Here is a 72,089-nt window from a genome sequence, read left to right on the forward strand (position 1 = left end):
AAGCAGCACGGTACCACTGCCAGGTCATCCTATGTGGCCAGGGCTCACTCATGGAGTGCTGCAGCAGGCAGCTAGGCTGAAAGGGGCAAGAAGACTTTTTGCATAAATTTGTGGTCTTGTGATGACTGATAACCAGGTCCTCTGTCCTACTACAATAAGCAAGAAAGTTTTTCCATTCCTCTGGGAACCTTCATGTGACCTTTCCTAGGTCAGTTTGGATTTCCTTATGCCATGGCAACTGAGTTATAAGACAATGAAAGTGGAGTGTAACCTATTTTTTTAAAATATTCAGCTTAGACAGGTGTCACTTCTGCTGTTTATCTCATAGCAAGTCACAAGCTATGTGACTGACCCCTGGAGAGTGTTGAGAGACTCCATTTGTTGCTTGGTGTTTTGAGAAGTATCTTGCTGCATGATCCACGGTGACCTTGACCTCTCTGTCTTCCAGCTTCAGTCTTTTCAGTGCTGCCATTACAGACATGTGCCACCACATTCACTGAGATGCTGTCTTTTGGTGTTAGACTGCCATGTGTGTGCAGAGTTTAGACTTGTATTTGGCATCCATGATTGTGGGCAAACTGCCACAAACAGTGAGCATTAATTACCTGAGTCATTCTGTTAGTGTTGTTGGAAAAAGGCATTCCCACTCACACTGATCCTTAGCAACTTCTGGATTGTTTAGGAGTGATTATAGGGAGATGCAAGAGGGGTTGTTAGAAAGGAAACTGAACTGCTGAGGTTTTCATGTGCCCTTTCATTTATATAGGAGATGCCCTCATAGTGTAGGTGATACCACTGTGACAGTATTAAGATGTGTGGTACCTAAGAGTGACAGGCCATGAAAACTTCTCCTTCATGCATGTGTGGGCAGGCTTCCTCAGTGTTTGGTTAGCTTGTCCTTCTGCAATCTGCCAGGTGAGGACAGTGTTCTCCCTTTTGAAGGATGCAGTCCTTCAATATAGACAATTGCACCTGACAACATCTCGATCTTGGTCTTCCTGTCTCCTCATCTATGACAAATAAATTTCTGTTTTTTATAAGCTACCTGGTGCCAGGTATCTTGTTATAGCATCAAATTTCAGATTTTGACAGTGACTATCAAGATGTTTTTCATCTTATACAAATTCAGTCATTTTAGGCACTAACTAGTAAGCATCTATCATGTACTTAGTGCTAAGTTTAGAGTTGTACCCATTTCCTTCTGAGGTAAGGAAAAAATAAAAATGTGTACTTATTCTTTTTTCTTTCTTTTTATATTTCAGGCAATTTCTTTTAATCAAGACAGAGGTGAAGGAGGGGATATTCACCAAGGTTTCCATTTGCTTTTTGCTGAAATTACCAAAACTGACACTCAGCACTTGCTTAGAACTGCCAAAAGTCTCTTTGGAGAAAAGTCTTATGACTTCCTTCAGTAAGTCACACTTACATTTCACTAAGGAAATAAAGACAACCATGTGATAAGGAGTGGTATTAAGAATGTGTGCTATGAACTCACACAGGTGGGTCTGCACTCAGGTGTCCATATCCTAACCTCACATAAATCCCCTGTATCAGTGTTCACATCTGTCAAGTGGAGTTACAACAAATAGTGTTCAGAGTTTTGTGACACTACAAGAAGATACTATTTCTAAAAGAACTAACACAGAGTTAATGCAATAGGATGTGAATCAGCCAAAACAAAGAAGCACTCAGAATGAGTGTTTCTATTCATCACTTAGCAGATACTGCTGATTATTTTGTGCATTGTCAGATTTACTTAACCTTTTACGCTCTTGAATATTTTGATTGCTTTTCCCATACACTGTAAATATTAAACTGTCTCTACTTGCTAAGAATGCTTTCACAAAAAAAGTACTCAAGTAATTTCTTCTTCTGAGAAAATTAAAAAGAAGCACTTGTAGCAGATGTCTTCCTCAACCTCTTTCCAGCACCATTTCTGCCATTACCCGAGTAATAGTCTAAATGAATTTGATGTGCTTCCTCCTTCACATATAGAAATTTGCTTTGTGGAATTTTGCATATGTAATGATACTAAATTATACAGATTACTGTGGAATTTGTTTATTTTAACTTCATAGTACAAAGTAAATGCTATCCATTTTAGGATTGTATATCTATATCACTCTTTGTGTTTTTTACCATTCTTGGTTATTCTTATGTATGGATGTACCATAATGTAGAAAAGCATTTAGAAGTGTATCTAATGTGGGTCATTAGAAACAGTAATGGCCTTGTATAGGAGTTTGTGCCTATGTGCATATGTTACCCTCTAAGGTAGATTTGTCTAGGAAGGAAGAGAATAAAGCTTTAAATTTTAATCACCAAGGTTAAAATATTTTCTGAATGTGGCAGCCATTTGTGTTCCCACCAGGGCATTCATAAATTATTCCTTTCTACTAGGCCATCAACATTGCCTCTGATAATTAGTTTTGAACATCTATTCTTAATGTGATTGAGCAACTAAAGAGGTGATAAATAACTAAAGTATTTTTCATCAATTTAATATTCTAGGAAGCCAATAGCAATAAAAAATTAGATGATCATTTACTTTCATTATGGCTTGTAAAATGTTAACTTAAAATAGCATAAAATGTATTAAATGGACTTGCAAGTTTAAAAGATACTGGAGTATTGGGACAAGTCTTCACTATGAGAGTGGTCAGTTTGCTTTCCTGTCATTCACCTGAACTGAGAGATTTTAAAGCATTCCTTACCATTGATGGACAGGCAGAGCAGCCTAACTGGCAAAGCAGGAATAATGGGAGGACTGAGTGCAAGGATGATGCACACAGATCAGCTCTACAGAGCCTGAAGATGCTGACAATTCAATCCTGTTACCTGAAGCAGGATTACTGATAATGATTCAATAAGTACACACTTACCCTGTGAGGTGAAGCTATTGCTACTTCCTTTTATTACAGTAAGGAATACCAAGCTGTAAGCACCCTAAGCAATTGTCTCAAGGTCACATAGCTACCAAATCTCATGTGTCATAACTATATGGTGACAATTTTCTCTCTACTCCTATACCGAAACAGAAACATGAAATCTTATAAAAAAAGAATTCTGTAAAACAATTAAATATTTAGCTATAAGCAATTTGAGAGAAAATTTGGAAAAACATTCTGTAATGCACAAATAACAGTAGTTTTTAATCTATTTAATCTCACCCTAATTTCTTCTTATCATTATATGTGGCATAATGTAAGTTTGCTTTGATATTATTATAATTTCATAGAATATAGTAGTTAAATATATATAGCTTGAACTTTTTGGAAACTGATGATATTCTGAGATCTTCCACATAGTAGGCAATGACCAAATGTAGTTATTGAATGAAATCAGAAGTTTAGTGTTCCAGCTTCCTTATCCATATTTCAGGTGCTCAGTAGCCTGATGTGGTATCTTTTGGACATTGTGGAATTAAACAGCCCATAATCACAGATTTCTGATACAGATAACTAGTCTAGAAGTGCATGCTTTCCCTGTATAATGTGAAAAGACTGACACAGGGCAATAGTCTGTGGTTCAAAATTATAGAGACAGCCTTGGTACTTGCTGTGTGAGGCCTCACTCAACAAATTCAGTTGTTTTTAGTACTGATATACTTGTGGTAACATATCTCAAAGCTTTTTGGTAAAAATAGACTATTTTAGGGCAGTTTAAGTTCATATAAAGAGGAAATAAATGAATTCCTCTCTCGAATTAAAAGCATCCTCTACCAGAGTAGTACAAAATTTTCAACTGAAGAGAATATATTCACACATTATCAATGAAAATCCATAGGAGAAATTAAAATATGGCATGGATGTTTCAAAAGAATTAGATTGACATATGACTAGCAATATTATGTCTGGTTATATAACCAAAAGAAGTGAAAGCATGGTTTCAGGAAGATATTTTCACACCCATGTTCACCAGCATTGTTCACCATGATCAGATTTGAACCGAGAGTTCATCTCCAAATGAAAGGATTAAGAAATGTGGCATGTACACATGGTGGACTACAATTCAGCTTTAAAAGGATGGAAATTCAGGTGCATACCCCCCATGAATGAACCTTGAAAACATGATGCTGTGTGAAACAAGCTGGCAACAAAGAATCAATAGTGTATGAGTCTACTTATATAACATATCTAGAATGGTGGAATCCACAGAGCCAGATAGAACTATGGTGCTTTCCAAGTAAGTGGAAGGGGACGTGGAGGTTTTATTAGTGCATTCAGATTTAAAAGCCCTGTAGACCTGCCACAAAATTATGTGAACATACTTACATGTATTGATCTGTATATTCAACATGTTTAGTTGGTAAATTTCATTGTATCTGTTTTACAAATTTGAAATAAAATTTCAGATTTAGCATTTAGAAACATCAACAATAGTCAGGAAAAAAATGTAGTAGAGAAAAAGTTAGCATGACACCATTGTCATCATAAATATTTCTGGATAAAAGGAAATAATACGTGAATGATTGTAGAGGTCAACCAAATTCATGAATAATGAGGATTGTCTGCCATAAGAAATGTGTATTTTACCTTGAACTAATTCTAACTGTTCTCTGATGTACTCCTAATAAAATTTTGACAGAATTTTTGATAGGGTTTTAAAGAAAACAAGATCCCCAAAAGCGAAAAGACAATTTTGAAAAAGAAAATCTCATGTCTGCAGAATTAAGCTGCAATCTCCAACATACTGTAGATCCATGGATTCAAAAACAAAGCATTTTCACATAGGGAGAGAAGATGGAACAGCAGAACCAAAGAACCAGCAGAAACAGGTCCATGTGTATACTGAAATTTCACACATGACAAGACCAGATCTTTGGGGAAAGCTTGCTGCTGCAGTAAATGAGGCTGAGATAAGACATTTTTCTGGTACTAAGGGGTAGGGGGTTGGCTCAAGTGGTAGAGCATTTCCTTAGCAAACGTGAGGCCCTGAGTTCAAACCTCAGTACTACAAAACAGACAAGAGAGCCAGCGAGAGATGGCTTTTGAGGCTCAGCCAGAACTTGGCAACAGCTTGGAGCCATGGATGGGCCCAAGACTGCACAACCAAAGCACTTGGGGATGGTCCTAAAAGAATTCTGCAGGTTGTGACCACAAATCCTCAAGAACTGAGACCAAAGCCCTGTGGTTCCCCATGGGAGCTAGTGATATATTTAGCTATTATTGGACTTTTTTCTTTTCTGTGGCTTTTGTGGAGAAGTTTTCAATCCATTCGAAGCCGACTCTATGCAAGAAGAGAAAAGGAGCTTGCTGTAGAGCTTGCGGGACTAATTGAGGAAAAATGTAAGTTACTTGAAGTTCTTAGCCTTCTTCAGAAAGAGCACGATGGCTTAGCGTCATCTTTAAAGGATGCCGGCTCAACAGAAACACACAGTTTCCAGGCAGCCTGTGAAAAGGTGGAGATATCCAAGGCCAACCTGGAGGAAGTGCTCCTCCTAGGAAATGAACTGATAGAAGAGAAATTGAAACACTGTAAACAAGTTGAACTGAACGTGGAAATGTCAAAAATGATACAGTGTCTAGAGGATGAGTCCAAACATCTCAAATCCAATGCAGCTAAAGCCAAAACAACCTTAAAAGTACTTCAGGTCAAGGAAGCACATCTTAAGGACTCCACCACACATGTTTTGAAGGAAAACTCCCAACTTCAAGAGCGCTGTGACCAGCTGTTACGAGAAGCTGAATCATGGAAAGAGCAAGTGAGTGAACTTACTAAACAGAAACTGAAAGTTGAAGTGAGTGTGGCACATGCAGAACAACTTGTAAATGCTAAAGAAGATCACATCAGCTCTCTCACTGAATGCTTGCTGAAGATGAAAGTCTGGGCTGCTGTTGTTGAAGCACATATGACACATGATGTCCAAATTAGAAGGATGAGTAAAAAATCACACCCATGGGACTAGAAAACATTCAGAGGTTTGATTGTCTGTTTTCCCACTTTTTAGGAATAAAGCAAGCTATAGAAACTATACCTTTCAATGTTGAAGATGCTCATTCCCTCTGATCCAGGACTTCCATCTGTGATAATCTGTAGAGAAACTCTTGCACACAGGCACAACAACTAGGTACAAATACGTGCATTGCCACAATGTCCTTAGAAACAATGCAGTAGTTTGTTTGTCAAATGTAATGATTAATGTTGATGCCAGTGAAATTCTATACAGCAATTAAAATGAATAAAATCCCAAACACTCTCCTCAATGGAGAGTCATCTCAGAGGACCAGAGACTCACACTTGACTTACTGTTCATTTCATCATATTTATCCCTATTTCTATATACTTTTAGTAGAGTTGAGAAGGGTTTTCATGTTCAGAATCCAAAGGAATTTCATTTCATTTATGGCTTGCCTTACCCACCAATTTCTTGGCCACAGACAATGACATGATCCATGTTTATGATTTTAAAGTGTCCATTGGGCTTTCTATTATATATAAGTGATGAAATAAAGTTGTAAAACCTACTCAAATTTCATCCTGGACAAGGGAGTGGACCAGAAGGGCATTACACTAAGTAAAATACCCCAGACATTGAAATTTATTGCATTAGTCACATGAGGGTGTGAAATCTGTCAGCATAACAACCCCTGGAACACTGCCCTGCCTATCCCTGGAACTCGGTGGGGGGGGGGGGTGGTCATATCCAGGGAAGGACTGGCTGCTTGACTTCACCCACCTGCCAGGGGGCCCAACCTCTAGATTGCTCCTTGTTCTGGTGGATACATTTACAGGATGGGTTGAAGCATTCCCCTGCTCCTCTAAAAAGGCCCAAGAAGTAATTAAGGTGCTAATTAGTGAGATCATCCCTAGATTCGGACTCCCTCAGACTCTCCAAAGTGACAATGGCTGGCCTTCTGAACAGAAATCACTCAAGGAGTCTCTAAGGCTTTGGGACTCAAATATCTCCACTGTGCCTGGAGACCCCAGTCCTCAGGACAGGTTGAGCAAGCTAATGGGCTACTCAAGAGATACCTGTCTAAATTGGCTCAGGAAACTCACCTCCCCTGGCAACAATTACTACCTCTAGCCTTAATCCGACTCAGAAACACCCCAAATAAAATGGACCTTACTCCCTTTGAAGCCTTGTATGGGAGACTCTTTCTCCAAAAAGATTTAATTTTAGACCCTGAAGTAATGTACCTGGTTCCTCATATCACATACCTAGCCAGGTAACAGCAGGTCCTCTCTGAAGTAGGGAGGGAGGAGCCCAAGGCCTCTCCCTGGCTGCCCTTTGTCCTGGAGATCTAGTCCTTATCAAACTCCCCCATAACTCCCCAGGTCTCTCTGAACCCCTCCTTGGGAAGTGTAATCAGTTTATCCTCCATTTAATAATATGTAGCTGTTTTATGCATTTTATTGAAATTGTGTTATTATATTCTTTTTTTCTTGGCAGTAGTGGGGTTTGAACTCAGGGTCTCCCATTTGCTAGACAGGAGCTCTACCACTTGAGCCACACCTTTTAGTAGAGGGTCTCCCTTGCTTTTTCCCAGTGCTGGCTACAAACATCCACTCTCCTGCCTTCCGTCCACATAGGTGGGGTTAGAGTGTGCACCACCATGCCAAGCTGCTTGTTGCTCTCAGTAACCTCTACCCAGTTTGGATACAAATAGCTATCCTCCAATCTCTGTCACCAGCTTAGATGGTAATACAGGAATGTCATTGCCCCTGGCCTTTATATTCTGGTTTTTGTTGTGGTGTCAGTACTGTTGCTTTGAGAACAAGTATCTCTTTGCATGGTTGTATTTTGGGACATCATGAACTTTCTTCATCTTGCCAACTCGCCTAAGGAGAAATAATCGATCCAAAGCTCCTTCTTGGTTACATGCATTAGCAAACACTTTTACCTTAATGGCTTTAAGTGTTTTCTTTACAGATAAAATTACAAACGTGGTGCCTCCAGATTCAGTTGATTCATTGACTAAGCTGATTTTGGTGAATGTCATCTACTTCAAAGGGAGTTGGGATAATCAGTTTGAGAAAAAGCACACCAAGAAAATGCCTTTTAAAATCAGCAAGGTGAGTGTTTTGCCCTGTCACAGGTGGTTCTTGGTCCCTGTGCTCATATTGGCTTTAAAGCATACAAGGAGCTTCACTTCAGGAACTTAGTCTGTGCTAGTGCAGAGATGGACTCCCTGCCAAGCCTCGGAGTCTTTCTCTTGCCTTTTTTCACCTTTTCTTATCTCATCAAAAGTGGATATATACTTCTGGACTTTTCCCCAGCCAAATAAATCATCTATTTCATGTGTGGCTGGATCACAAATCCAACCATATATTTCTCAGCTTTCCAAAACGTGTGTGATAAAGTCAAACTCCAACAGCATTTCATGACAGGCTCTTTATATTTTGGATCAGTCCTGTTTATTTCTTTACCTTCATTTCTTATCATCACCTCCATGCTCCTTTCTAACTACCAGTATCCCTTGGGATGCTTTTTTTTGATCCTCCGTCTCCCCTGTTCCATTTTGATGCTCTTCCTTCTAGCTGTCATGACTCCTCTGCCAGGTTCCATGCTAGCAATGTAGTTGTTGAATGAAGTGTGTCTTTTCTCATTCTTTTCCCACTGCAGTCTTACAAGTGTCTAATACTGTTGTGGGAGTTTGCTAGCTAAGATAAGAGACTCTAAGGCAAATAGCAGGAAGCATGTTTTATTGTGCCAGCACAGACTCAGTGGATTTGTCTAAAGGCTGAGCCTGAGAAAAAGGGGTCTCACCTTACATACCCTTGCAAGCAGGTTACAGAAGCAAAAAGCAAGGTCTAATCCATATATGGTTATATTTAATTTTATTGGCTACTTTACCCTAATGCTGTGTGACTTTCCCCTCCCTGGTGGTAGGTGACCTTCCTCATGTTCAGATTTCTCAGGTTTTATCTCTCTGCTATGCCATCCCTACCTCCCTGCTACTTTCTCAGGACTTAGGACTAGTCTGTTTTGCTATCCTCCTCTCTGCTACAGTACATGTTTAAAACCTAAGTGATAAGAAGAAGACCTACACAGGGCAGAGAGTTTAACTCTCTCCACCTTAAATATATTATTTGAAGAAGGTCTTTCTTTCTCTGAATTGGGATGACCCTTATTTTTGTTTCTCTTTCTTTCTCTCCAGTACTGGGGTTTCATGTACACTTACCAGGCAAGTCCCCACCCCTTCACTGATTCAGTTGTTTTGTTTTGTTTTGTTTTGTTTTGTTTTTTTTGCAGTACTGGGGCTTGAACTCAGGGCATTCACCTTGAGCCACTTCACCAGCCTTATTTTTGTGAAGGGTTTTTCCAGATAGGGTGTCTCAGAACTATTTGCTGGGTCTGGTTTTGAACTGCATTGCTCCTGATCTCTGCCTCCTGAGTAGCTAGGACAGGCATGAGCCACTGGCTCCCTGCTAATGAGCTTTCCAATTCTAGTTTTTCAATAGACTCTCAAGATATTTTCTTGTGTGTTGGAATTGAATCTTGATTCTCTTACCTATGGCTCCCAAGCAGGTGGGATTATAGCAGTTGACCACAGTGCCCAGTCCTTATAAAAGAGAATTTTGAATAAATGTAGACAGAATTGAATAAATTTATTCTTGATCATTCACTATTAATTAAATCTTCCAAGCAGAATTAAACCTGAAGCTACAGGTTCTCAAGAAATCTATTTTATTACTAGTGTATTCTGGAATTAAACTGTCCCATTTCACCCTGGCAAAATATTTCTCTCCTTGAAATTTGTTTATCAAGATGTATGTTAGGATTTCATTCAACAGTAAGTAACAGAAAAACTAACACAGGGTAGTTTGAATGTTTGAAATTCATCTCTTCTTACAGAAAGTCTGGAGTGTCCTGGGGCCAGTTCTAATATAGGTTGTGGCTGAGATATAAAGGGAATTAGCTATTTTCCTCTGTCCTCATTAGCACCGAACTTTCTTACTCATGATCACAAGATGATTCAGGCATTACATCTGCAATTCAGGCAAAAGAAAGGGAGAAAGTCGCCACTTAGTAGGTTAGAAGGAGGAGAAAGAGCACTATGGAAAAGCAAAAGAGTTTTTGGGAAGATAGTGGGCCCTTTGAAAATGTGGGATATAAGTCATGTGACAATATCTGAATCTGGTGCAGACTTTTCATATCTTAGGAGAGAACCTTAGAGTTGCTGCTGTAGAGGGATTTATGAAAATTGAGTGTTTTCATGCTCAATTGTGGCTCTGTTGTGGGGTAAAGATGAGATTTCAAGGCCTTGAATGCCTTCTGCTCAAAATAATTCTAATGCATTTTTGTTGGAACATCCTGGTTCCCTTGCAGATCACCAAGATGAAGGAAGACTCAGCATTGAGACCTGGGTACTGACAGGTTGGAACACTGAGGTAATGAGGTGATCCAGTAAAGTTAAGTCACTGTGGTATTCTAGAAGGGAAGAGAAGAAGTGATCTAGGGGGAGGAAATGCTTGACTGTTGAATATGTCCAATGTGTCAACTGGTTGTGTTTCCATTTAATGTTTTCATTTTTCCTGTATAGAATGAAAAAAGACCTGTACAAATTATGCTTAAGAAATCCATTTTTCAAATGACCTATGTAAAAGAAATGCTCACCAAAATTCTTGTGCTTCCCTATGATGAAAGGAGCTGATTATGGCCATCATGCTTTCAGATGACTTGAAAACGGTAATGAGTGTGCAAAGATTACATTTTGTCATATTCAAGGTTCTGACAAACACTGTGGGGAAAAAAACACTTTGGATGTTTCCTTGTATCAATGTTTTACTAATATACTTGATCACCTGCCCTGTCAATTGTTATACTTATAGCCGATGTGATGGCATTTTACACACTGAACCCGCTTTAGAAAATGATCTTTTCCTGGGTTCAGAATGGTACCAAATCAGATTAAATGTCTGGCTTTACAATTTAGTAATTTTTCTTTTCTAAGCCTGTTTCTTCTAGTTAAAATGATGGCAGCATCTTTCGATGTTCATCAGCTTTCTGATGATGTGACAAAATATCAGAAATGAACAACTTAAAAGGAGGAAACCATTTTGGCTCATGTTTTCAGAGGATTCAATTCATGGTCACTTGGTTTTTATCACTTTGGGTCTGAGGAAATGTTGGGCACAGTCACTGAAAGTTCATGAGTTGAGCAAAGTTGCTGACTTTTTGGTGGTAGGAAAATAGGAAGGGACAGGGAGGGAGAGGCCAGGGATAAAATGCAGTTCCCAAGGACATGGTTCAAGGACCCACTTCTCTCAGTAAGTCCTGCTTCCTGATTTACAACACCTCTGAATAATGCCATGAAATTATAAATTCACCAATGGACTAATGCATTGATGAGGTTAGAGCTCTCATGATTAAATCACTTTCCAAAAGTCCATCATCTGACAACCAAGCCCTTAGCACAGGGCCTTTGGAGGATATTTTAGATCCACACTATAAAATTATCTATGATTATTGTTGTAGGATTAAGGAAGATGAAATATATAATGACTGTCTTAATGCATAAATGTTAGTAGTTTTCTCCCCAATTTGCTAAATCGTGACTTTGTCCTTCAGAAAACAGTTATAGGATACAGAGCTCCTGTGGCTCTATGAATCTTCTGGGGATCTTATTAAAATTAGGTTTTGATTTGCCTACCCTGAAATAGTGCCTGAGATTGCATTTGCAATGAGCTCCCAGGTGATGCTGAGGCTGCTGGCCCTGGACACTCCTGTGGTAACAAGGTTGTAGAGAATCAGTGAAGAGTTTTAGAAGGCCAATGGTTGTCTTTTTCACAAAGCTAATCCCAATGGCCTAGTGTATATATGAGATGAAGGAAGAGTGGAGATGGATCAGAATGAAGGCCATTGTGGCCTTTCAGCAAGACATGAGAAAGTCTGAACAAAGACAGTGGTGATGAAGACAGTGGAAGAGCAAGAATGGAGAGAGATTTAGAAAGCTAAAGAATAAAGAAAAGTGGTGGATTCATTGAGCAGAAGTGCAGGTGAAGTAGAAATTCTGCCTTCACATAGTTCCAGTAAGATAGACCCCCAAACTTGATGTGGAGGGGCTATCCTCTCATAATGCAGTCCAAGCTGTGTCTCAGTTATGTTTCTGCCTCAAGAAATGGACTTTTTCAAAATTTTCTGTAATTCAGAAATCAAGGCATGGAAATAAAAATCATTGCCTATTTAAATGACTTAATATTACTGTGTTTTCTTCTACTTATCTGCTGTCCAATCTGGTAGCCACTAGCCACCTGTGAGTGTTTACATTCAAGAGTTTTCCCTTACAGTAGCCACAGTTCTAGCAGTCAGTAGCCTCATTTACCCAGCAGCTACTCTGACAGTACCACATAGATGTAAAGCACTAGCATCAGAGAGGGAAGTTCAATTGGACAATATATTGCAAGTCTTAAAATCTCCAATTCTCTGCTTCTAGGTAGAAAAAGACCTCTCCTATAAGAAATTCATAGAATGGACAAGGTCAGAGAAGATGAACGAAACAGAAGTGGGAGTGTTCCTTCCTTGATTTAAAGTGGAGGAAAATTTTGAAATGGAAGCTATCCTTTGAGATTTGTCCATGGTTGATGGCTTTGAACAAGCCAGGGCTGACTTCTCTGGAATGTCACCTAAGAAAGAGCTGTATCTTTCCAAGGTCATACACAAGGCCTTTCTGGAGGTGACTGAAGAAGGAACAGAAGCAGTAGCTGCCACAGGTGTTATACTAGGGCCTTTCTCAGCAACTCCTATAGTTCTTCCAGTTTCTGTGCCATTCATCCCTTCCTTTCCTTTATCGAGCACAGCAAAACCAATGGTATTCTCTTCTGTGGCCGATTTTCCTCTTCATAAGGCAATAATCATGTGAATTGAAAACAACTCTTCTCCTTTTTCTTACCTGCTTTTTCTCTGACACCTCATAATGTACCTGCAATCCAACATGACCGTATAGTGCAGAAGTGTCAAATTAGTGGTTCAGGTATGAAGTTCCTTATTTTGTATACATGTGTACCATCTCCAAGATCTTGTCAGCATTTTGGCATTGGTGGCACTGGCCATGTAGAAAACATCTTGGCTTGGATCTGGATGTTGGTTCCACCTCCCTGACTCCTGCACACATGCATTTGAACTGTGAGAGCTACGTCCTGTCCTCACTTTGTGTAGGGTGCATCCCCATGGTCTGGAGAGCTTCTCTTTTCTCAAGTACATGAAGACACATGTTGTTTTCTTCTCATCTCTGCTCTGTTGCATTGACACCTTTAATGAGAGAGTAGAGTAAACTGAAGAACAAGCAAGAGTTGTAGGGAACAGATGTTAGAATTCCACAGAGAGACCTCCATTCTCTGTGAGCTTTCTGACAGCTCTTCAAAAGGACCATAGAACTGGGAGATGAGTTTACTAAGACTAGTGAGAAAGCAGTCTAATTTCACTCTCTGTTTCCGTTGTCCTTTGAGTTTATAAATAATAGTAGGTCTTATGCTTATTTGAATGCACAAATATCCACTTTCTCTGAGATTTAAAAATTGCTATCAAGAGATGGAGATGGTTAGATATGTTATATTCACAATAATGTAGTTTTAGGAAGCTTCATGAGTAAACATTGGGTATCTATGTTTTCTTTCAAATATTAAAAAACACCAATGCTTTCGGTTAGCTTTTATGTTACTTGCTTGAAACACAATTGCTGGTTTAGCAACAGGGACCACATTGAGGGGTTAAATTGAGAAAGACTGATCCTTAAACTTAACTATGGTACCTAACATACCCATGTAGAACTAACAAACAGGTGTTTTTAAAGGTCACTTTAGGATTTAAAATGGAAGGTTTCTCCCTCCCTCCCCTGCTGTACCCCTGCTTTCAAGTGAAGATGAACAATTGTAGGTAGTTTAAAATGTCTTAGGGACAGCAACTAAGAGATAGCATAGATAAATGGGACCTCATAAAACTAAAAAGCTTCTGTTCATCAAAAGAAATGGTCTCTAAACTGAAGAGAACACCCACAGAGTGGGAGAAAATATTTGCCAATTATATATAAGACAAAGGAATGATAACCAGAATATACAGGGAACTTAAAAAACTAAATTCTCCCAAAACTAATGAACCAATAAAGAAATGGGCATGTGAACTAAACAGAACTTTCTCAAAAGAAGAAATTCAAATGGCCAGAAAACACATGAAAAAATGCTCACCATCTCTAGCAATAAAGGAAATGCAAATTAAAACCACACTAAGATTCCACCTCACCCCTGTTAGAATAGCCATCATCAGCAACACCACCAACAACAGGTGTTGGCGAGGATGCGGGGAAAAAGGAACCCTCTTACACTGTTGGTGGGAATGTAGACTAGTACAACCACTCTGGAAAAAAATTTGGAGGCTACTTAAAAAGCTGGACATCGATTTACCATTTGATCCAGCAATACCACTCTTGGGGATATACCCAAAAGACTGTTACTCCAGAGGCACCTGCACATCCATGTTTATTGCAGCACTATTCACAATAGCCAAGTTATGGAAACAGCCAAGATGCCCCAGCACTGACGAATGGATTAAGAAAATGTGGTATCTATACACAATGGAATTTTATGCAGCCATGAAGAAGAACGAAATGTTATCATTCGCTGGTAAATGGATGGAATTGGAGAACATCATTCTGAGTGAGGTTAGCCTGGCTCAAAAGACCAAAAATCGTATGTTTTCCCTCATATGTGGACATTAGATCAAGGGCAAACACAACAAGGGGATTGGACTATGAGCACATGATAAAAGCGAGAGCACACAAGGGAGGGGTGAGGATAGGTAAGACACCTAAAAAACTAGCTAGCATTTGTTGCGCTTAATGCAGAGAAACTAAAGCAGATACCTTAAAGCAACTGAGGCCAATAGGAAAAGGGGACCAGGAACTAGAGAAAAGGTTAGATCAAAAAGAATTAACCTAGAAGGTAACACCCACGCACAGGAAATCAATGTGAGTCAATGCCCTGTATAGCTATCCTTATCTCAACCAGCAAAACCCCTTGTTCCTTCCTATTATTGCTTATACTCTCTCTACAACAAAATTAGAGATAAGGGCAAAATAGTTTCTGCTGGGTATTTGGGGGGGGGGAGCGGGAGGGGGTGGAGTGGGTGGTAAGGGAGGGGGTGGGGGCAGGGGGGAGAAATGAACCAAGCCTTGTATGCACATATGAATAATAAAAGAAAAATGAAAAAAAAAAAACATTAATTTAAAAAAAAATGTCTTAGGGATAAGCACACTTTAAAAGATGTTTTCTAGCCTTTAATTTTATGACATTGGGTACTTAAATTTGGAGTACATTAGTTATTGAGAACAAAATGTTAGGTGGAGGAGAGGGGTGGTTGAGGCCATTATGAAATGGGAGAATCAGCATTTAAACACTGTAAACATAAAAGAATACTTTCTTCTGCCTGCTGTTTGTAAAAGCTCTCTGGGAAGATCTTTTACGAAGACCAATTTTTTTTAAAATGTAATTTACCTACCTAATATAAGTGTCCTATGACATGTATGTAAACTTCCAAAACTGTTTTGTCTGTGTATTTAGAAAATACACAAGAATCTTTATCAAACTTCAAAATATAAACTTGTGAGCACTAAAAAAAGAGAAAGAGAAAGACTGAGCTCTTCATTAGGGGGAAGTCCTGAGCCCCTTGTAGTCAGTAGTCCCCCAGGCTCCTTGAAGTTTCCAACAGAAATACTATTTTCAATCAATAGGTGGTTCACTTTTCCCTGAGAACCCAAGTCACCAGCTTTGCTGGGAAGAGAATACAGGACTGAGGTGTTTAAGGAAGCCAAGGCTGGAGGATCATGATTAAGAACAGTACATAACAAGACCCTGTCTCAAAAACAAAACAACCAAACTAACCAATAAAAATGAGGCACTCAAACTATATGAGTGGTGAGAAGAAGAAAGAGGGAGTGTTAGAGATTACTGAGTTTGGCACTCCCGTCTGTTTCCTTTCTGCCAAGCTCTTGGAATTGGAAAGAAGATTCAAGGGTGGCAAATAAATCAGCATATGTGATTCTTCCAGCACAGACAGAGCTTCTCAGAGCAACAACCAGCAGGCTAAGTGAGCTAGCACGTTTTCCCTGGAGAAATGTTTGCTGCTGTGCACAGCCTTGGTAATGGTCCAGATAAGTGTAGGGAAGGAGATGTGGGGGGGTGTAGTATAAATTGAAGAGCTTTCAACCATCCAAGCATTATGGTCTTTTCTTCCTTTCCCTTGGAGTAAGGACCTCCAGAGCTTGTCAATATTGGCTTTTGAAGATGAATGATTAGTGTTCTTATCTGTTATAGACAAATACCCACATAAGTCATGTACATACAAAATAATAATACATATATTGCTTTAAGAGATCTTATTGTGAACTTAGCTGTTGGTTACATTTCCTCTGAAGAGTTATCAGTAATATTTTATTGCTATATTATAAGACCCAGGGGCTGCTTTGACATCTCTGATTCTCTCTGGGTCCCAAAGGCCTAGCCATACAGTACCCTGCTCTCATCAGAAGTGTGCATCCCTTTAAAACACCAAACAGGAAAATTTCCTTGATCTGCTAGTTCCTCTATCAGCTGGGTCAACTGTACTCCTCCTGGTCCTCACCTGGCCCTCTTCACCAGGCTACAAATTATTCACGCAAGCCTCTCACATCCTCCCAGAGGAACCAGGATCAACTGTTCCTCTTGTTACCACAAAGCCTTTCTTTTGTACACTTTGCATGTACATTCTTTTCCTGATTGTAACCACCACATGGCCTGCAAGGCCTGTGGTCTCTTCCTTCTCTGGACTATGAGTATATGTCACTAATAATAAGCTGCTGCCAATTTCTTCTCTCCAGGATCTCTTGCATGTGTTTGATTTTTTCATACTATTTAGTGTGGGAGATCAAAAATCCTTTACCAGTGAGATAAAGAGGGATGACTCAAACAATTATATATCAGTGAAAAAGTACAGCCACCCAAATAATGCTCCTGCATGTTTTCTTGAAATTGAGCTAGAAGACATTTCTATTAGGCTACACAGTGTTTCTTGTAAACATCCACAAACTAAATTCCTCCTTGGATTTAATTCCAGGAAAAAGTTGATCTCACTTACCCTCAAATGTTTACTGATCTCCTGCTTTACATTAGGAATTCTACATGAGTTACTTACTTTCATTCTCAAAAGTAAGAAATCCCTAATAATTCTCAGAGTAGGAGGCTAAGTAACTTGAGCAAGGTCAAGTGGCCAGCAGTGGGTAGAACATGTAATCAAGGTCAGGTCTGGTTATGCCAGAGGCTATATTCTCCTAAGAGGCTGAGCTGCTACCTCAGCTCCTGAGGGAGGTACAGCTGTCAGCATAATGCAAGAGGGTAAGGGGCCAGAAAGAAGTCTGCTTTTGACTTAAAGGGTCATTCCTCTGACTTTGTCTTCCCATGTGAAAAGTGAGAACTTGGAACCATCGGTCACCAAAAGCATTATAACACTTGGCCAGTGTATGGAGGTATGGTGTGGAACCAAGATCAGGTGCATTTTGGGTTTTACAAACTCTGCAATTTCCCCTCCTCCACCAGTTGGGCACAATGCTTTCAACATATGAGTCTTTGGACAGCTTGTTATATCCAAATGAAAATAGTACCTAAAATGCTAGAAATAACAAAAAACTTCAAAGCATAAATAAATTTCTAATGCCCATGGAAACAAGAAGGAATCTTTTGGCAGATCAGAAAACTGTGAGTACTGAATAGCCAGAATCAGGTCATAGAAAGACACCCCTGACCAAAATGCTGGTCAGAGAGGATAGCTATGTAAGGTGGATAGAAATCTGGGTGAAACCTGGATTCAGAGACACATGGACACAGGTTCAGGATGGTGACCACCACAGAGTGACTAAATCAGGCAAAAAAGAAGAAAGATATAGATTAGCCCTTTACTATGAGACCCACCTCCCTGCAATGTGAACAACAAAACTTTAGAAAGTTGATTTGGACTATTTTTAGGTTAGTATTCTAAATTTAGTACTTAGTAAAAATTTGCAAGAATAAAAGCTGCATGGGATAAAAAATGCTTCTGTTGAAGTTAAATTATTTATATCTTGGGTTCACTTGGAAAGTGCTATAAACACTTTTCTTGTAAACTTGTTACAGATGCATCACTGAAATATTCAAATCCAACATCTATATTGTCAAAAAGACAAAATTGGAGAGAGAGAGTAAATGATCAATGATTACTAGGAGCTGGGGGAAACAAGGGAGGGATGAACACGTGTAGCAGAGTGAATTTTTAGGGTAGTGAAACATCACCAAGTTTAACCTCATTTTACACCTTGGACCTTAGGTGATAACTTGTCCTCGGAGATTCACAGGTCATAACAAAAGTGTCACTATGGTATGGGAGGTTGATAATGGCAGAGACTGGGCATGTGCCAAGGCAAGGGAAATGTGGGAAATGCCTGTATCTTCCTGTCACTTTATTTTGAACCTAAAACTATCTAAAAATAAAATCTTAAAAAGTCTGTAATTAAAACACTGCGAGCAATGGAACTGAATACTGAGTTCAGAAACAGATTGGCGTATGTATTGCTATTTATGTAATAGAGGGACATAACAAGTAATCAGTGAAAAGATGGAGTTTTTAATGAACAGAATTAGAAAAATTGAAAGACTACTTGAAAATGAATTAAAACTGGATTAATATTTCCCATTTAGTAGCATAAAGTTAAAAAGATCTACAATCTAAATGTAAAAAATATAGAAATGAAGCCATACACACACTGGAAGAATTCTGTACTCTGGAGAAACAATGACTCAAAGTATCAAAGCAAGAAAGGAGAAACCTCATTAAATTTAACGTGATAAAACTCTGCATGCCAAATTCACTAGAAGTAAAGTCCATGTCAAAATAGATGGCAACCAGAGAGGAGTAAACATTTGCAAATATTTGTATAAACGACAAAGGAATAATTGTGCCAATATGGAAAGAGATTCTTAATAATCAAGGATAAACACATGCCCCCTCCCCCCAAAAAAACATGAACACCTCACAATAAAACAAGTAAGGCAGAAAAAAGGGGAGTGGTTTTAAATATATGAAAAATGTTTAATCTCAAGATATAAAGAAAACACTTCTCATCTATCAAATTGATAAGAACCTTCTGACAATAAACTATTTGCAAGGCTGTGAAGAAAAACAATCAGGCAGAATCAGTAACAGGAAAAGGTAATAAAATCATTATGGAAGGGAATTTGCTGTAACAAGCTAAATTATACATGTTTATTTTAGATCCTATGAATCCCTTTTCTAGGAACCTAGATTAGCAAATACAACTCCATGAGTACAAAACAATGTCCACACTAAGTTTTTGCTATTAAAAGTGTGGACCATGATCCAGCTACATCCTTTGCCTGGGACCTTGGAAGAAATCCTGAGTCTCAGCACCTGTGCCAATGGAATCTGCATTTTAGCAAATGTGATGATGTGTGTGTGAAGCTTGAACTCAAGTTCAACTCATTGTTTAAAATCAAGTAAGACTGGAAACAACCCAAATGCGTGCCAGTGCTACACAATGTGGTACCCTCACCAAATAATAAAATAACAATGAATGAGTTGGACATAAAACAACAAGAAATATGCCTATGTCAAGTTAGAAGAATTTCCAAAATTATTGTGAAGAAAAATATGAAAGGTTCAAAATGATAGAAAAAGTGTTAAGTAGACAAGGAGGGCAGAAAGAAAACACTAGGAGGGATTGTTGGGGTGGGAGAGGGCGGCTGGCACGGGGATGTCTAGGAGCTCGAAGGTGGTGCTGGGCCTCTCGGTGCTGCTGACGGTGGCCACGGTGGCCGGCGTGCATCTGAAGCAGCGGCAGGACCAGCAGAGGCTTCCTGACAGAGTGATCAGAGACATTGAGAGGCAAAATCGGAAAAAAGAAAACATTCGTCTTTTAGGAGAACAGATTATTTTGACTGAGCAACTTGAAGCAGAGAGAGAGAAGATGTTGGAAAAAGGATCTCAAAAAACTTGACTTCAAGTGAATATGAAGTGTCAAGGGAACAGACAGTACTGAATGTGTGTGTTGTATCGTGGAGAATAGTTCACCGAGATCTTCCGCCCCTTCTTTGTCTCTGTCCTTTTAAACTTGATCAAATAAAGGACAGTGGATTCTGTATTCTGAATTCCTTCTTTCAGAATCCCTATGTCTGAATAAAGAATTTGTGGGCAGATGCTCTTCTGAAGAGTTTCTCTCTGTGTGAGTTTGGTAGCAGCCCCTATGAGCTCAGTGTTCCCAGTTTAGGATTGCTCCTGAAGAGCACTTCTGAACTTGTGCGCAGAAGGGATGGATAGTAACACCCATCTGAGCAGTTTGATAAGTCGACAATGACTTATCAAATGATGATGAAGCCACCAGAACACTACCTCAGAAGGGCTGGAAGAGGGTGAAGTGGAGGGAGAGACGCTCCTGATCGTTGAGTCAGAGGATCATCTGTGGACTTATGACCAGAGAGGGGATTCCCTCAACAGCGAGGAAGGAGATGTGTTGTGGATGGAGGAGCAGCTGTCCTACTTCTGTGACAAGTGCCAAAAATGGATACCGGCCAGTCAGCTGAGGGAACAGCTCAGTTACCTTAAGGGTGATAACTTTTTTAGGTTTACTTGTTCGGATTGCTCAGCAGATGGCAAGGAGCAGTATGAGAGACTGAAGCTGACATGGCAGCAGGAAAAAGACTTCGACGTGGTGGAGCACAGCAGCAGGTTGTCTCGGCGTGGGAAGTCCTATGTATTTCCGTTCAGGTGCTCAGGAATTTGGAGAGCCTGGATGGTGGAAACTTGTTCATAACAAGCCCCCAACAATGAAACCTGAAGGAGAGAAGTTGTCTGCTTCAACTTTGAAAGTAAAAGCCCCAAAACCAACATTGGATCCCATCATTACGGTGGAGGGACTTAGAAAACGAGCAAGTCGGAATCCTGTGGAATCTGCCGTGGAATTAAAAGAGAAAAGGTTTCGAACGCAGGAAGCCGAAGACATTCGAAGAGCCCAGAAAGAAGCGGCAGGCTTTCTGGACAGGAGCACATCCTCCACCCCTGTGAAATTCATTAGCCGAGGTCGAAGGCCAGACGTGATTCTGGAGAAAGCAGAAGTGATCGACTTCTCGTCCCTGAGCTCCTCGGACCGCAGGCCTCTGACTAGCCCCTCTCCTTCCCCGTCCTTGGACTTCTGTGCCCCCGGGGACCCCGGCCTCCCACTCGGCTCTCCGAAACTGATCTGATTCCCGATGTGATGCCGCCACAAAGCCCTGTTCCGCGATGACGACGAAATGGACCCGGGCATGGAGTCCGTCCGGCCCCCCACCGGCTCGGCAGCTGCGGGACCCGTGGGGGGCAGAAAGAAGGTCCGAGCCCCTGAGCAGATCAAGCAGGAGGTGGAGAGCGAGGAGGAGAAGCCGGACAGGATGGACGTGGACAGCGAAGACACAGACTCCAACGCCTCTGTGCACGCAAGGGCTCAGGAGAAGAGGAAGCCTCCCTTGGAGAAGGACACGAAGCCCAAAGGGCCCAAGTATACCCCGGTCAGCATCTACGAGGAGAAGCTGCTGCCCAAGAGGCTGGAAGCCTGCCCGGCGCCGTGGCCATGACGAAGAGGAACTGTGGGCTGCCGCTCTTCCACCTGGACGAGGTGGTGAACGCCGCCTTGCTGCTGGTCGACGGGCTTTACGGTGCCAAGGAAGCAGGAGTGTCCAGGCTTCCCGCCGGGCAAGCCACCTACCGCACCACCTGCCAGGACTTCAGGATCGTCGACCGGTACCAGACTGCCTTGCCATCCCGGAAAGGATTTCGGCATCAGACCACCAAATTTTTGTATCGTTTGGTGGGATCAGAAGATATGGTTGTAGACCAAAGTATTGTCAGCCCTTATACTTCTCGTATCTTCAAGCCTTTCCTCAGGCGTGATTATGAGACAAAGCCACCCAAACTACAGCTCCTGTCACAGATTCCTTCCCACCTGCACAGGAGTGACCCACACTGGACACCTGAGCCTGACGCACCTCTTGACTACTGCTATGTCCGACCAAATCACATCCCAACGATCAACTCTATGTGTCAGGAGTTTTTCTGGCCTGGCATTGATCTGTCTGAGTGCCTGCAGTATCCAGACTTCAGTATTGTTGTCCTGTATAAAAAAAGTCATCATTGCCTTTGGCTTCATGGTTCCTTATGTGAAATACAACGAGGCCTACATTTCATTTCTGTTTGTCCATCCTGAATGGAGAAGAGCAGGGATTGCAACTTTCATGATCTATCACCTGATTCAGACCTGCATGGGCAAGGATGTGACCTTTCACATCTCAGCAAGCAACCCTGCTATGCTGCTATACCAGAAGTTTGGATTCAAGACTGAAGAGTGTGTTTTAGATTTTTATGATAAGTATTACCCATTGGAGAGTACAGAGTGTAAACATGCATTCTTTCTGAGGCTCCGCCACTGATATGAACATAGCTCCTCATGGAGAACCGCGTGTGCTGTCCAAGAACAGTTGGAGACCTGTGGGCAGTTACTCATCTCACTGTGGACTCTGATCTTCTTTGTGGTTAGAGGTCGTAGTGGTGGGCAATGATTGAGTGGTGGGCACAGTTGATTTCCTATCCTTTCTGGAGTGGCCTTTGACCAACGTCTTGGTCTCCACCACTGAATAAAACTGAATGATGCTGCTATTCTCCTTCCACCTGACAGCGTGTCAGAGCAAAAGACCTTCTAAACTGATATTCTTGGTAAGAGAGAGTCTGTCTGTCCTAACTTTATGGACAAGAAGACACAGTGTCGAAGTGGCATTGTGCTGTCCTGGGAGGAGAATTATGCGATGATTACAGAAAAGGATTCCAGTGCTGTTCCCAGCCCAGGGCCTGCTATCACTGAATCCAGGACAACTTCTGGGACACTGAAGTTCTGTTGTCTCTTTGTGACAGTCAGAAAAAATAAACTTAGTGTCCGTGTCTAAAAATAAATAAATAAATAAATAAATAAAAAGAAAACACTAGGAGGGTGAGATGAGTAAAGTTGGGAGGGAAAAGATTGGAGAGAAGAGGAAATGAGATATCTCTGAGCATTCCTCCATATTTTACTACTTTCAAAAAAATTAAAGGAAAAACCCAACTGGCACCCAGCGAGTAGAGGCCAGAGATGCTGCTGCACATTCAGTAAAGTCTGGGAGCCTCCAGGAGTTATGTGGTTTAAAACAGTGATGCTGAGAAAGGTGGGCTCAGGGTAGGGATTTCAAGTGTCCTAAGATGAACTTTCCAGTTTTAAAAGTTCAGTTAGCCTTCTCCCCACTTCCAGAGGGATTGCTCCAAGTGGCAGACACGGTTTTCATATTGGCTTGTCAGTTCAGCACCCTAGGGTTGAATTTCTATTCCTCCATAGTCCTGTGGACCATTCATTTTAAATTTCTCTTCTTCAGTGTACTGCTTTTCTGGGAGTACTAGGAACTGGCACTGTTTTGTCATGAAGTCCTGATTCAATTCTCTGCAAAGATACTTGAACTTGGGGTTTGAAAGGGGAGTATAATCGCTTACCCCACATCAGGGCCTTTTCTCACTTCCCCAAGAATCGCACAGCTGGAAACCTTGCTGTCTTCTGGACCAGCCCAGCAGCTGCAGGACTGCGCCCTCCCAGCCCCACTAATATCAGACACCAGCTCTGCTGCTGGAGCTCCATCCTCACAGCACTCACTCACAACTTGAGGTGTGTATCTGGCAGAGCTGCTTCTACGGGGACTTTAGGGTATTAGCCCCAGTGTGTTGGGAAAGTGGGGAAACTTGCAAAAGTGTTTCCTGAGGGACCCAGGTTCCCCTGGGATCCTTCACTCTGTCTTGGGTTGAAGGTCTAGATGGGAAAGTGGCCGCGTGGGGACTAGGGAGCGGTGGGATGAGGAAACAGGTGCAGAAGGTGATCCCTATCTCCCAGGTACTTGTGGCAGGAACCACTGTGCTCCCAGGCCCTCCAGCACTGGAGATGGAGCGCCCCCACCTGGCACCCTGGAGGAGGCAGAGACTTAGAAGATGGATAGAGGCTGCACTGAGTGCCCAGGGCTGCAGTTCTGAGTGGCCTTGCCACAGCTAACGCTGCAGGGAGCACAGCTTTGACTCCTCAAGGCCATCTGAAGGCCCAGAGAGATTTGTGGGTCTCAAAGGCAGTTAACCTAGGCACCCCCAATTGCCTTTTGAAAGAATACCTCAGGGGGTTCGAGGTCTGTCTTGACCTGAGATTGACCTTGACCATTTCTAAGCACTTTCCAGCTCGTTCAGAGTGGCCAAGATAAATTTCAGGAACTCTTCAGATCTTGTGATTATCTTAATTTTATTAAAAATACTGAAGGCAATTACTGAAGACTTCTTATCCTGAAGCTAAGTGGAGATGATGGACAATTAATCATATTTGGGTTTTGTTATGCTAGACAAATTCAGCACTTATGTTAGTTTCTTCTCTACTGCTATGTCACACCAACTCAGTTTTGGACAAAAGAAGTTGTGGAACATTAGTATGTTATTGCTAGGGAAAGCAGGTCAGGTCCCAGGACTTTGGTTTCTGGAACCTGATTGTGCCTAATGACCAAAGTGTGACCCAAAACGGTCTTCCCTTTGTGGTTTGCAGGACTGAGGTGATGTGATGCAAAAGTGACATTAGTACTAAGTACAACGGGCTTCTTGTATCCTGGGGCTCAGTAACGTGCACTGTGATTAACAAGAAATTAAGGTAGGAGTCAAACAGCACATGGATTTCACCAGATTTCTGGAGAAGTGGGTGGAGGAGAGCCTGGAGGAAGATCCTCCAGCTGCCCATGGAGGCGAGAGACCTCATGAGGAGTGAAAGGCTCAACATCGGAGGAAGAAGGTGCCTGGACAAGCAGGGCAGAAACACAGGCAGGGAGGGAAACAGGGGCCTTGGTTTACAGTTCCATCACTGGCCATCACATTGGCTAGTTACCCAGTCCTGGCAATCAAACAACCACCCTCCATTCCCTCCCCAGCATGAGCTCGGTGTCTCATTGCTTCAGGATCTAATTCAATATGGAATTCAGGGACCCACAGTTACCAGGGGTGGAAGAAGACAGATTCAGAAGTTAAAGATTAAGTGCAGTCCCCTGCCACCTTCCTGTTCCTGACCCTGCCTATTTCCAGGAAACTCAACAGTCATACCAGAAATTTCCTCTCTGGAAAATTCCTTTGGGCACTGTTCCTCATGAAATCACATTCTAGGGTCTCATTCTTTCCATCAACACAAGAGAGTAAGCTATGAAGCCGAAAACACAGTGGGCTTCAAAACGAAGAGCATCGGCACCGGGCTCTCTCAGCTGAGACAGCTGTGCAGCACCCCAAAGAGCAATGGATTCACAAAAGCATGGACTCAATAAGAAGACTGTCAACAGTAGTTGGTGCTAACACAACCGATCAGGAAAGAGAAGAGAATACACTGGCTTCCAGTGGAAAGCCTCTAAATGCACGTTTGTCTTGGAAAAGGAAGGCGAATACAGTCTTAAGTTCCTGTCTATGGCACAGCATGGTACATTTGGAACTGAAATGGTCTAGCGAGCTTTGTCAGTAGCATAGCCCAATAACGGCAGCATTATTTTTGGTCAGTGCCAACATTCATATATTCTGTAAATATTCAGATTTTGTATTTTCAAACTAACTCCCTTTTTTGCTTCTACAAGGAGTAGAAGTGATGTCATTTTTGAGTTGGAAAAAAAAATCAAATGGGTAAGATCTTTTGCCAAACAAGTATGTTTAGTACAGAGAACACAGGTAAGTTAAACAACATAAAGAGACCCACACTAGTCACATTGGAACAGCTTGAGTGTCAAGAAATAAACACTTGTCAGTTGAAATACGTTGTACAAAGCTATGGTTATTATATATAACAATTATATATAATTTTATTCCTACACTTAATTTTGTATGTTCCCATGGCATACCTGTGATTTTTTAACACTTTCATTAATATCCAATCATGTATGTGACAGAATCTAACTAATCTAACCAGTTCCCTGAAGAGATGTAATGATTTTCTGTGTATTCAACTTTACACTCACAGTTTTATCCATTCTTGTGTCTTTCTTTCAGTGATATAGTTTGAAATGGAGTATTTATTTAGAATGTTCAAGTATTTCATTTTCTTTTCCTCCTCTATCTCTGCTCTTCCTCTTTCTTTTCCTTCTTCCATTTTTGCTTCCTTTGAGAAAGTGTAGTCATATATTATACTTTGGAAATATGGGTGTCTCAATTTACAACATCAAATGTAGAGTATAAGAAAGGAATGCCTACTTTACCAGTATTAGAAAAGAATAGTTTTTGTACTTAGGCATTTCATGTTTTAAAAGAGATCTTGACTTGCTCGCTGCCACTCCTTTCTCTTTGGAAGATGATGTGAAGACAGAAGCAAAGTTTGTAGGGAAGCCAAGCATTGCTGCATTTCTACAAGGCAAGAAAAGCTACAGATTGCTGGCAATCTACAGAAGCTGGGACACAGGCAGGGATGCCCTCTCTCTCAGTGCCTCCAGAAGGAGCCAGTTCTGCAAACACACTGATTTTAAATTTCTAGCTTCCTGAATGTGAGAGAAATCTCTGGTTTAAACCATTCATTTTGTGATAATTCATCATGATAGACCTCAAAAATGAATATGCCATGATAAAAAGTTAGGTAGTAAATGCTTCTGTGACAGCAGAAAGTTCTGGCTATTGTAGGATTGGACAAGGAAGATGTCTGGGCCTGGGTGAAGTAGGAGATTCTTAGAAACATGGAATGACTTGTGCTTTGCTCTGAAGAGAATTGAAGGTCAAAAGTAAATTGAATGTAAGCATTTGATATATCTTTGTGGGGTTCAATTCATCATCTCTTAAGATTTCAGAATGGGATCCTCTCTTCAACATTATAAAAATATTCAATCACTTTGATTGTGTAACTTTGTGATTTAGTTTATTATACCGAAGTATTTTCAAATAATAATGTACAATCCCTTACAAAAAACCAAGCAATACATGATGTAAGTAAAGTTAAATAAATTAATTTCTATTTCTACCCCTAATAAGATAGCAGCCAGGTGTATATTCTTCCTCACATACTCTATGCTTACAAACACGTAGTCAGATAAGTGCCCATTCTGTTCCTTTTGAAAAAATGGGATTATATTAAATACATTACAAGTCAGTTTTTCCATTTTAATATTAAAATCATGCAATATAAACTTGAGGGCTCCACCAAAATATTTAGTTTTTTGTATGTACCTATTTACTCACAGAATGAAATGATCAACCATAACTATAGATAGAGTGAATATTTAAGAGGCATGTGAACATATTTATGCATTTCAGTCTTAAAATCAATTCTTTCAGATTTAGCATCATAGATTCTCTGACAGAAGCTAATGGCAACTTTGGCTTGAACCTTTTGAAAAATCTGGGTGGAAGCAACTTGGAAAACATATTTTTTTCTCCCTTGAGCATCTCCTTGGCCTTGGCAATGGTCTACAAGAGGGCGAAGGGAAGCACAGCTGCCCAGATGGCCCAGGTACCTCAAGCTGTCTCACAAACAATACATGTTGCACTGAATTTATACATTGAGATGATCTTCTGCATTTCAAATCCCAAAGTAATAGTAGCATTCACGTAACTCTGCTAGTGTCACAGGAGTGAGGATGGGGAGTTGTCCGGATGGAACATGGTACCACTGCCTGGCCATCCTGGGATGTCAGGACTCACTCGTGGATGCTACAGCAGGCAGCTGGCTGGAAGGTGCAAGAAGGCCTCATGCATATGTCTTCACCCTTGTGCTAAAGACAAGAAAGTCTTACCTTTCTTCTAAGACCCTTCCTTGTGCCCTTTTCAAGGTCAGCATGGACATCCTTATGGGATGTTAGCTGAGTCATAAGAGAATGAAGTGAAGCTGCTTGGTGTTTTAAGGACTGAGCTCAGATGAGTGTAGTTTTTTCTGCATTTTTTTCCTCAGACACTGACAGACATCAGACAGTTCCAAGATGAAGGCGGAGAGACTCCATTCTTTTGTTGTTATCATTTTTCAAATTGTTTTATGATACAGTATCTCAACCTCCTGTGTCAGCCTCCCTCGTGCTGGCATTGTAGGTATGTGCCACCATGCCCGTGAGGCACTATCTTATGTATTGGGAGGACCATGTGTATGCAGAGGTGAGACTTACTGTTGGCGCCCAAGTTTGCAGGCAAACTGCCACAAATAGCGAGCATTAATTACCTGAGGCATTTTGTTGAGGTTAGACAAAAGCATTCTCTCTCATACCGATGCTCAGAGCACTCTGGTTTATTTTGGGAAGCATTTCAGAGGGTCGTTAGAGGGGTTTTAAGTAGGCAGACTAAACTGTTATGATTTGGATTTGCCCTTTCAAAATGTAGGGCACCAATGCTAAGATGTTAGGAGGTGGACTCCTTTAGAAGAGAAAGGCAATGAGGACTTCTCCTCCATACGTGGATTCACAGTCTTCATGGAGGGCTTGGTGAGCTTGCCCTTCTGCCTTCCACCAGGTGAAGACACAGCATTCCTCACTTTTGGAGGCTGTAGCCTCCTTCAGGCAGTTGAATCTGAAAACATCTTGATCTTGTATCTCCCAGCCTCCTGAACTCTGACGAATGTCTGTTCTTTATAGATGAATCAGTCTCAGGTATCCTAAAGCAGCAAAATTTAGATTGTGGCAGTGGCTTTCAGGTGGCTTGTCACCTTGAATTAGACGAATCATCTTCAAGCAGTAGTAGAATGTACAGAACTCTTAGTGCTGAGTTCAGTGTGTACCCATTTCTTTGTAAAGTCACAGAATGCTAAAAATGTATTGTTATTCCTTTCTCTCTCTTTCTTTTTTATTTCAGGCACTTTCTTTTAAGACAGACAGAAGCGAAGATGAGGCTATTTACCATGGTTCCCAGTCACTTCTTGCTGAAGTGAACAGAACTGGTACTCAGCACTTGGTTAGAACCGCCAAGGCTCTTTGGAGAAAAGTCTTATGAGCTCCTCGTGGTAAGTCACACGTGCTTCTCTCTAAGGAAACAGACGGCAATGTGTTGAGCAATGGCGGCAAGCATTCTTACATGGGGGTCTGCTCCCGGGTCTGCCTTTCAAGAGCCTCAAGGACTTCTGTTCTTTCAGTTTTCATGTCTGTCGAAAGGATTGTATCACACACTGTCCTGAGTTTTCTGAAATGTAAAGGAAACGGTACTAAAATAACTTACACAGACTAATGCAATTGGATCTGAATCATCTGAAAAGGGGAGTCGAAATGAATATTTCTAGCCATGGCTTTGCAGATATTGATGATTATTTTGTGAGATTGATTGATTATTTAAATGTGTTTTTACATATTTAAACATTTCTATTGGTTTTTCAAGCACTGGAAATCTTTCTATATATATATCTTGACTGATTAAACTACGTATATTTTTGACAATGCTTTCATGACTTTTTTTGTTTTAAAAAATCAATTTAAATAAGATCTTGTTATATGTAAATGAAACTAAGTAGACAACAGTCCTCATCAACCTTCTTCCAGTCCCATAATTCCTGTTGCCAATGGAAGAGTTTTTATGGATTTGTTTTGGATCCTCCTTCCATATAGAAGTTTTGATTTGTGGGGTTTTCTGTAATAACCACATTGTATCATATGGATTACTTTGTAATTTGTTTCTTTTCACAATACATCTTAACTTCTATCCCTCTAGTTTATGCGGATCTATACCACTCTTTTTTATCAACGTCTGCTATTCCTAAGTGCGGATGTACTATAATGTGACTGACCCTCCCTACTGATGAGCGTTTAGGGTCGTTTCTAACCTGGGGCATTAGAGAACGTTATGAAGAAAACTTATAAAATCATGATTTTCAAATCTTTTTGAGTAAATATCCACTAGTACAATACTGCATCATAGATCAAGGGTATTCTAAGGTTTGTAGGAAACTGCAGGTGTCTTCAAGGTGTGCATTCTTACAAGCAATGAGTAAGAGTTCCTGTTGCTCCACATTTTCACCAGCATGGTGTTGTTAGTGAGTGTCACTTTCATTTAGTTGAAAGCATTTTGAAATGTCTCTTGGTATTTCTTCTTTGACTCATTCCTTGTTTAGAAGTGTGTTGTTTAATCTCCAAGGGTTTAGGGATTTTTTTTTAGCTAACTTTTCTTGTTGATTCTAGTTGGTTTTAGAGAAGACATTACTTGATTTTTCTTATTTTAGATTATTACTGTGTATTTTTAGGCCCAGAATATGGTCTCTCTGGGTGAACATTACAGATGAGCAACTGGATAAAATAATCAAAGGTGCCAATTATATCCAATTAGTCCATAGTGTTTTATGTCAATTTCATCCTCGCTGATGAAACTGTCCATTTCCCATACAGGGATGTTAAGTTTCCAATTATAATAGTGGATTCATCTATTTGCTTCACCATTGTGTCAGTTTTTGCCTCCTGTATTTGATGGTCTTTTATTAGGTGCATATTTCTTAAATATTGCTGTTTTTTGGAGAACTCTCAACATCTTTTGAGTAATCTCATTGATGTTCTACTACTCTTTCAACGATCAAGAGTTCCTACAAACCATTTAGTATTCATACCATTATTTTAATTATAAAATAAAGTGTACAAGCTAATATCAGGTATGGCTGAAAAGAACTGGGGCTTTAAGTTAATTCCTTATATTTTATTATAATTTGCATATTGTAAATCATGAATTACTGATTTTCTGATATGGCACAAAGAAACATAAGTTATTATTGTTAATTACTTTTACTGCTGGGAAATCATGTTTCTGTGTCTATCCTGGTGTTTTACAGATTCCTGCTGCAAATTCTACCCAGCCAACATGGAACAGCTTGACTTTGTCAATGAAGCAGAGACATCAGAAAATATATAAATGCCTGGGCTGCTGACAAGACTGAAGGTGAAAATAGTCATGTACTCAATTTATCAGACTATCAAATAGCAAATATCAAAAGGAGTTATTTCTTTCTCTAACTGAGCTTTAAAAAGTATGTTTCTCAAAATAAAAATGCCTACACAGAGAGTTTTTCTCTAGCTTTATGCTTGTGAGGCTTCTTTTCTTTTCTTTTTTTTTTTTTTTTGCTGTAGAAGGGACTGAACCAGGGCCTAACACATGCTATGCAAGCACTCACTCTACTACTTGAGCCATGCCACAGACCTATCCTTGCTCCAATTAATGTGTGATGTTCCTCAGGACTCAGTACATGTGTTCCTTAAAATTATTCTTAATTGTTTTTGTTATTAATATTAGTTAGTTTTTCTTTTTAACATAGTATAAAATTAGAAATTAAGGGATAATACTTGTCTTTCTGGTATTCTCCAAGTTCAATGGCTTATCTATACAATGCTGGAGGATTCTTTGCCAAATGCTTTGTAAACTGAAATTCTTTTTTTTTTTTTCAGTATATAAAGTAGGATTTATTGGAGAGAAAGGAAAGGCTACAGCTAAGGTACTGCAGCGGAGCCCGGGAGCCAGTGGCTCCGAAATTCTTAATTTAAGCTGATTTTGCACAAGTATAACTTCTCACCTTTTCGGGGCAATCCTTTAACTTACTTCCTTTAAGTCATAGATACCAATCATTCCTTTCTACCTAACATGTTATCAGGTAATCCTCCATCTGTTAATATCTTCTTGTTTGCTCAATACATTTTATTTTTTGTGGTCCTGGGGTTTGAACTCGCAAAGCAGGCACACTACCACTTAAGCCATTCTTCCAGCCCCTTGGCTTTTAGGTTACTTTTTTAGTTAGGGTCTCACTTTTTTCCTCCAGCCAACTTTTGACCTCAGTTGTGCTAACTATGCTTAAGGCATAGATGGGATTACAGGCATGAACACTGCACCCAGCCCTTGTGCTTTATTTTTGTGGTGGTGTTCATACTGTTGTTGTAAGGACAAGCATCCTATACCCAAGGACATGGACGTGGACATCTCTGTCCATGTCCCAGAATGGACATCACGAATTTCCTTCATCTTGCCTACTCAGTGAGAGTAATTGATCTGAAGAATCTTCCTGGTACATGCATCAGCAAGCACTTCTAATTAAAGGCATCTTTAATTCTTCTTTACAGGTAAAATTGATTCATTGACGAAGCTGGTTCTTATGAATGCCATCTACTTCAAAGGGAGTTGGGATAATCAGTTTGAGAAACATCGGACCAAGGAAATGCCCTTTAAAACCAGCATGGTGAGTGTCTGGCACTACCAATGGCAGTTCTTGGTTCCTGTCCTGATATTGACTATAGAACATGTGAGAAGCATCACCTCAGGAGCATGGATTCACATGGGCTGTGCCAGCACTGCAGCTGGACTCCCTGCCAAGGCTTGGCGCCTTTCTCTTGCCCTTTACCACTTTTTTTTCTTACTCTCTTTCTCTCCTTCTTTTGTGATATTGGGGATGGAACTAGGGCCTCTTGCTTGTTAGGCAGGCACTGGATCACTTGAATCACACCCTAGATTTCTCTTTTCATCTTTTTTTTTTTTTTTACCTCATTAAAGGTGGGTACAACTCCTGGGCCTCTTCCCCAGCCAAATAAATTATTTTGTGTACCATCTGGATCACAAATCTGACCTTATAGTCTTCAGTTGTTGAATGAAGTGTCTATTTTACCACTCTTACTATTACTCTTTGAAGGCAGAGAATTCTATCTTATAAGTGCCTAGCACATCTGCTCAATAAACACTGAGTCAATGATACTCAGTCTTCTCTGTTAATAAAGATTAATAGGCACTATGTTTGTTTAAAACGAAGGTAAAGAGAGGGAGGCCTACAAAAGATAGTTTAGGTCCCTCCAACTTTGAACATATTATTTGCTAAAGGTGTATCTTTCTCTGGAATGTGTCTAATCCTTTCTTTTTTGTTTAACTCTAGAGACATTTTTTTTGTTTTTTTGACAGTACTGGGATTTGAACTCCAGGCCCCATGCTTGCTAGGCAGATGCTCTATCACTTGAGTTACACATCAAGACATTTTGGCTTTAGTTAGTTTTTAGCTAAGGTCTTGCACTTTCTCCCAAGGTTGGCCTTGGACCTCGATCCTCCTACATATGCCTCCCAAGTAACTCAGATTACAATTATTCACTACAATACCTGGCCCTATCTGAAGAGATTTTTGAAATATATGGGATTATACATTGATTAAGTTTAGTTTTAGTCACTCACTATTGGTTAAGTCTTCCAGGCTGACTTGAAGTTAAAACTTTAGTTTGTCAAGAGATCTATTTCTTTCTAGCTTTATTGAGAAATAAAACTATCCCACTTTCTCCTGGAAAATATTTCTTTCATTGAGATTTCTTTACAAGGTGTGTGCTCCATTTTCATTCAACTCTAAGTAACAGGAAACCCATCACAAAGTATTGACACTCTTGAAGTTCATGCCCCATATCAGAAAGTTAGGAATGGTCTCTGGAGTTATCAGAGGCCAGGTCTAACATGGGATGTAGGTGAGACTTTCTGAGCACCAGCTCTCTTCCTTTGCTCTCATTGTTAGCACCTAACATTCTTACTCATGATCACAAGATGGTTCAGCCATGACATATGCAATTCAGGCAAGGGGAAGGGGAAGGACACCACTTAGTAGGTAAAGGGATAAGAAAGTGCATTTATGGAGAAGCAAATGACTTTTTGGAAAGATATATAGGCCGTTCAACAATGGGGGGTGTAATATTCTTGCGACAATGTCTGGATTAGTGTGGTGCAGACTTCTCAATTCTGAGAAAAGGTGCATAGAGTTGCTTCTGAAGAGGGGAATTATGACAACTGAGTTATTTTTAGTTCATTTGGGAGGCTCTGCATTGGAGCCAATATGACATTTGAAGATCTTGAATGCTTCTGTCAAAATAATTGTAATGCCTTTTTGAGTAACACATCCTGATTCCCGTAAAGATCATCAAGAGAAAAAAATTTAGAACTGATCCCTGGGCCTTTCAGCATTGTGACACTGAGGCAATGAGATGAGTCAGTAAAGGAAGGTCAATGTGGTGTTCAAGAGTGGAAGGGAAAAAAGTGATCCAGGGGCAGGAAGTGTTTGGCTGTGTTGAATGTGCCATGTGTCAACTAGGTCATGTCACAATTTAATGGTTACATAATTCCTTTACAGACTGGAAAGAGACCTATGCAAATGATGTTTCAGAAATCTTCTTTTAAAATGACCTATGTCAAAGAAATATTCACCAATGTTCTCCTGCTTCCCTGTGTTGGAGGGGAGCTGAATATGGTCATCACACTTCATGATCTAATTACCTTCCAAAAGTTCATCAGCTGGCAACCAAGACTTTACCATAAGGCCTTTGGAAGACTTTTTTTTTTAATTTGTTTATTCCTCCTCCCTGTCCCCACCCATATCCTCTCCCTCCCACTGTCCTGGGAGACTTTTTAAATCCAAAACTTCATATTATGATTAAAGGAGATGACATAAATCATCATGCATTTTTTTTCCAATGCACAGGGTACACTTTTGACATATGTTAGTACTCTCTTCTTCCACATTGCCAAAATTATGACTTTGTCCTTAGGAAAACAATTTTAGATTGCAAACTTCTGTGATTCTTTGACTCTCCTGGGGATGTCACTAAAATTAGGTTCTGATCTAGTTGTCCTGGGTCAGTGCCTGACATTACATTTGTACTTAGCTGGTAGGTGATGCTGAGGCTGTAGCCCATGAACCATTCTCTGAAGAGCAAGTAGCAGAGAATCAGTGAAGTCTTTCAGAAGATCATTGATTGGCTTTTTTCAGAAAATCAATTCCTACAGCTAAATGGATGCTTGGGAAGAAGGGAGAATGGAGATTGGTCAGAATGGAGGCTGTTATGGGCTTTCAAGAAGAAAGTCAGTGGCGATGGAAACAGAGGAAAGGGCAGACTGTAGATATTTTGGGATTTAAGGAAGCAAAGAATTGTGAGGGATTTATTGGGAGGAAGTATAGGTAAAAGAGAAATTCTGCCTTGATGTGCTTCCAGTGAGATAGAACCCACCCACAAATGCAGTCCAAGCTCTGCCTTGGTGACACATTTCTGACTTAGAAAGGGCTTTTTATAGGTTTCTGGAAAGAGTCAAGGCATAGAAATGTAAAATCATTACCAAGTTTAATAGCTCAATACTACTGTTCTCTTTTCCATATGTATGCTGTCAAGTCTGGTAGTCACAAATAGACCCCATGACTGTATACATTCAAATTAAGTAAAATTAAATATTCTTCTCTTCTTTTGTACTTCTCACATTTTTAGTGCTGAAGAGCCACATTTGGCTAGCAGCTACTCTACTGTAAAGCATAGGTGCAAAGCATAAACACCAGAGAAGAAAGCTGGATTGGACACTACTCCAGACCTTTGCAAACTTCAATTCTCTCTTTCTAGGTGGAAGAAAACCTCTTTTATGGGAAGATGCACAAAACAGAAGTGGAAGTTTTTCTCCCTAGATTTAAAATGGAAGAAAATTATGACGTGCAATATGTGCTAATAGATTTGGGCATGGTACATGCCTTTGAACAAGCCAGGGCTGACTTCTCTGGTATATCGTCTAAGAAAGAGCTATATTTTTCCAAGGTCATACTCAAGCCCTTTGTGGAGGTGACTGAGAAAGGTACAGAAGCAACATCTGCCATAACTGTCACAATGAAATTTTGTCCATTAAGCCCCCAAATCCCCCTCTCCACATTCTGTGCTAACCATCCCTTCCTTTTCTTTATCCAGAACAGCAAAACCAATGATACTCTCTTCTATAGGAGATTGTACTTTTAATAAAGAAAGAACTTTTCGTGATGCATAGAGCTCTTTACTTTCTGTTCTGATCTTCTTTTGCTATGACAGCTTACAATGTGCCTACAACCCAAACTGACCTTATCAATGTAGAGGTAGAAAATCAGACATTAGAAGTTCAGTTTAGAATTTCCTTGTGTGTATGTATCTTTCCATGAAAGTGTTTCCTAAGGTTTGAAATTGCTATCTTTCAAGGGTCTTGTGGTCATTTTGGCAGTGGTGGTACCAGCCACTTAGTAAACCTCTCTACCTGGTTCTAGATGTGCCATGTCCCTGACACCCACACACATGGATTTCAACTCTCAAAGCTACTTCCTGTCTTTGCTTTGTAGAGTCTGGCCCCTCACCATCTTCTGAGTTTCTCTTCTCACAGGTATAAGATCATAGATATTCTTTTCCTCTCTGCTCTGATCTTTTGCATTAACTTCTTGACCCACTTTTAATGAGAGAGTACAAAGTGAACTGGAGAACCGGGAGGAGGTGTGGGGAGCATGGGAGCATGCTTTAGAAGCTGACAGAGATCACCTCCATTCCCAAGCTTCCTGCCAATACTTAGAAGCCAGCAGAGCAGGGAACTCAGATCAGTGAGAAATCAGTCCAATTTTCCTCATGTGTTTTTATTTTCATTGCCCTTGGGTTCATGTGAACTTGTGGGCCACATGCTTACTGAAATATCCAACTATCCCCTTTCTCTGAAATTTTAAAAATTGCTATCTGGTGGCAGAGAAGGCTAGATATGGTCTCTTCACAGTAATGTGGTTTAGACAGCCTCATAAGTAAACATCAGAGGTCAATACTTTCAAGTATTAAAAACTAAAGCTTGGCTTTCTGTGGTCATTTGTGCTACTTCCATGAAATACAACTGCCGTGTTCAGCAATGGGGACCACATTGACAGGTTAGGTGAAAGAGAAAGGCTGAGCTCTTTCCTATGGGGCATCATTGATCCCTTAGCAGGTTGTAGGGCCTTTGCCATGTTGAACTTCACTGACACAATTCCTATTTTGATTCTTATCTGGTTCACTTTTCATTTGATACCCAAGTCACCAATTTGGCTTCTCTGGAGAGAATGGGTTGAGGCATGACATTCACTGAGGACTAAGTCTGGAGAAAAATAAGTTGTAGGGCAGCCTGAACTACATAGCAAGAAACACAGAGAATACAACAAAGAAATTGAAGAGAAAAGAGAGAGCAGTAGAAGTTGCTGGGTTTGTCACTCATCCTTCTTCCTTTTCTGCCAAGCACTTAGATCTGTTAAGAAGACCCAAGGGTACAAAAAATTAGCATGTGTGATTCTTTCAGTACACACTCTGAAAGCTATAACCAATGACAGCTGTCATCCACTTGTTCCAGAACAAAGGTGTGCTTCTGTGCCCAAACTTGCTGATAGTACAGTTAAGTTCAGGGTAGAAGGTGGATGGATGGAGAGAGTAAATGGAACAGGCGTCAACCTCCAAGAATTTAAGTGTTTTTCTTCCTTTTCTCTAGAATAAGGGCCTTCAGAAATATCATTAGTGAATTATGAAGTTGAATGATTTGTGTTCTTATCATTCACAAGTGTATACTGATCTCCTGATTTGCATTAGGTATTTTATGTAAGTTACTTTATCTCCAGCAACATGAAATCCCTGATGATCCTGAGGCTCAGGAGGTTAAATTGAACAAGTTCTAATGGCTAGCAGATAGAACCTGAGATTAAAGGTAATACTAGAGACTGGATTCTCATGAAGGGGCTGAGCTGCTACGTCATCTCCTAAGTGAAGGGCAGCTGTGAGCATGGTTAGAGAAAGGACCAGAAAGAAGTCTCACTTCTCAGGCTTTGTCCTCTCTTATGAATACTGAGTCTTGAAATCTCCCATCACTAAAAATACATAATACCGCACCTGTGCATGGAGGTGCTGGAGTATTGGAGCCATGATCAGGCACATTTGGCTGTATAAACTGTACAAGGTCACTCTTCCCTGCAGAGTCCACCAGCTTGGGACTAAACCTTCCACACATGAATCTTTCAGGGACACTTCATATCCAACCTATAACATCATCCAAAACTCTTAAATAAATAGAAAAAAAAACCCTTAAAACATAATCCCCCTGGAAACAAGGAATCTTTGGTAGAGCAGACAACTCTCAGGGCTAAAGAATAGAAAGCCAGAATCAGATCAAAGAAAGACACCACTGAGTGCTGGTCAGAGATTGCTGCTAAGAAAAGTGGACATAGCTTTTGGAATCCTGGGCAAAACTTGACTACAAAAATACAGGATGGACCCTTCTGGCAATCCACCACAGGGTTACTGGTAAAGGGAACAAAGAAGGATGATATGACTTAACCCTTGAATATGAATATGAACCCTTGAATATCACCTTCCCCCAAAGTGAATAGCAACACTTTGCAAAATTTATTTGGGCTACTTTTAGATTACTTACCTAAATTGAATAGTAAGTAAAAGTTAGGAAGCAGTGAATTTGCATTGGATTAAAAAACCACTTTGGTCGAAATTATTTATATCTTGGGTTCATTATGGAAGGTGTTGTAAAAACTTGTAACTGTTACTATGGATCAATGAAATATTCAAAATCAACATTTCACATTGTGGAAAATGAAAACATTACATACAGTAAAAAGTCAGTGGTTAATAGATCCACTAAGTATAGCAGAGAGGGTTTTACAGCAGTGAAACATCACCAAGCTTAACCCTATTGTACGCTATGGACCTTAGGTGATAAATCATCAGTGCATATTCACCGATTGAACAAAATTGCCACTCTGCTGTGAGATATTGATAAATGGGGGAAGCTGCACCTGTGCCAGAGAAAGGAATATGTGAGAAATGTCTGTATTTTTCTCTCACTTTTGCTGTGAACCTAAAACCATCTAAAAAATAGAACCTCATAAAAGTCTATGATGAAAACAATATTAGCAATGGAACAGAATAAGTTCAGAAGCAGATTCAAGTATACAAAGCTATCATGCAGCACAGGTGGCATATCAAATAATAGTGAAAAGATGGTGTTTTTAATAAATAGAATTAGAACAACTGAAAATCCATTTGATAATGAATCAAATTGGATTAATATTTCCCACACTGTAGAATAAAGTATAACAGAACAATTTTTAAAATGTGAAAAAGAATGCAACCATACAAATACTGGAAGGAAACACTGTGAATTCTATAGTCTGAAGAAAGTCTTCCCAACTATGACTAAAAGTATGAAATCAATAAAGGAAAAACATAATTAAATTTGCTACTAAAACACAGTGTGCCAAAAATCACTAGAAATAAAGCCCAAGTCAAAATAAATGATGACCTGCAAATAAATATTTGCAGCTTGTGTAACAGACAAAGAAATGGTGGTGTTAATATAAAAAGAGATTTTAAGAATCAAGAAGAAACACACTGTCCTGTGAAAAATTTATTGAATCAGTTCACAATAAAACAAACAAAATAGAAAGAAGATAGTGATTTTTAAATATATAAAAAGATGACCAATCTCACTATATTAGGAAACCACTTTTTACCTATCAGTTTGGAAAGAACCATTTGACAGTAACACTGTGGACAAGGCTGTGAAGAATGAAACATTTATTGAAAGTTGGTGAGAGTAAAAAGATTACACAATGCTTAATGAAAGGAATTTGACAATAATAAAGTGAATTATACATGGATTTCTCTTTGGTCCTAGCAATCTCATTTATAGGAATTGAGATTAGCAAATACTACTCCATGGATATAAGACAATGTGCTTCCCACTAAATTTTTGGTATAAAATGTGGACAGTGGTCTAGCTTCATCCTTGACCTGGGAGCTTGTTAGAGGTATTGAATCTCAGTGCCTGTGCAACTGGAATCTGAATTTTAACACATGTGATGATGTTATGCAAAGTTTGATGAGCTCCACACTCATGGCAGCTGTGTTTGTAATGAAGTAAGATTGCACGAAACTCAAATGTCCTTCAGTGATTCACAAAGTGGTACCCCTGCCAATAACTGACTTACTAACTAATTAACTGACTAACTAAATGTCATTAAAAATTGGAAAGATGTCTATGAAAGAAGGTAGAAGGATTTCTGAAACTTACTGTGAAGATAAAAAAGGAAAATTCAGAAAAGTAAACAGTCGAAACTCTTACGTAGAAAAGGAGGGTTGTTAGATTATATTCACCTGAGTTAATTTTGGGAAAAGAAAACTCTAGAAGGTTCAATCTAAAACTAGTAAAGCTAGGATGAAAAGGGATGGACAGACTAGGAAGTGAAATATTTCTGAGCGTTCCTCCATGCTTAACTACCTGAAAAGTAAACTTTCAGTGAGTAGAGGCCAGAGATGCTGCTGCAGTTTTAGTGAAGCCTAGGAGCCTCCACCACCAGGAGTTATCTGGCTTAAAATAGCAAGAGTGTGACTTTGAGAAAAAGAGCTTGGGTGAGGATTTCAAGTTTCCTAAGATGAACTTTCCAGTTTTAAAAGTTTGACAGAGTTCTCCTCCTGACTTCCAGCATGACTGCTCCATTTAGCAGGCAGAGTTTTCTTAGTGGCCTGTGAGTTTGTCAGCTTCCAGAGTTGAACTCTTTTCACTAGATGATGGGGTAGAATTGTGTGCTTTAAATTTCTCCTGTGCAAAGTGCAGCTTCCCTGGATATACTAGGAACTGGCACTGTTTGGGGTGCTGAAGTCCTAATTTAGTTTTTCTACAGACTCTTGAACTGGGATGGAGAAGGAAGTATAATTAATCACTTACAGACAAGAAAGTCCCAGAGACCGGAGCCTTGTCTTGCTTGCTCAGTAATCTGTTTAGCTCCGCATAGCAGGAAATTCCCTGATTGAGCAGTCCTCCACTCCCCATCTCACTCTGCTTTGGCAACCTGCTCAGCAGTGGGTGGGACTGTGTTCTCCCCATTAGGCTCATATCAGACTCCAGAGCAGCTCATCCAGTGGTCTCCTTCCTGGCAGCTCAGACCCAGAACTTGAGGTGTGTATCTGGCATTGGGAATTGCTTCCACTGGGGACATCGGACATCAGCTCCTAATCCTTGGTAAGTGCTGGAGCCTGCAAGAGTTTCCTGAGGTTCTCATGTTCCCCTGGGATCTCTTTCTTCACTCTCTTTCAGGTTAGTGCTCTCTAGAGAAGGGGTGTGGCCTCACCTGGCTGAATACCTGAAGGTCTGGCTGGGAAAGTGGGCTTGCTTTGTGGTGGATTGGGGTGGGGTGGGATAAGCATCCTGCTGGGCTACAAGCAAGGAAATTCATACAGAGAGTGATAGCACCCCACATGAGCATGGAAGGGTGGCTGTGTTGTCCAGTACTAGGAGGACACTGGTGTGCTCATCTGGGTCCTAGGATGAAGCAGCCAGGGTGGATGGATAGAGGCATGGAGTGGGGGTCTGCAGTGCTGAGTTTTGGGCTGCCTACCCACTGATGATCCTGCAGGGAAGAGGACATTGCAAATCCTCTAGGCCACCTGAAGCCCTCGACACAGAAAGAATTGTGAATCTCAAAGGCAGTTGAGGCACATTTTAGATCTTGTGGTTGATATCTTATTTTATTAATATAACTATAGGGAAAATTTTTCAAGACTCCTTATCACTTGGCTAAGAGAAGACGAAGACATTTAATCATATTTGAGTGCTGCTGTTTAGATAAAATCAGCACAGTTTGTTTCTTCTCTCTTCCTACCATGGAAAGTTTTGGGAAATCAATAAGTGGATTCTAAGGAAAGCTGGGTGAAGGGATGGGATCTGATTGTGCCTAGTGACAAAAGTGGGACTTAAAAAACTGTCTTCCTCTTGTGGTTTGTGGGACTTAGGTGATATGATCTGACAAGGGACATTAGTATTAAGGGCATGGGTGAGTTTTACCCTGGGACTCAGTGATGTGCTCTCTGATTAATAAGAAACTAAGTGAGGAGTCAAACATTGCACAGATTTAGCAGAATTCTGAAGTAGATTGAATAGTGGGCATGGAGGAAGACAATCCACCTGCCTGTGTCAGGGAAACAACTCACAAGGTGTGATAGTCTCAACACTGGAAGCATATGTTGCAACATGGACAGGCCTGAAAACAGGGATGTTGGTCTACCCGGCCATCACAGAATGAATGGCTTATTACCCAATCCTGACAATCAGACAAGCAGCCTCCCTTCCCTACCCAGCAACCCATGACCTCTCTCACTGCTACAGAATCTCCATTTCTCTGTCACATTGCAGTGACTCATTCTCTTCCCTCCATCCACCTGCCTGTTCCTGACCCACAACTGAAAGGATCTGCCCTCGTGAGCAGCACTGCCAGTACCTGTCCTTCCTGAATAGGGACTGAGAGTCATTTCCAGAAAACACACTTATGAAAGAGGGTGACATAAAAGAACCTTCTCACAGTCTCACAGGGCTATCTAAGCCAAGACAGAAATTGAGTACAACAAAGAATGATGTCAGTAATGTGTCTTGACAGTAGTTGAGGCAAAGAAATAGAATTAAGAAGAGAAGGGTAATACAGTTGCTTTCCAGTTCAAAGTGGCATTTGAAGAGGATTTTTTTTTTGTAAATACTTTTTCTTTTGCTATTCATCTGTATTTGGAAATCAAATATTTTGGGACATATGTGATTCCCTCCAGATGAATCACTGGCAATGTCTTAGTATGGTAGATGCCCTAGTAAAATATTGATGTGGTAAATATTTATTGAAGTATATGGGGCAGTAGGGTGCTGCTCCCCCAGAACTACCTACCTGACCAATTGGCATCTTAGTTCATCACTTATCTCTTTCTAAGTTTCCTCCAGATCTACCCAAGAGGCAGAACTACTCATGCATTTGTGGAAAGGCAGGGCAGTGATGAATTTTACCATGTGCTCAATGTTCTTAATAATTAAATTATGAAGTACATGACAGATATTTCTAAAAAATTCTTCTGCCTTAGGTTTTGTTGATTCTGCCATTCCTACTAGCCTTAGATAATCCCCCACACCACCCCTATCCTGACTGCTTAGTCTTATGCCAGACACAGATCCTGCCTGGGCAGTCAGGCCCACTGTTCAATGGCCTGTACAACAGAGGCCATAGAGACCTGTGAAGCCCCACTTTTAGAAACCTGTAATGTAGAGGTGAAGAGGGGCATACACTCTACACACTGAATCCAGTAGATGGAATGGTGATCCCCAAAATAAATTGATTTCCATCTTGAACCTCACAATAAGACTTTGTTTAAAAATAGATCATTGCAGATATAACTGCATAAGAAGAAATTATTTTGGATTTAGTGTAAGTACTTAATCCAATGGCTAGACTCCTTTTAACAAGTGGAGACATGTAGAAAAATGTGATGTGGAGATGGTAGCAGATTTTGGGGTGAGGTTTCTGGCAGCCAAGAAATGCTGTGGATTGCCAGCAACCTCCACAAGCAGGGAGAGAGGGAGGATTGGCTGTGACTCAGCACTTCTGCCAGGATCCATCTTGCTAACACACTGAATTTTTATTTCTACCTTCCTGAACTGTGAGAGAGAATTCCATTGTCTCTTAGTCATTTAACTTGTATTAATTTATTACGATATAACATGGGAAAAAATTCATTGCAGTAACTGCACTGTGAGAGCAGGAGCCTCTAGCTATTGTAAGATTGGACGGTGAAGAGCTTAGACTTGGAAGAAGAGAGAGATTCTTAGGAAAATGTAGAATGATTTGGGTTTTGTTATGAGCATAGTTTTCCTTTAAGGAGAATTAAAGATCAGAAGTTAATCGGTTGTATTTCATATACCTGTGTACTTTGATTTATCATCTTGAGTTTTAATCCCTATGTTATACTCAGAATGAGGTCCTTTACTTCAGCATTATAAAAATTTTAAATCACTGTGCAATTTTGTGATTTATTATATTTGACTATTTTCAAGTTAAAATATGTACAATGCCATGCAACAAAACAAACAATACTATATATAAGCAAAACCTAAGTTAATTTCTTATTCCACACCCAATATGTAAATATGTGTAGTCTTCCGCCCATTCTCTATGCTTATAGGCACATGGTCAGATATATGTTCCTGTTTTGTTCCTTTTGACAAAAATGAGATTATACTAGAAATATTATTAGTCAGTTTTTTCACTTTAGTATTAAAAGCTTTCTATAAAAACTTGAGGACTCTACAAAAACCATTTAGTGTTTTAAGTGTACTTGTTTTTACTCAGTGCATGAAAATATCAGCCATAACTATGAATAAGTTGAATAAATACTCAATTTGTCTGTAAATCTGTACTTATGCAGCTCTTTCTTTAAATCCATTGTTTCAGATTTAACACCATGGATGCTCTGTCAGAAGCAAATGGCACCTTTGCCTTGAACCTTTTGAAAAAACTGGGTGGAAACAACTTGAAAAACATATTTTTTTCACCCTTAAGTGTCTCCTCAGCCTTGGCAATGGTCTACATGGGGGCGAAGGGAAGCACAGCTGCCCAGATTGTCCAGGTACCTCAAGCCATTTCTAGAAAATAACAAATGCTGCTATAAATTTATTGATACAGAGGTTCTTCTCCATTTCAAACTCGAAAGAGATTGTTGCCAACATGTAATTCTACTAGTGGCACAGGGATGAGGATGGGGAGTTTTCAGGAGGGAGCAAGGTACCACTCACTGGATAGCCTATGTAACCAGGGCTCACTTATGTGGGTGCTGCAGCTGGCAGCTCAGCTGGAAAAGAAAGAAGCCCTCTTGCATAAGTCTGTGGCCTTGGTGCTGACTGACAGCTGCGGTCTCATCCTCCTGTAAGAAACAAGAAAGTCTTTTTATTCTTCTGGGAACCTTCCATGTGGCCTTTCTTAGGTGAGTTTGGCCTTCCCTATGTCAGTAACTGAGTGATAAGAGAGTGAAGGTGGGCTTTTTTAAGGACTGAGCTCAGACAAATGTCACTTCTGCAATATGTTTGTCAGCCCAAATCCAAGGGAAGTTAATAGAGATTTCACTGTTTCTTTTATTTGTGGTTTTGGTTTTTGAGCCAGTGTCTCAATATGTAGCCTTGACTGGCCTCAAATTCACCAACTTTAGCTTCCTGAGTGTTGGGACTACAGGCATGTGCCATCACTGAGGATTGTGACCTTATCTTTTGGTATTACTAACACCATGAATATGCAGAGATAACACTTATTGTTGGGCAGCCATGTTTGCAGGGAAACTACCACAAATAGTGACCATTAATAACATGACTCACTTGATTAGAGTTTTGAAAAAACATTCCCATTCAAACTGATATTTATAGAATTCTGGTTTCCTTCAGGAAGTGATTACAGGGAGACCTTTAGAAAAAATTTAAGTAGGGAAACTGAACTGTTAAGATTTGGATATGCACCTTCAAAAATTACAGTGGTGCCAAAGTGACACTATTAAGAGGTAGGGTCATTCCCCTGGCAAACCTGACTATAATGAGGAGAGAAAAAACCCAAATCAGTAAAATCAGGAATGGAAAAGTGGAGATAATAGCAAACACCATGGAAGTCCAGGAAATCATCAGAGACTACTTTGAGAACCTATACTCAAATAAATTTAAAAATCTTGAAGAAATGGACAGATTTCTAGATACATATGATCATCCAAAACTGAACCAAGAAGACATTAATCACCTGAATAGATTATAACACAAAATGAAATTGAAGCAGCTATTAAGAGTCTCCTAAAAAAGAAAAGTCCAGGACCTGATGGATTCTCTACTGAATTCTATCAGACCTTTAAAGAAGAACTGATACCAACCCTCCTTAAACTTTTCCATGAAATAGAAAGGGAAGGAAAACTGCCTAACACTTTTTATGAAGGCTGTATTACACGTATCCCAAAATCATGCAAAGACACCTCCAAAAAGGAGAAGTATAGGCCAATCTCCTTAATGAACATTGATGCAAAAATCCTCAATAAAATAATGGCAAACCAAATTCAACAACACATCAAAAAGATCATTCACCATGACTAAGTAGGCTTCATGCCAGGAATGCAGGGGTGGTTCAACATACGAAAATCAATAAAAGTAATAAACCACATTAACAGAAGCAAAGACAAAAACCACTCGATCGTCTCAACAGATGCAGAAAAAGCCTTTGATAAGATCCAATATCATTTCATGATAAAAACTCTAAGAAAACTCGGAATAGAAGGAAAGTACCTCAACATTATAAAAGCTATATATGACAAACCACAGCCAGCATTATACTTAAGAGTGAAAAACTGAAACCATTCCCTCTAAAGTCAGGAACGAGACAAGGATGCCTACTATCTCCATTCCTATTCAACATAGTACTGGAGTTTCTAGCCAGAGTAATTAGGCAAGAGGAAGAAATAAAAGGAATACGAATAGGTAAAGAAACTGTCAAAATATCCCTATTTGCAGATGATATGATCCTATACCTTAAAGACCAAAAACCTCTACTCAAAAGCTCCTAGACACCATCAATAGCTATAGCAAGGTAGCAGGATATAAAATCAACATAGAGAAATCCTTAGCATTTCTATACACTAATAATAAACAAACTGAGAAAGAATATAAGAAAACAATACCATTTACAATAGCCTCAAAAAAAATCAAATAACTAGGTGTAAACTTAACAAAGGATGTGAATGACCTCTACAAGGAAAACTATAAACTACTGAAGAAAGAGATTGAGGAAGACTATAGAAAGTGGAGAGATCTCCCATGCTCATGGATTGGTAGAATCAACATAGTAAAAATGTCTATACTCCCAAAAGTAATCTATATGTTTAATGCAATTCCCATCAAAATTCCAATAACATTCATTAAAGATATTGAAAAATCTACTGTTAAATTTATATGGAAACACAAGAGGCCACAAATAGCCAAGGCAATACTCAGTCAAAAGAACAATGCTGGAGGTATCACAATACCTGACTTCAAACTACATTACAAAACAATAACAATAAAAACAGCATGGTACTGGCACAAAAAAAGACATGAAGTCCAGTGGAACAGAATAGAGGACCCCGATATGAAGCCACACAACTATAACCAACTTATCTTTGACAAAAGTGCTAAAAATATATGATGGAGAAAAGACAGCCTCTTCAACAAAAACTGCTGGGAAAACTGTTTAGCAGTCTGCAAAAAGCTGAAACTAGATCCATGTTTATCACCCTATACCAAGATTAACTCAAAATATATCAAGGATCTTAATATCAGACTCCAAACTCTAAAGTTGGTACAGGAAAGAGTAGGAAATACTTTGGAACTAATAGGTGAAGGCAAAGACTTTCTCAGTGGAACTCCAGGAGCTCAGCAACTAGGAGCTAGCATAGATAAATGGGACTTCATAAAACTAAAAAGCTAAAGAGACCACCCACAGAGTGGGAGAAAATATTTTCCAGCTACATATCAGACAAAGGACTGATAACCAAAATATATAGGGAACTCAAAAAACTAAATTCTCCCAAAATTAATGAACCAATAAAGAAATGGGCACGTGAACTAAACAGAACTTTGTCAAAAGAAGAAATTCAAATGGCTAAAAAACACATGAAAAAATGCTCACCATCTCTAGCAATAAAGGAAATGCAAATTAAAACCACACTAAGATTCCACATCACTGCTGTTAGAATAGCCATCATTAGCAACACCACCAACAACAGGTATTAGTGAGTATTTGGGGAAAAAGGAACCCTTTTACACTTCAGGTGGGAATGCAAATTAGTACAACCATTCTGAAAAAAAAATTGGAGGCTTCTTAAAAATCTAAAAGTAGATCTACCATATGATCCAGCAATACCACTCTTGGGGATATCCCCAAAAAATGTGACACAGGTTACTCCAGAGGCACTTGCACACCAATGTTCATTGCAGCACTATTCACAATAGCCAAGTTATGGAAAAAGCCAAGATGCCCCACTACTGACGAATGGATTAAGACAATGTGGTATCTATACACAATGGAATTTTATGCAGCCATGAAGAAGAATGAAACGTTGTCATTCACAAGTAAATGGATGGAACTGGAGAATATATTCTGAGTGAGGTTAGCCTGTCCCAAAAGACCAAAAATCATATGTTGTTCCTCATATGTGGACATTAGATCAAGGGCAAACACAACAAGGGGATTGGACTATGAGCACATGATAAAGCGAGAGCACACAAGGGAGGTATGAGGATAGGTAAGACACCCAAAAAACTAGATAGCATTTGTTGCCCTCAGTGCAGAAAAACTAATGCAGATACTTTAAAGTGACAGAGGCCAATGGGAGAAGGGGACCAGGAACTAGAGAAAAGGTTAGATCAAGAAGAATTAACCTAGAAAGCAACACACACGTACAGGAAATTAATGTGAGTCAACTCCCTGTATAGCTATCCTTATCTCAACCAGGAACACTTTTTCCTTCCTATTATTGCCTATACTCTCTCTTCAACAAAATTAGAGATAAGGGCAAAATAGTTTATGCTGGGTATTGAGGGGGTGGGGGGAGAGGGAGGGGGCGGAGTGGGTGGTAAGGGAGGGGGTGGGGGCAGGGGGGAGAAATGACCCAAGCCTTGTATGCACATATTAATAATAAAACAATAAAAAAAAGAAGAATCAACCTAGAAGGTAACACACATGCACAGAAAAGCAATGCGTTTCAACTCCCTGTATCGCTATCCTTATCTCAACTAGCAAAAACCCTTGGTCCTTCCAATTATTGCTTATACTCTTCAACAAAATTAGAGATAAGGGCAAAATAGTTTCTGCCTGGTAGTGAGGGGGTAGAGGGGGGAGGAAGAGAGCTGGGGGGGTTAGGGAGAGGGTGGGGGGAAATGGGGAGAAATGTCCCAAACATTGTGTGCATATATGAATAAAAGAAAAAAAAGAGGTAAGGTCATTAGAGTGACAGGCCATGAAGGCTTCCCCCCATAAAAGGGGTTATAAGGTTTCTGAGAGTATTATTTTGGCTTGGTTAGTTGGCATTGTACCTTTCACTGGGTAAGGACCTAGCATTCATTGTTTTTAGAGGAAGCAGTCCTGACAATTGAACCTGACAGCATCTTGATTGGAGATTCTTCTCATTTTTAACATGATCTTTTAAGTAGTAGATCTATAAAGTGGTAGGTCCATAAAGCTATTTGTGCAGAGTTTAATGTTAGACCTATTTATTGAAGTCTGAGTATAGTGAGATTGTATGTTGTTTCTGAGTTCATTTTTTTTTTAATTTCAGACACTGTCTTTTAGTAAAATTGGTGCTGAAGATAAGGACATTCACCAAGGTTTCAAGTTACTTCTGGCTGAAATTAACAAAACTGGTACCAAGTACTTGCTTAGAACTGCTAATGGGCTCTTTGGAGAAAAGTCTTATGACTTCCTTGCAGTTAAGTCACACTTGGTTTTCTTCCCCTCCCCTCCCATCTGTCCTCTTCCCTCCTCTCTCTTTCCCTTTCCTCCCCTCCCATCTGTCCTCTACCCTCCCCTTTCCCTTCCGTTCCCTTCCTTTTCTTTTGAGTTATCATAGAGGGGATTTCATTGTGTAATTCCATACTTGCATATAGTGTACCTTGAACAAGTTTGTGCCCTTCATTATGTATGCATTTCCTCTCAACCTCCTCTCCCCTTTTTCAAACAGTATTTGGTGGTTTTCATTATTCTGTCTCCATATTTATATATGTAGCATACTTACAGATTCTTTGCTCCTTCATATCCTCTTTTCTCTCTCCTTCTCCTGCTGACTACTCCATACAGTCCACCATATACAATCATGTCCCATTGATGTAATTATTAACATCATCAGTTTAGGTCTACTACATTTCAGAAATGAACAAGAACATGCAATATTTGGCTTTTTGAGTTTGAGTTATCTTGCTCAGCATGATGTTCTCCAGTTCCATATATTTTCCTGTAAATGACATGATTTCATTTTTCTTTATGTCTCAGAATATTCCATGGTATATGTACCATATTTTCTTTATCCATTCTTCAGTTGTTGGGCACCTTGGCTTTTTCTACAGTTTGGCTGTTATGAATACAGCTGCAGTAACCATGGGTTCACAGGTATCTCTCTTGCATACTGCTTTACATTCCTTCAGATATATGCCCAAGAGTGGTGTACTGGGATTATAGGTGAGTTTATTTTTAGTTTTCTGAGGAACCTCCATACTGAATTCCACAGTGGTTGCCCCTGTTTATATTCCTACCAACAGTGTGTGAGGATTCTTTTCTTGCCGCATCCTTGCCAGCATCCATTGCTGTCTGTTTTCTTGATGTCTGTCAATATGACTGGGGTATAATGGAATCTTTGTGTCCTTTTGATTTACATTTCTTTTATGGCTAAGGTGCTTCATTTTATTAGCCACTCACATTTCTTCTCTGATAACTGTCTATTCAACTTATTTGTCAACTTATTAATTATATTATTTGTTCTTTTGTTGTTTAGTTTTGTTGGCTCTTTGTATATTCTGGATATTAATCCCTTGTATGTTGAATAGCTGGTGAATATTTTCTCCCATTCTGTGAGTTGCTTTTTGATTTTTCTAGTGATTTTTAACTGCAGAATCTTTTAATTTGATGTATTCCCACTTATCAATTGTTGCTCTTATTTCCTGGATAATTGGAGACTTACCCAGAAAATAATTGCCTATACTTATATCTTCCAGAGTTAGCCCTATTTTTTCCTGTAGTACTAGCAGTGTTTCAGAGCTTACATTAAGATCTTGGATCTATTTGGAATTGGGTTTTGTACAGACTGAGAGATAGGGGTCTAGGTTTAGTCTTTTGTATGTAGATAGTCAATTATTCCAGCACCATTTGTTGAAGAGGCTGTCTTTTCTCCAGTGTATGTCTTTGGCTCCTTTGTCAAAGATGAGATGGCCGTAGCTGTGTGGCTTTATTCCTGGGTGTTCTATTCTCTGATATTCTGGTCTTCATGCCAGCAGCATGCTGTTTTTGTTATGGCTCTGTAATATAACTTGATGTCTTATATTGTTATACCTCCAGCATTGCTCTTTAAGCTCAGGATTGTTTTGTTATTCAAGGTTTTTTTTTGTTTTCATATGAACTTGAGGATAGATTTTTCTATTTCTGTGAAGAATGCCTTTGGAATTTTGAAGGGAATTGCACTGAACATATAGATTGCTTTCAGTATTATAGCCATTTTCATGGTTTTAATTCTACCAATCCATGAATTTGGGAGGTCTTTCCATATTCTGGTGTTATCTTAAACTTCTTTCATCCAAGTTTTATAGTTTTCATTGTAGAGTTCTTTCACCTCCTTGGTTAAGTTTATACACAGATATCTTATTTTTTTTAGACTATTGTGAATGAGATTTCTTTCTCAGCCTGTTCCTTGTTGTTATACAGAAAAATCTTTCTGTATGTAGTAATACCTGCCATTTTGTTTTTGTAGGATTTTTTTTTCTTTTCTATGTTTCATATCCTTATGTACTCATCTGGTGAAATTTAGTTTTCCCATGTTTTCATGGGTACATTTATCTTCCTCTTCTGTGTGTAGGACATCTTTGAGTATCTTCTGCAATGCTGGTTTAATGGTTATAAATTGCTTAGTTTTTGTTTTTTATGGAAGTTTTTTTTTATTTCTCCTTCAGTTATATATGATAGCTTTTCTGGGTAGAGTCATCTGAATTAGAAATTATTGTCTTTCAGCACTTGTACTACATCATTCCATTCACTCTTTTTAAGGTTCTGTTTAAGAAATCTGCTGTTATTCTGGTGGATTTACCTTTCTATGTGACTTGCCACTTCTCTCCTACAGCTTAAATGTTCTTTCTTTGTTCTGTACACATATCATAGACAACTATGATATGTCTTGGAGTAATTTTTTTTTTTGTTCTTGTCCATTGAGTGTCCTAAAAGCCTCCTGTAGCTGAATGACTATCACTTCCTCAATACTTGTGAAGTTTTCTTCTATTATTTTATTGAATATATTTTCTATCCCTTTAAATTGCACCTCTTCTTCTATGCCCCATGATGCATGATTTGTAGTTTGGTCTTTTAATAGTGTCCCAGAGGTCTTGCATATTCCACTTATATTTCTTTAATGTTTTTCTTTTTTCTTCATTTTACTCTGTGAATACAGCTACTTTATATTTAAGCCCTGCTATTCTGTCTTCAACTTCATACATTCTACTGGAGAGATTTTTCCACTGAGTTTTTTACCTGACTTATTGAGCTTTTCATCTCCAGAATTTCAGTTTGATTCTTTTTTCAGGATTTTTATATGTTTAATGAATTTCTCTTCCACATCTTATCTTGGTCCTGTGTTCAGAACTCTCAGTCCTGCCTGGCAGCAAGTCCCCAAAGCCACCAGATAGTTCCTGAATGCTGAGAACCATGCCAGCCAAAGGCTTGGAGCTGTTTCTTTAGTGATCTCTTGTCCCTGGGGCTTGCTCTAGCTGGAAAGGGTATGACCACAAACTATCAGGTCCTTCACTGCCTGAGCTCCTGGTATTGTTTTAATTTTTCCTCTTGCCCATGTCAAAGCCCCTTCCTCTCCTCAACCACTTCTCCTAGCTGTCTCTCACCCAATATGGTGTACAGGTTTCCCACAACCCCCTGAACTGGGATTATGCCTTAAATTTCTTAGTGTGCCAGCTGGCTGAGTCTCAAAGCCTACCTGATGACTAGCGGCTTCAGGAACTCCTGGAACCTGAGTTCTCTGGCAGTGGAAGCTAGATGCACTGGTTTTGACATTGTCTTTAGGCAATGGAGCTATTTTTACTGCATAGGGTGGGGCCACTGACCTCTGGGTCTTTTGCTGCTTCTTGAGCTCTTGCCACTAGCCCTCAGCTCCTCCCAATCAAAACCTCTTCTTCTTTTTGTCTGGGCAGTCTCCCACCCATATGTGGTGACCAGGAGTCCCAGAAATCTCTGAGCTCAGTCTTAAAATTCACCTGCAGGCAGCTTCTTTTTTTATCTGAATTCTTTGACAGCAAAGGCTAGGTGCTTTGTTTTTGGCATTGTCCTCAAGCAATGAAGCTATTCTCTCCAGGTAGGGCAGGGCTGCTAATCACTCACCTTTCCCTTCTCCAGCTCCCTTTAGAAGTTCCTCCCGTTCCTGAGCCTCTCATGGCTCTCTTCTCTCATTTACTGTGGCCAGGTATCTGCATATGCCCTGAGTGTGAATGTTTCTTGTTTACAAGGCCCCCTACCCCACTATCTCAGTCTTGAATAGGAGGCCCTCTCTCAAGATGGCATCTTGCCAAAGCTTTCCAAAGTGTAGGTAATTAAAGGGTCTGTCATGCTGGGAAGTCACTGAACTCTCAAATCATAGCACTGGGGTTAAGGTTAGCTGGAGGTGTGGCTTTGATCCAACAGCTAGGTCTGCCAGTCTTTTGTGGAAGCCTGAAGTGGAGGCTTCAGCTTCAACTCCTCCTAAGGGAGCCAGAGGTGGACTACAAACTGCTTCTTAATTTATTATGTTATCTTTATGTTTTGCTGTATTTTTCAGTAGCCCTGTCTCTCTTTTGTGGTTCTTGATGATCTTTCTCTCCTTAGGTCATTGGAATGTAGTCTCTCCTTTCAGACTTTTCTCATTCATGGAGTCCAACAGAGAAAGTTTCTCCTCCACCATATTTCCTTATCCTTTTTTTTTTCTTTTTTTCTTTAAGTAATAAAGACAGCCACGTGGTGAGAGTGGTAGAAATAATGTGTGTTATTAACTTGCAGAAGTGAGCTTGTACCTAGGTCTTCCTGTACAAACCTCACACAGTTGTGTTGTTTCAGTTTTCTTGTCTGTCACATGGGGTTGTAGCAAATACTGTGGAGAGAATTAGGCCATTTCTAAAAGAACTAGCATGGATCTAGCACAACTGAATGTGAATCAGCCAAAACAAAGAAAGAGTCAGAATGAATATTTCTAGTCGTCACTTTGCAGATATTGTTGATTATTTTGTTTGTTGTAACACTTGATTATCATTTTACACATTTAAATATTTTGATTGGTTATTCAGTCACTAAAATTTTTGTTTGTTTCTTGCTGGTTAAACTGCTTTTGTTTGCTGACAATGCTTTCATGACTTATTTCATTAAAAAATACTCAAGTAATATCTTGCCATACGAAATTCAAATAAAGCAGATAAACACAGAAATCTTCATCAACCTCTTTCCGATTCCATTATTCCCATTACCAGTGTAAGATCTTTTATGAGTTTAATGTGGACCTTCCTTGACATATAGAAGGTTTGCTCTGTGAGTTTTTTGTATGTATAATAACAGTATATTATATAGATTATTTATAATTTGCTTTTTTTCATTTCACAACATAGCTTAAATTATCTCCATCTTAGTATATATGGATCTACAATACTGATTTTTACATTATCTAATATTCCTAACTATGCATGTACTGTAGTGTAGGAATGTGTTCCCCCATTGGTGGCATTTAGAGTTGGATCCAATCTGAGTCATTACGAAGAGTAATGTTCTTTTACATGATTTTGTGCCTCTGTGTATATATTACTCTTTAGAGTGGATTTGTAGAAAGAAGGAAGGGAAAGAAGCTTTAAATTTTAATAACCAAGGTCAAATTACTTTTCACAATGCTTGTAGCTATTTGAGTTCCTGCCAGGGCATTTGTAAAGTGCTCATTTCTAACCACCACCATCAACAATGACTATTGCAGTGTTGAATGACCTTTGTTATGTTAATGGAGCATTTTTCCTTTTCTGTGAATTTTCTGTTGATGTATCCTGTGCACATTTTCCATAGTAATGTATGCCTTTTTCTTCTTGATTTATATGAATTATCTATGCTTGGGATATCAATTTTTTTTATAAAAGTTTATTCATTCCTAACTCTAATTATTTCACAACAAATTGGTATAAAGTGAAAGTCAACCATAATGTCAATCATTAGTGAGATTGGAAACATTACTTTACTTTTTTTTATCATCACTCTTTCTTCTTTCTAGATAGGTTCTCTAAATTTTCAGCAAGCAGCAAGGATTGGCTGATTTTCTTTTGCCTTTTGGTGGGTTTATTAAGAAAATCAATGGTATTCAAATGGCTATTTTGATATTGGAATTTAAGATAAGGGGTGAGAAACATTTTCATTAATTTGGAAATTAATGAACTAATTCATTAATACTATGGCTCATGAAACAGTAACTTAACATATCAGACAGGTATATACATAACCCAGGATGGTCTCCTGCCTCAGTCTCCAAAGTGTTGACATTGCAGGCCTGCATCACTATGGCTCACCGATGTTTTAAATGTGTCTTTATTTTGCATCTTCAAGAATGACATAGAGCTGGAATAAAATACTACCTAACCTTTTCCACTTGACTTCTTCTACTGAGTAATAGGCATTTAAGTTTCCTTCCTGTCTTTTCATGAGTTGATAGCTCATTGTGGTTAGGGTTTGTGTTAGACAGCTTTCCATCTCTATAACAAAATGGTGAAGAAAAACAACTTAGGAAGAGAAAAGAATTATTTTGGCTAATGGTTTCAGGGGTTTTGATCTATGGTGGGCTGGCTCCATTACTAAGGGTCTGTGGTGAGGTACATCTCATGAGGTGAGAGCATGTGGCAGACAAGATGCTCCCCTAGTTGGCAGGTAGGAAGCAGAGAGCTAAGCAAGAGGCCATGGATAAGACATGCCTGTACTCCCAGTGTCCTACTTCCTCTAACCATATGGACATTCTAAGAACACATTCAGCTAAAACACACCAAGAGCACAATACATTTTATTACCACCCCCATAATCCAATAACCTCTCAATAGTGTTATCTACTGGGTGCTAAGTCTCCAACAAAAGAACCTTTTGAGGAACACTACATATCTATAACAGTGCTCCACAATGCTCCTTTGTGTGGGTACAGTACAGCTCACTTACAGGATCATTTACTGAAGGGCATCTTGGTTGTTTCCAATCTTGGCAATTATAAAGAAAGTTGTTATAAACATTCCTGTTCAGGTTTTTTCATCTCCTTTTGGATAAGCATTGAACACTGTGTTATTGGATCACATGGAAAGAGTATTCTTAGTTTTGTAGGAAATTACCAGATGGCTTCCAAAGGGGCCATACCATGTTACATTCCCACAAGCTATCAATGAGAGTTTCTGTTCTACATTTTATGAGCACTGTGTTGTCAGTTTCACTTTCATTTAGTTCAAAATAATTTTAAGTGTTTCTTAGGATTTCCTCTTTGACCCCCTCCTTGTTTAGAAGTGTGCTTTTAATATGTAAGTATTGGAGGATTTTTCTGCCATCTTTCTCTTTAATTCTCCTTTAATTCTACTGTGGTCTTTGAGCACTATTACATAATTGTTATTGTTTTAATTTGTTAATGTGATTTCTATGGAGCACCACATAATATATGTGGTGAGCAATGCACACAGCTTGAGAAGAATGTCTTATCTGCTCCCTTTGGATGAAGGACTCAAAAGATGTCAAATATATCCACTTAGTTGACATTGTTTTTGAGTTCAAATTTGTCCTCACTGATTTTCTGCCTGCTGAATCTGCCCATTTCTGAAACAGAACTGTTAATGTCTCCAATTATAATAGAGGATTCATCTATTTCCTCTGCAGTTCTGTCAGTTTTTGCCTCATGCATTTGATGCTCTGCTATTAAGGGCATACATTTAAGGATTGTTGTTTATGGAGAATTCACAGTGATTTTTGAATGATCTCACCGATGATCTGAAATGCTTTCAAATGATCCAGAAGTATATGAAAATCACATAACGTGCACATCATTATTTTAGTAATTTGTAAGCTAAGAATAGGTATAACTAAAATAACTAAAAGCATTGGGACTTATTACTTTCTTATATTTTATTGAATTTTACTATGGTAAATCATGAAATTATTGACTTTCTGATGTGACAAATGAAAGTAAGTTGTTATTAGTTACTGTTGTTGCTGTACAATCATGTTTTAATTATTTCTCCCAGAATTTTACAAATTCCTGCTATCAATTCTACCAAGCCAACATGGAACAGCTTGACTTCCTTAAGGAGGCAGAGACATCCAGGAAACACATAAATGTGTGGGTTGCTGATAGGACTAAAGGTAAGTAACTGTTAGATTTTTTAATAATACTTTAAACAGTAATATATTCCACTTACTTAAAAAATTACATATTTATTGAAATATGTAACATATTTAAGTTTATAGATTTAATTATTTCAGAAGCAGATTTCTAAAATCTATTTCTAAAGTCTAAAGTTTATTTACATATTTGAGTAAATAGGAAACCTGGTTGTTTAGAAAACTGCTTCTGAAATAATTACAGCATGTAGACATCTTGTCTAATTTGTCTTCATTTTTTTCTTTTTTTTAAGTGATTATGGGAATTGAATGCAGAACTTTGTGTATACGAGGCAAGCACTGAACCACTTGAGCCATGCCAATGGCCCTATCCTCGCTCTAATTCACTATCTGTGATACAGTCACTATTCAGTACATCTCCTCTACAACAACCTACCTTTCCTTTTTCTTAATGTTAGAGATTTTATTTCACGTCAGCATAAAACCATGCAGTGGTTTCTCGGTACAATGCTCCAGAATGCTTAGCCAAATGCTTTAACATGAAATTCTTATCTACACTGTTCTTTACAGGAGTGCCAACTTCTCACTTTTTCAATAATTCTTTAAGTTCTTTTCTGTGAGCCACAGGCACCAATCACTTATTTCCATCTAAAATATTAATAGCTTATACTCTGTGTGTGAATATCAAGTGCTTATTTTATGCATTTTATTGAAATTGTACTATTCTTGACTCGAGGGATGCATCCAATCCTATTTACTTTCAGGTTGGGCCAGGGCTGGCCTCAGGTTGAAAATATCTGTACAATGCCTTTCTTGTACCTGGGATAACACAGTGGCCCACCACACCCCAGCAGTTTTTTGACAATGGATCTAATTATTTTATGTCTCCGCTGGCCTTGAATCAAAATCCTCACAAAGTTTGCCTCCTGAGTAGCTGCAAATGCAGGCATGAGTCATCACACTTGGCCTTTCCACTCTATTTTTTTTGTGGTATTTGTACTGCTGTTGTGAGTTCAAGTATCCCTTTCCATGGTTACATTTTAGGGCAATATGAACTTCCTTCAAATTGTTTTCTCAGTGAAAGTGATTGATCTGAAAAATCCTGGTACATGCATCAGCTAACCTTTATTTAACTGGACTTTTAATTCTTCTTTACAGGTAAAATTACAGACATGCTGCCTCCATATTCAGTTGGTTCATTGACTAAGCTGATTCTAGTGAATGCCATCTATTTCAAAGGGAATTGGGAAAATCAGTTTGAGAAAAAGCAGACCAAAGAAATGCCTTTTAATGTCAGCAAGGTGTGTATTTTGCACTGTCAATGGCAGTTCCTGTTCCCTGTGCTCCATTGTTTTTTAAACATGAACGATGCTTTACTTTAGGAACTTGCACAGGTTTGTGCCATCCTTGCAACTGGACCCCCTGCCAAGAGTTGGGACTTTCTCTTGCCATTTCTCACTTTTTGTATCTCAGAAAAAGAAACTACATATTCCTGGGCCTCTTCCCCAGCCAAATAGGTCATCTATTTTGTGTACTATCTACACTACAAAACAACTATATTACTCTCAGACTCCCAAAGTTGTTGCAATAAAGTTCAAACTCCAGTAACATGTTTCATGATGCTGTCATAATTTGGAACAAGTCTATTTGTTTCTTTATCCTGATTTGTCATCAGCACCTTCAAGCTCCATTCTTACCACCAGATTCCTCTTTGGTAAGCTTCTTTGGTTCTCCATCTCATCTGTGCCATTTTGCTGCTCTTGCTCCCATCAGTCATGGTACCACCCACCTGTTTCCATGGTAGCATTGCAGTTGTTAAAGAAGTGTTGTTTTCCCATTGTATTTATCACTATTTGAGGGTAGATAATGCTTACAAGTGCCTTGCACAGTCTTTGCTTAGCAAATACTGAATCAGTTTTATTTCTAGAGTAAAGATAAATAAGCACAAATGTTTGTTTAAAAGCTAGGTAGAAGGATACCTATACAGGAGTGAGCTAGCTTTTCCACTTTTAAAATATTATTTGCACAAGATGTGTCGTACTCTGAATCTGTTCATCCTTAACTTTTTATTTAGCTCCAGAGATTTATTGAACAAGCAGAATAGATTTATTAATTTTATCATGGATTATTCACTACTAGTTAAATCTTTTGGAAAGACTTGAATCTTAATCTTCAGTTTCTTAATATATCTATTCTCTTTACAAGCATTTTTTTCCTGAAATATATCATCTCATTTTTTTCTTGGCATACTATTTCTGTGACTGAAATTTCTTTAACACAATGTGTGTTAGGGTTTCATTCAAATGCCTATGACAGAAATTCCAACACATAGTATCTTAAACTCTAGTATTTCATCTCTCTAACAAAATGTTGGAGTGGACAGAGGCCAGGAAGACAACAAGATGTAGGTGAGACTTTGATGGAACCATCTGTTTTCTTTCTCCATCATCAGTTGCACCTAGTTTCTTACTCATGATAACAGGATGGTTCAGGATTTTAACTGCACCTCAGACAAGAAGAAAGGGGAAGGATAATTCTTAATAAGATAAAAGAGGAGAAAAGGCATTATGAAAAAGTAAATGATTCTTTGGAAAAATTAATGTCCCTTTGGTGATGGGGGATGTAATATTCTTGTGGCAATGTCTGGTTGAGTATGGGGAAGACTTCTTCAAGCTGAGAAGAGAACCTTAAGGTTGGTTCTGTAGAGGGGAATCATGAGAATTGAGTTATTTTTAGTGCACTTGGTAGATTCTGCTTTGGAGCAGATATGAGATTTCAAGTTCTGGAATGACTTTGCTGAAAATAATTGCAATGAATTTTTGGGTGGCACATCAGATCCCAAAGACAAGCAAAAATGTAAGAAAAAAAGGATTGAATCCTGGGTACTATTTGATTGGGAAACTAAGAAGAATGAGATGAGCCAGTAAAGGAAAGTCAATGTGGTGATCAAGAGAGAAAGGGGAAGTGTTTTAGAAAGTGCCTGATTCTGTTGATTGTGTCTTATGTGTCAATTTGGTTGTTTTTCACTTTAATTTTTATATGATTCCATTATAGAATGAGAACAGAACTGTGCAAATGATGCATCAGAAATCATCTTTTAAAATGACCTATGTTGAAGAAATATCAACTCAGATTCTTGTGCTGCCCTATGCTGGAGGAGATCTGAATATGGTCATCATGCTTCCAGATGAAGACACTGACTTGAAAATGGTAATGAGTGTGAAAGCATACTGTTATCATATTAAAGGTTCTGACAAACCTGTAGAAAAGCAACTTTGGAAATTTGCTCTTACCAGGATTTTTTAACATATTTAGTCACGTGCTTCTTCCCATTTTTGTAGCTACCTCTATGTAGTATTCTATATATTGAACACACACTACATCCTGGGCACAGGTTGGAGTCAGACCAGGTTCCATGTCCTGCTTTACTATTAAATAATTTTTCTTCCCTCAATCTCTTTCTTCCTCTGGAAAATGATGATAGTATTAGCCAGCTTTCTGTTGTTGTTACTATAGACCTGAGACAAACAACTTAAAAGGAGGAAAGGTTTATTTTGGCTCCTGGTTTCAGAGGATTCAGTTCATGGTCACTTGATCCTAATGCTATGAGCCTGAGGCAAAGTTGAACATCAGGACAGATAATCCATACAGATTAAAGCTGCTCCCTTTATAGCAGTAGGGAAAGAGGGAAGATGAGAGGAATGGGGAAAATGGAGAAGGGGGAGAAGGAGGGACCAGGCAGAACATACCCCAATCATATGCCCAAGGACCAATTCCCTTCAACTAGCTCTAACATACTATATTTTATCTCTTTCCAATAATTCCATCAGTTTATGAATCCACCATAGTATTAATCCATTGGGTACATTTAAGTCCTAATAATCTAATCGCCTTACAAAAGTCCAACAGCTGAAATCCAAGCTTTAGCACATGGCCTTCAGAAGAACTTTCAGATCCATATCTTAACGCTATTGATGATGGTTGTTGTAGAATTATAGGAGAGGACATATTTCATGCATTTGTTCCAATGTGCAAAGTATACTTTGACATATATTGGTAGTCTTCTCCCAACCACTGCTCAATTATGAGTTTGTCCTTCAAAAAGAAGTTATAGGACACAGTGCCTCTGTGAGTGTATTAATGTCCTAGAGATCTTGTTAAAATTAGGTTCTAATTTGACTGGACTGGTTTGGTGTCTGGGATTGCATTTGTAATGAGCTCCTAGGTGATGTTGAAGTTTCTAACCAATGGACCTTGGTTGAGGTAGTAGAGAAAGGTGGTAGAGAATCAATAAAGACTTAAAAAAAAGGTCAGTGTTTAGCTTTTTCAGAAAGCCGGCTGCAACAGATTAATTGGAAAAAGGTAAAATGGAGATGGATCACAATAGAGGCTGCTGTGGCCTTTAACAAGACATGACAATGTCTGAACAAAGTCAGTGGCAATGGAAACAGGAAGTGATAGACTGAAAATTTGGAAGTTAAATGAACACAGAACTGTAGAGGATTCATTGGGAAGAAATTCAGGTGAAAGAGAAGTCCTTTCTAGACAGAAGCTATAATTTTAAGAGAATGGTCATCCTCTCATAAATGCATTCCAAGCTTTGTCTTCGGCCTCGGGAAACCTACTTTCCCTAACTTTCTGGAGTAGCTAAGCCAACCCACTGAAATGTAAAATCGTCAACTACTTGAATGTCCTAACCTTACTGTAAAGGTAAAAATTTTAAAACTCCTATCTTTCTTATGATTCTCACACTTCTAGCACTTAGCTTCCGCACTTGGCTAGTGGCTACTGTAATAGTAAAGCTTAGTTAGAAATCTTTAAAATCAAAGAATATAAGTAGTTCAGACATCACTACTCCAGAAATTAAATGTCTAATTCTCTTTTTCTAGGTGGAAAAAGAACTCTCTTATGAGAAACTCATAGAATGGACAAGGCCAGAGAAGTTGTATAAAAGAGAAGTGGAAGTTTTCCTTCCTAGATTTAAACTGGAGGAAAATTACAACATGAAAGATGTACTTCAAGATTTGGGTATGGTTGATGCCTTTGAACAAGGCAGAGCTGACCTCTCTGGAATGTCATCTAAGAAAGACTTGTGTTTGTCCACGGTCATTCACAAATCCTTTGTGGAGGTGACTGAGGAAGGCACAGAAGCAGCAGCTGCCACGGCTGTCATGGCACTGGGGGGCTCAGCATACACCAAACCTCCCCCCAAGTTTTGTGCTGACCATCCCTTCCTTTTTTTTATCCAGCACAGCAAAACCAATGGTATTGTCTTCTGTGCCCGATTTTCCTCTCCATAAGGAAGTAATCATACACATTTGATACAGCCCTTCTCCTTTTCTCTTACTGACTTGCTTTTGCTCTGCAACTCAAAGTGACCTATCAGTGCAGTGGTGACAAATCACCACTGATTTGTTTGCTAATACCTTATTTTGTGTGCTTGTGGATTCATGGAATGTTTTCTAGGGTCTGAATTTATCACTCCCCAAGTGTCTTGTGGTCATTTGGCAGTGGTTGTACTGGCCACTTACCACCTCTCTGCTTTGCTTTAGCTGTTGGTCCCACCTTCCTGATTGCCCCACACATCCATTGCAAGTATTAGACTTTTGTGCAGGTGCCACCTCACCATATGCTGTACTTCCTAAGTATTCTGTTCCTCTCTTCTCTTCTTTGTACTAACATCTTTTTTTTTATTTCCTTTGTGATAATGTGTTTTGAATTCAGGGTTTCCTGCTTGCTAGGGAGTCACTCTACCACTTGTGTCAGCCCTTCAGTCCATTTTTACTCTGGTTTATTTAGAGATGGGGTCTTGGTCTTTGACTAGGCTGGCCTGGAGTACTGTCCTCCTATTTTATGTCTCCTCAAGTCACTGGGAATCACAGGTGCATGTCACCATGCCCAGATGGGGTCTTACACACTTCTTTTGCCCAGCTGGTTTTGGATCATTATCCTCTTGATCTCAGTATTCCATGTGTATTAGAGCACAGGCGTCCACCACTGTACCTGGCTATTGGTTGAGATGAGTCTATTGAACTATTATTTTTTTGCCTGGCTGGCCTCACACTGTGATCCTCCCAATCTTAGTATTTCAGTCTTGATACACCAACACCCAGATTGCACTGATATCTTGAACCAAGTTAATGAGACAGTAGATAGTGTGCTGCAGAACTTGGAGGATGTGTTGGCAACAGGTTCTAGAAGTTCACAGTGGGGACCTCCATTCCCTAGCTTCCTGACAGCTCTTCAGAAGCCAGCGGAGAGTTTGCTCATACCAGTGACATCAGTCCAATTTTATTTTTCTTTTTCTGTTTTCATCATCCTTTGTGTTCATAGCTACTTGTGGGTCACATGCCTATTCAAATATAAAGTTTCCCATTTTCTCTAAAATTGTCAATATTGCTATCAAGCAACAGAAATGATAGATGGATTCTGTTTGCAGGAAAGTAGTTTGAGACAACTTCATAAGTAAACAACAGATGTCTTTATTTTCTTTTAAATATTAAAAATTAAATCTAAGCTTTCTGTAGCCATTTTTATTACTTTCTTGAAATACTACTCTTGTGTTCAGAAATAAGGACAGGTGCAATAGGGACTTGGAATAAAAGATACCCACCCCAGTTACAGGTAAGAAGAAGGGAAAAGTCTGAGCTCTTTCCCAGGAGCAATATTGAGCCCCTGGCAGTCAGCAATTCTGTGAGTCTCCTGAGTGTCACATACCCAACTCCTATTTTCATTCCATAGTTTCACTTTTCCCTTTGTACCCTAACCACCGATTTTGCCATGTGGAGAGAAGGAAGTGAGGCATGAAATTCACTCAGAAGGCTGAGGCTGGCGAATTTAAGTTTCAAGCCATACAAGACCCTATCTCAAGTAAACAAAACAAAAACAAACAAACAAAAAACCAAAACAAGCTAAAACTAATTAACAAAAGTTGAATTAATTAACATAATTGAATTTAAAAAAGGAAAGAGAGAATATTAGAGGTTTTTGGTTCTTCACTCTTATCCTTCTGCCTCTTCTTTAAGACTTGAACTTAGAAAGAAGACTCAAAGATGGCAGATAATCAGTATATGTGAATCTTTCAGGGCAGAGAGAGCCTCTGATTGCTGAAACCACTGTCCCTGAGTTAACATCCTGTTCCTGGAGAAAGGTATGCCCTATGCCCAGCCTTGCTGATAGTCCAGCTGAGTGGAGGGCAGAAGGTAAAGAGAGGGAGAGTGTAAAGCGAAAATCCTCTTCATGAGTGAAGGTGTTCCTTCTCTTTCTGTGGAATGATGACATACAGAGTATATAAAAAAATGAGAACTGAAGGTGAATTTTTAGTGTTCTTATCTGTTATGGACCTGTACTACAATGAGACCTTAGTTACATCAGTCATAGTGCATAGGAACTTATGACATGCATACTACCTAGAGACTCTAGTTGTCAAATTAGTTGTTTGTTACATTGCCTTTGAAGAGTTTCATTCAATTGTTCTTCTACTATAAGGCCTGAAAATTCCCATGCTACTTTAGCATGTCTGAGCCCCTCCAGGCCCAAAGGCCTAGCCATGAAGTCCTCTGGTCCCATCAGGTGTGTGGATATCTGTATATCAACAAACAGGAAATGCTGCTCTCCCAACTTGTTCCTCTATCAGCTGTATTCCACTTGGTCCTTAACCTAGGTTTCATTACCAGCCTGCAAAATTATGTGCCTAAAGTTATATATCCCAGAGAAAAAAAGGTGGAGGTGGCCCATTTTCTCACTACAAACTTGTCTGCTGGCTCATTTTATTCCTGACTGCCACTGCCACATGGGGTCACATGGCATGTGGTGTCTTTATTCTCTGGGCTATGACTGCATGCCACTAATAAACTGCTGCCAATTTCACCTGTCCAGGATCTCTTCTATGTGTTTGGTGTTCTCATATTATTTAGGGTGGGTGATCACTACTTCAACAATGAGATGAAAAGAGTGATAAAATAATTATGTTTCAGGAAAAGGTACAGTCACCCAAGTGCTGCTTCTGTACCTTAACATGAAATTTAGCTAAATGGTATCTCTATCATGCTGTACAGTGTTTCTTGTAGCCATTCACAAAGTAAATTCTTTCTAGGACTTAATTCTATCAAAAAGTCTCACTTATTCACAAATGTCTAGTGATTTCCTAAATTGTATTAGGTATTTTACAGAAGTAGCTGAAATATCATTCTCAGCAACAAGAAATCCCTGATGAATCTGAGCTCAAGAGGCTAAGTAACTTGAAAGGTTCTAATGGCCCTCAAAGGGTAGAACATGGATTCAAGGTCAGGTCTAATAATGCCAGAGACATCATTCTCAGTAAGGGGCTGAGCTGCCATCTCAGCTCCTAAGGGAAGAGCAGCTGTTGGCATGGTACAGGAGTATAAGCAACTAGAAAGAAGTCTTTTTTAGGAAGTCTCATTCCTCTGGCTCTGTCTACCCATGTTGAAACTGGGGCTTGGAAATTTCTGCCATCAAAACATACAAAATTGGCCAGTGCAAGAATTTACTGGGATATAGAGCCAAGGTCAGGTGAAAATTCTGATAGGCTGCCTCTTCTTCCCTTATGTCCTTCAAATACTTTAACACATGAGTCTTTTAGGGAAATTTCTTATCCAAATTTAAACACCATTCAAAAACCTATAAATAATAGGAAAAGAAACCCCTGTAAAACATAAGGAAACCTTGAATCCTTCTGGTAACATGAAGGAATCCTTTGGTGCACCAGAAAACTCTCAATAATGACTGAAAAAACTGAAATCCAGGATCATGTCAAAAAAGACACCACTGATGAAAATGCTGGCAAGAGAGGGTTTCTAAGAAAGGTAGACATAATTCCAAGAATTCTGGGCTACATATGGACACAGGAATACATAAGCATAATTACAGAATGGGACCCTCCAGCAAACCACTAGAATTAAGTGAATAAAGAAGGAAGATATAGATCAGCAATTGAATATGAGACCCACAATTTTCCAAAGTAAACAGCAAAACCTTGGGAAATTTATTTGGGCTACTTTTAGATTAATACCCTGAGTTTAGTGTTAAGTGAAAAATTAGCATGAGCCAGATCTGCATAAAATATGTACTTTGGTTGAAGTTATTCATATCTTCACTTCCTTTTGGAAAGTGCTATGTAGACTTCCTTTTAAACTCATTACTGATGCATCATTGAAATATTCAAAATGTGAATTATTTCACATTGTGGAAAATGCAAAAATATAGACAGAGTAAAAAGATCAATGGTTACTAAGGTCCTGAGGGGAAAAGGGAAGGATCAATGAGTGTAATGGAGAGGAGTTATGGAATAGTGAAACATCACCAAGATTAACCCAGTTGTACACAATGGACCTTGTGTGATAATGTATCAGTGTACATTCAAAGAATATAACAGAAGTGCCACTCTGGTTGGGATGCTGATAATGGGTGAGGCTTACCTGTGCAAAAACAAGGATAATGTATGAAATGCCTGTATCTCTCTCTCACTTTTGCTATGAACCTAATAAACTAAAAACAAAACTTTACAAATATCTATAATGAAAAGGTATGATCAATGGAACTGAATATCAAGTTCAGAAACAGACTCAAGTACATTAAGCTACTTATTGTGCAATAGAGGTGGTATGTCAGATAATTAGTGAAAAGATGGAGTTTTAATAAATAGGATTGGAACAATGGAAAATCCATTTGAAAATGAATCAAAACTGTTTATTTTCCACAGCATTAACAATCCAATACATCAGCAATCTAAATATATATAATGAAGCTACAGAAACAGTGGAAAGAAGTATGGCAATTGTATGGGATTGAGAAAGTCCTCCTAAGCATGAGTCAAAATCTAAAGACAATAAAGGAAAAAAATCATTCAATTTAACTATATATAACACTATATGCTAAAATCACTAGAAGTAAGTCCATGTCAAAATAAATGACAACCTGAGATTAAAGATTTGCTGCTTATATTATGGACAAAAGACCACCTGTGCTAATATAAAAAGGTATTTTAGGAATCAAGAAGAAACAGACAACTGCCCCTGTAGTGAGCTTTCTCATGCTCTCTTGTTCCTCCTGACCTAACTGGAGGTACAGAAAGGACAAATGATAGACAGACACACATAAAGTTGGGATCAAGTGTGCTGGAGACACACAACAGCCTCATTGCTTCTTTTCTTCTCTATTCTTTAAGGCCTTACTCTTTTACAATTCTTTAACACCTTGCTCCTTTTCTATTCTTTAAAGTCTCTTTCTTTAGATTCACACTGACCCCTGTTTTCTCTTTAGCTTTCTTAAACTGTTGGCTGTCCCATGTTCTCTTTAATCTCTCTTAAAGTATCAGTGCTCAGACTTGCAGACAAACAACAGCAGCCACATCTAAAAACTGCATTAGCATCACTATTAAAGTCTCAGTCCTTACACTTGCACTGTCCCATGTTCTCTTTAGATTTTCTTTAGCTTAGCTTTTCTAAAGCCTATGTATAAAGTTCTCAGTGCAGAAAGCTGCTCTGGTGGAAACACACAGCCAGCAGCAATGTCAGTATCAGCCAATCAAAAATCCCCATCAAAAAACCTTGAGTCCTCCTTCAGAGAGTCTTTCATATCCAGTGGTAAACAGGGAGGTGGAGCAACAGTCCTCTGGGAGGGTCATGACATTGTATAAGACAAACCTGCCTTCTACTTCTCAGAATGAAAACAATTTAGGAAAAGCAGCTGTGCTGCATTTTGCCTTCACCCTCTTCTTGGCTGGGGTGATGCCAAACTCAGCCTGCAGATTACTGGGGACAGCTGTCCTTGTGTCACGTTCTCTTGGGCATCTCATAATGTGCTTCCTGCCCACACCCCTTGCCATGAAAAAGTCATGAAGAGTTCACAACAAAACAAACCAAACAGAAAAGGGGCAATGATATCTTAAATATATGAAAATACGCTGAATCTCACCACAAAATAGAATCTATTTCTCATCTTTTGTATTGGAAAGAACCACTTGAGAGTAACCCAGTTAGCAAGGCTGTAAAGAAAGAAATACTCAGGAACAGTTGGTGAGAGGAAAACATGTTCCATTCCTTATGGAAGGGAATTTGTCTCAACAAGCCGCATCATTTACCTTTGAGGCTAAGAGGAGATGGACATTTAATCATATTTGAGTTTTGCTGTGTTTTACAAAATTAACAGATCCCACCGCAGCTCAGTTCTGGAAAACACAAATTTTAGAACATTAATAGGTTGATGCAAGGGAACACTGGTTCAGGTTTGGGGATTTTTGTTTCTGGGACTAGGTAGTGCCTGATGACACGAAGGGGACTCAGAACTCTCTTCCCTTTGTCGTTTGCAGGCCAGAGGTAATGTAACATAGGGAGTAGCTTTTGTAGTAAGGGCAGTGGGTACATTGTGTCAAGGGCTCAGTCTGTGTGCTGTGATTAACAAATCACTAAGGGAGAAATTGAGTGGCCCACATATGTCAGTAGAATTCTGGAGAACTGGGTGGAGGAAGATTTTCCTCTGCCTTTGGGGGGAAAACACCTCATTTGAGACACAACTCAACTTTTGAATGAGAAGTTTCCTGCAGACAAAGCAGGTAGAATGCGGGCAGGGAAACAGGGGCCTTGGTTTAAAGTCCATCACAGAATGAATGGCTGATTTCCCAATTCTGGCAACCAACAAATGACCTTCCCTACCCACCTCTCAGGACCTCTGTGTCTCACTGCACAGGATCTATTTGGAGCTCAGTCTGGGACTAGGACCCACACTTGCCATGAGGGGTGGGAGAAGGCACTGGAATAGATTCAGGAGCTAACGATTAAGTGAGGTCTTTCCTGCCATGTCCCTGAGCTTGCCTTTTTCCAGAAAACCAACAGTTGGACCAGAAGATTCCTTTCTGGAGAAAAATTTTAGCACTGGTTTCTCACAAAATCACATTTGCGTGACTCAGTCTCTCCATTGACACATGAGAGTAAGGCACGAAGCAAAAAACATAGTGGGCTTCAAAGAAAAGAACATTGGCACTGAGCTTTCTCAGCCGAGACAGATGTGCAACCCCAAAGTGAAACAGGTTCAGAAAAGGGTGGGTTCAATAATCAGACTGTCAATAGTAGTTAATGCAAACACAATAGAATTAGGAAACAGAAGAGAATACACTTGTCCTCCAGTGGAAAGCATCTAAATGCACATATGTCTTTAAACAGAAAGGTGAATCCAATCATTAAATGCCAACCTAATATACATTACGCTGCATCTGGGGACTTACATTAATTATCCTAGCTTTGTCACTAGTATGAACTAATAATAGCAGAAATATTTTTGGGTAGTATCAACTTTCATCTACTCCCTGAATATTCATATTTTTTTATTTTACAAATATCGTCCTTTAAAAATAACACAGGGAGAGATGATGATAAAATTTTGAGCTAGAAAAAATCAAAAGGTTAAGTTCTTCCTGCTGAATAAGGATGGTTGTGATATGGCCAACAGATAAAGGACTTAAAGAAATCTGCAATAGCCACATTGTAACAAATTAAGCATCAAGAAGAAAATAAGTTAGCCTGGCCCAAAAGACCAAAAATCATATGTTCTCCCTCATATGTAGACATTAGGTCAAGGGCAAACACAGCAATGGGATTGGACTTTGAGCACATGATAAAAGTGAAAGCACACAAGGGAGGGGTGAGGATAGGTAAGACACCTAAAAAATTAGCTAGCATTTGTTGCCCTTAACGCAGAGAAACTAAAGCAGATACCTTAAAAGCAAATGAGGCCAATAGGAAAAGGGGGACCAGGAACTAGAGAAAAGGTGAGATCAAAAAGAATTAACCTAGAAGGTAACACACATGCACAGGAAATTAATGTGAGTCAACTCCCTGTATAGCTATCCTTATCTCAACCAGCAAAAACCCTTGGTCCCTCCTACTATTGCTTATACTCTCTCTACAACAAAATTAGAAATAAGGGCAAAATAGTTTCTGCTGGGTATTGAGGGGTGAGGGGGAGAGGGAGGGGGTGGAGTGGGTGGTAAGTGAGGGGGTGGGGGCAGGGGGGAGACATGACTCAAGCCTTATATGCACATATGACTAATAAAAGAAAAAAAAGAAGAAAATAAGTATTTGTTAACTAAAATAGATTCCTTATACAACACCAAGTCTCTTCTATGTTATGTTATTCCTAATTTACATTTAATTTTATACGTTCCCATAGCAGTGATATTTTTTATACTTTCATTAATATCCAATTATGGATATAGGTGACAGAATATAACCAGTTTTCTGTAGGCATTTATTGATTTTCTTTGTATCCAATTTTCATATTTTCAACAGTATTTGTGAATTTCAGTGACATTTTTTGAAATGCAGTGTTTCATTTAGAATCTTCTATATTTCATTTTATTTTCTCCCCTCTCTCTGTTATTCCTTTCCATCCCTTTTTTTGTTTCTGGCTTCATTTTGAAACTTTGGTGCCCCAATTTACAGGATTGCTTGTAGAATGTATGAAGAACTGCCTACTTTACCAGTATTGGAAATGAGTGGTTTTATACCTAAGAATTTCACGTTTTAAAAGATATCTTTGACTTGCTTACTGCCATTCCTTTCTCCCTAGAAGACTGTGTATGTAGTTATTAAGAAGGTGAACTCTAGAGTCATCCAGACCTGGTTGCCAATCCTTGGTCTGCTCTTTGAAGCAGGGCCATCTCAGGGGAAGACACTTACACAGCTAAGGCTTTACTTGTAAAGTGCAGATATCCATACTAGACCTCATGGGGTTCTATGTATTAAATGAAATCCTACAAAGGAAGCTGTAGTCTACAATCTAACAAGTCCACTAAAGATTGTTGTTTATTCTTTTCCTTTAAGATGAAAACTTCCTGTAATTATTGTTGTTTATCTTATAATTTTGCTAAAGTCCTTTGCACAACTGTTGATTGGAGTCTGTTTTCTTAGCAAATTTTTCTTGTGCTCATTATCAAACAAATGAAGTTATTTATTTGTGTAAACATTTTTTATTGTTTATTCATCTGTTCTTCCTCATGATAGTCTATTTTAAAATGTGGAAATGAAGTAGTTTTAGTGAAATTGTTGAACTTCTATGAATCTTTCCAGATGAGCCACTGGGTATTTCTTTGAGTGCTAGATGCTCTGGTAAAACACTAATGAAATAAATTGTGAAATTTCACAGTGCATTTGGGTGCTGCTCCCTGAGACCTCCCTGCCTGCATCCTGGCTCTGCTGTGCTTTTTTGCTGACTTTTTCACCAACTGGATCTTAGATCCTCACTTGTTGTCTCACTTGGATTCTTCTAAATCTACTCAGCACTTTTTCAAGCCAGGGATTCTCCAGCAGCTGTGGAAAGAGAAGGCATTGATGAGTTTCCCCTTTATGCTCTATGTTCTCAATAAATAGAATGAGAATTTTATGACATTATTTCTACAGACCTGCTCTGCCTTAGCATTTATGAGTCTGCTGTTCCTACAGACCCAAAAATGTCCACTTTTCCCATCCCATTCAAACTTCTTAGTTTCAGTCCTGACACAGCAACTGCCTGGTTATCCAAGGCCCACAGACCAATGTCCTGCATAGCAGGGGCTGCAGAGACCTGTAAAGGCCCTCAGTTTTACAGACTTGACATGTAGAATTGGAGAAGGTAAGCACACTACAAACGATGCTGAATAGTGCTCCCTAAAATTCATTTCCATCTTGAACCTCACAATGAAATTTTATTTGGAAATAAGGTCTTTGCATATGTACTTTGTTCAAGATACTGAGATGAAATCATTCTGGATTTAGGGTGAGCTCAAAATCCAATGACTATGTTCTTTTAAGAAGAGACATACAGAGATGAAGGTGATGGGAAGATTGAAGCAGAGTTTGGATTGAGCTTCTGTGAGCCAAGAAATGCCGTGGATTGCTGACAACCTTCAGAAGCTTGGAGAGTAGGGATGGGCTCTCCCTCAGGACCTCCAGAAAGAGCCAGTCTTGCTAAAACACAGCTTTCTCGCTTCTGACTGTAAGCAAGAAATCTCCTGTTTCAAACAACAGATTGCCATAGAAAATGAATACACTGTGACAAAAAAATCAGGTGTAGCAAAACTCCATTTGACCATGAGTCTCTGGCTGTTGCAGAATTGGGTAATGAAGAGCCTGGTCTGGATGTAGTAGGAGGTTCCAAGAAAAATGTCGAATGATTGGGCTTTGCTCTGTGTGTAGGTTTCTTTAAAAAACAATTGAAGGTCAAAGGTTAATTGATTATAAGTGTTTTATGTATCTTTGTGTATTTTTTAAAATCATCTTTTATTTTGAAGATTCAGAATGGGATCCTTTTTTCAACATTATAAAAATATTCAATCACTTAGATCGTGAACTTTTGTGATTTAGTTTATCATACTAAACTACTTTCAAATTATAAATATGTACTATTTGATGAAACAAACCAAAGAATAAA

General features: G+C 39.3%; 2 protein-coding genes and 2 pseudogenes across 2 annotated transcripts; all 4 read left to right on the forward strand.

Moving 5' to 3' along the window:
- Window positions 1-19,718: 19,718 nt before the first annotated feature.
- On the forward strand, window positions 19,719-20,200 carry LOC109697066 (protein PET117 homolog, mitochondrial pseudogene; annotated as a pseudogene).
- Window positions 20,201-20,273: 73 nt separating this feature from the next.
- Window positions 20,274-22,743, forward strand: LOC109697075 (cysteine-rich protein 2-binding protein pseudogene; annotated as a pseudogene).
- Window positions 22,735-35,715, forward strand: LOC109697074 (serpin B6-like). The gene is given in 10 exon segments (XM_074069581.1): window positions 22,735-22,899; window positions 23,539-23,675; window positions 27,323-27,497; window positions 28,823-28,932; window positions 28,934-28,968; window positions 30,762-30,836; window positions 30,839-30,905; window positions 32,048-32,165; window positions 34,077-34,262; window positions 35,359-35,715. Coding segments are annotated over 10 exon segments (1,425 nt in total).
- Window positions 35,716-40,591: 4,876 nt separating this feature from the next.
- On the forward strand, window positions 40,592-64,768 carry LOC109697073 (serpin B6-like). The gene is made up of 7 exons (XM_020180448.2): window positions 40,592-40,756; window positions 43,998-44,172; window positions 48,880-49,029; window positions 56,570-56,687; window positions 57,825-57,967; window positions 59,721-59,876; window positions 61,556-64,768. The coding sequence occupies exons 2-7, from the start codon at window positions 44,008-44,010 to the stop codon at window positions 61,964-61,966; spliced, it is 1,143 nt and encodes a 380-aa protein (XP_020036037.2). The 5' UTR covers window positions 40,592-40,756; window positions 43,998-44,007; the 3' UTR covers window positions 61,967-64,768.
- The last annotated feature ends 7,321 nt before the right edge of the window (window positions 64,769-72,089 follow it).

Source organism: Castor canadensis, chromosome 4 (genome assembly GCF_047511655.1).
Source record: "Castor canadensis chromosome 4, mCasCan1.hap1v2, whole genome shotgun sequence".
In the NCBI taxonomy this organism is placed as follows: Eukaryota; Metazoa; Chordata; class Mammalia; order Rodentia; family Castoridae; genus Castor; species Castor canadensis.

Excerpts from the sequence above, each read along its gene's own strand:
- LOC109697073 (XM_020180448.2), top strand. The coding sequence starts at position 44,008 with ATGGATGCTCTGTCAGAAGCAAATGGCACCTTTGCCTTGAACCTTTTG. Across the intron at positions 49,030-56,569 it reads AGTCTTATGACTTCCTTGCA|AATTTTACAAATTCCTGCTA; the intron begins GTTAAGTCACAC and ends TATTTCTCCCAG. Across the intron at positions 57,968-59,720 it reads TGCCTTTTAATGTCAGCAAG|AATGAGAACAGAACTGTGCA; the intron begins GTGTGTATTTTG and ends ATTCCATTATAG.